Genomic DNA, 70,873 nt, shown 5'->3' with positions numbered 1-70,873 from the left:
CACACTGCCATAGCGCCGGTGGCTTGAGGGGGGAGGAGGAGGGAGGGAGGGAAGGAGGGAGGGAGGGGTGGAGTGTGTGTGGTGTGCTGGGATGGAAGGTTTGGGTGGTGGTGGTGGTGGTGGGGGTCCTGAACACGCCTCCTCGTCGTGACTGACACCTCCTCCAGCCTATTAAATCGCCTGTCCGACAGATTAGGAGCGTTTTGTCTTTTTTGGAAACCCGCCCCCCCTCACTGATCAGCTCTCCTGATTGGCTGCTCGTCTTCCTCGCTGCTGTCAGTACACCTGTCAGGAGACGGTTTGTTTTGGTTTCCCGCTCCGGTGCAGTGTGGAGTCCAAGCTGCTGTCACTGCAGACAACATGGAAATCCTATTTTTATGATCACATAATGATGTTCATTTAAAAGTCATATTCCATTAGTGGCTGCAATTAAAGAGCACTGTATTCATAATTGAAGAGATAAACTCCCATAATCTGAACATTAAAAACACAACAAACAAACATGAAGATAAACTATTCTAACATCTACAAATACAATGAGTTTTTAAACTTGCAGGAAAGTTTCCTGCCTGGCTGGCAGGGTCCGCCTCTGCAAACACCCTCACTGAAGGCACAGCCTATAAACTTTGATGATGCAAGTCAAACAGGGGGGTGCGGAGACGGGAAGGGCTCCGGCAGTATAACATTTTCAGGGCTGCTCATTTTACAAGCCAGCGTACCCGGTTCTGTGTGGACCGACGTGAAGAAATGAAACCGGCCGAGGACAAAAAGATCTTGATTTGTGATCCATGTAAGGAGAAAAACTCGGACATAAACCGGCTCCATTACCAAAAATGACTCCACAGCTTCAGGGCACGGGTGCAAAGAGGACCGGGCTGATCCCTCATGTGTCCCCGCAGACAGAGAGCCTCATTCAGCGTCCTCTGCTGCGCTCTAGGGGAATTCATGGAGAATTGCTCGAGCTGGAATCATAAAGCTCTGCGGGGGGATGAAATAACCTTTGGGCTTGTATTTATCACAAATGTTATCCTCATAACAAAAGGGATTCAGTCCAGGGGCCTCATGATTACTTTAAGCCTTCTTATCATCATTTGTGAGCTGAGGTGAGGGACTGTGGAGAAATAATTTTGGGGGGTTTCAGAAAAGCGAAAGATAAAGGGATGGTAGTGAAAAATAAAAGTCAAACTTGTTTGTTTGAGTCTGTTTTTATTTTATTCTTTCTCCACGAGATTTTCTGCTTTCACAGGAAAATAATCCTGTCACGATTTTGGCACCTGGTGCCTCTGCGAAAAGGATTGCTCCATTAAAGGTCCAGTGTGTAAGATTGATGGGTCTCTATTTACAAAACTCACACAGAATAAATGAATAACTCTGTTTCCATACGTGTATAATCACCTGAAAATAATAATCTTCATGTTTTTGTGACCTTAGAATGAGACTTTTTTATCAACAGACACTGTGGCTCCTCTTCTGTGGAGTCAAACTAAAAACTGACTCTAGACTTTCAGTTTATTATCGTTTCTCCTTCATGCTCGGAAGGAGAGGGTGAAAGAAGATGTTTGTAATCTCTCAATAATTTGCATACAGACCCTAAAAATCAGCATTGTGCGCTTTTGTTTCTGCAGACAAGTAAACCAATGCGTGTTTAAAAGGCTCTTTGGTATGTACAGAAAATAAACCAACAAACAGATCTATGAACCTGAGGGAAATATCGTAGACTGTCTGTCGGTCTGCACACATTAGAAGAGATACATGAAAGCGTTTATTTGAGCTGTGGGATTAGTCTCACACACAGCGGCCTCACTGGGTGGCAGCACAGCGCAGAGCAGCCTGGAGAATACTAATGAACGTCACTCTGCTCCTGTACGGGGGAGAGAAAATCTGCAGATAAAACATTCAATTAGTGAGCTGCATGAGATTCTGCACTGATACGAGTGTGACATGAAAATGGGAATTGTGTCTTTGTGCTCCCTGTGTGAGCTTTGATTGGACGGTTACACAGCAGTCCAAGTAATCTATTACAGAAACTACAGAAACTTCAGTCATGGGCATTGAATTAAACTTAGAATGAGCCTAATGATGTGTTATCCTGCAGTGGTAGTGTAAATTAGAGCAAACATTAATATGTTTTCCTAAATTGAAAGGCCTGTACCAGCTTTAATATTCCACATGGGACATTTGGTGTGACACTTTTACTACTTCCCCTTACTTCTGCAGCGTGCTTTGACATTTGCATGTGTTCATTAAGACTGGCCGACTAATTTTGGGCTCTGACTTTGTTTTGTCCCCTGTGAGCGGCTCCACGCTGGGATCAGATGACAGGCAGAGAGTCTATGATTAGGGCTGCGGTTTGAGGGGAAGGAGGCTGCCACCCACCGTGGAAGGTCAAGGGGCTTTTTTACGCACACTTCTCGTTGACCAGCTGCTTTCTGTTCATGTCTAACGTTGTGGTGTAGTTCCTGAATCAGTCTGCTTTGCCGTTGAGGACTGAAGTATGTGCAGCTGATCTCCAGGGAGCAGCACGGTGCGTGAAAACGTCTTGGAGTTCTCGGCATGGCTCTGGAGAGCGCGTCGCTCCTGAAAGCAGGGCTCGTGTTGTGGATGGCAGGTGAGTTTCAAACCCTGGAGTTCTTGTAAGCAGCTGAAACTTGAATTAGTCTGATCTATTGTTGAGGGGAGATGATTTTTGGATATAATGTGGGGTTCATGTTTGTGCATGTGTGTGCATAAAGGACTTAAAACATATGTGTGCATTGTTTTGTATCTTTTTATTGTTTGTTGTTTAAATTGTATTATATATTTTTATAAATTCATTCATCCACTTCAATATTACAAAGTAAAAATGAAAGTCTGAGGCAAGGTCAGACATGTAGGAAGTATTCAGGTTGTTTACGTGAGTAAAAATACAAATATCACAGCTAAAAGTTCTGCGTCCACTTTCACTTGAGTAGAATATTTGAATATTAAGACAGAAATGTGACTGTAAGTTCAATGTGACTGTCATATTGTTATTTATTCCAGGTGAATCTGTTGTAGTTGTATCTAATTATGTGTTTTTTATACTGTCGGCTTGTTAAATCTGTAATAATTCACCATAAATCATGAGATGAACATGTGTTGTATGTTCAACAGGTTACAAGCATCAAATTTAGCTGAAAGCACTTTATAACATTAATGTCAATCATTCTTACGAGGCATTATTATATGTGTGTGTGTGTGCTTATTTAATAACAACATAGAGACTAACATGAATCCACGCAGGGACCGTACACTCTCCTCTCTTCACAGGCTTTTGAAAATCCACCGGGCTTTTACTTTCACCCCGACATCAATGGGAGAATGTGAAAATGAGGCTCTCCTGCTGAGCAGCACAGCAGCTGACTAAACATGAGCGACATCTGAGCGAGATGGATCATGTCATTTTCATGAGCATCAATGTTTCAAAAATCCATAACTACCGAGAGTCCGAGAATGACAAGTGGAATCCACGATTCCAGCGAGGCTGATGGATGTTTCCTCTGCTCAAAACACGGGAAAGCTTGATGGCAGTCAGTCAACAGAGAGCTGCAGCATCTGTCACGGTTTGTCTTGATTTTCCTGGAAAAAGGAATGTGAATGCAACGCTGGTGAGCAGCCAAGTTGGAAGGCATCTTTGAAAGCTTGAATGTCAGATTTCCCTGTGAGCAGCTGCCAGCAAGCAGACAGGTGAAGCATCCTTACAATCCCGTGGGTGATAAACAAGCTAATAGATGCTTCAATCTTTGCAAAATTACCATTTCCATGCTGTGTTGCTGCTCGTTTGACGCCTTTCACCTCGCTTCTTTGGGGTTTTTTATTGAAGCGGCACCAGCGATGGGGTCCTGGCCATTTTTCACATTCTTCTTTCAGTGGCATCTCTTTTTGGAAATCCCCGTGTCAACACATTCAGTCTTCCTTTGAGTGTTTCGGAGCCTCGAGAGCCAGCTGAGACAGAGCAAACATAATGGGCACACAGTCGGCCCTTATCAGGCCGGCGCAGACCGAGAGATCCGCCATGTTTCTCCATCGTAACAACAACCTGTTCGTTCCACGCGGGCCTTCTCCGCCAGCTTAAGCTCCCTCTCCTGCTGCACTGTTCAGTGGTGTTACATTCAGCCTGGAGTCCTGCGGGACGGCGCGGCCTGCCTCCACGTTAAGAGGCTGTTTACACACATCTCTGAAGTAAACAAATGGGATTGGGACTCTGGCTGCAAATTAAAATCTTTTCTCAGTGAAAGTAACAGCCTAATAGGGAAGAAAATGGTCCGATAGGAATAACATTTGCCGGGACATGACCTTATTTATTGTATAAACATATTCCTAATTATCAGGAACTGAGCACAGCAGATAACCTCTTTGCTGCTTTGTAAAGTCTTTTGTATCTTTACAATGATGCAAAGTTTTGCTCCCCACTCGCTGAAATTAATTTGTCTCTCCTCCTCCTCAGCCCAAGTCTTTCCAACAGCGTCTGGCTGCAACAGAGGTTACTACGAAAGGGCGATCAATGATTTCTGCTTGGCCAAGTTCAAACTAGACATGGGAGGACTGGACCGAGGCCTGTACTGCAGCTGGACGGACACAATGGAGTGAGTTCACCTGGTGTGTCGTGAAAAAAGAGTCTGACCATTTGTGGCACAAGGATAGTTTTGGAGTTTTGGTTCTGTACTTTGAAGGAGATCTCAATGAACAGCCTTCTAATCAACACAGACAAGCTGAAGCCAGAAATACAGAATATTATCAGCTGGCGCCCAAACCGTTGATAAATGAGCCAGTGAAAGCATGAATGAATCAGCTGATGCCAGCGAGCGCTCGGCTTGAACTAATGCGTCTTTGGATTCTTATTCAGAACATGTAAATATAGACCGGGCGTCCATGTTGCACTGCAAAGTCTAGTAAAAGGTGAAATATTAATAAAGAAATGGCTAAATCATTTGTTCAGAGTGGAAACAGAATCTTTGAACTTTCGCCTTGTAGCATTTCCAAGGCGACGGCTGAAAAACTTCCTATTTGCTCCATGACGAGATGATCAGCACTTTACAAAACGGGTTAATTCCACTGACGGTATAATAGCGAACGCGTGACGTCACCCACAGGTTTCTGAAGAGACTCCTGGTTGCTCAAATAAGCCACCTGTGACCACATCCACCTGTCAGTCAAAGCGTCCACGCTCTTAATCCTGCATAACTTTAAGCCTTAATATAATGTGAACAGGTGAGTTGTATATAAATTCACCCTCAGTACAGTTGTCATGAACGGGGAAATTAGCTACAGAGACCAAAACTGTTTTTTGTACCAGGCTGTAAACATGTTTATTTCTGCTGTGAAACATGGGGACTTATGGAGACTGACTCACTTCTGGAGCCAGCCTCAAGTGGACGTTAGAGGAACTGCAGTACGGAGGTTGAGCACAAGTTAATGTTAATGTAGCTGATGGATTATAATACACTATTAATGGACTGAAAAACTTTTATAATTGGATGAAGAAGCAGGTGGGAGTGCATACTGTTCGTCTTTCGTCGGTTAACATCTTAGCTCAGTGTTTTAAATGCCTGACAGAGCATCAAATATAGTTTTTGCCCATTCTTCCCATCAGTCCGGTTATTTCTGGAGTAACGATGTTGTTCACTTTAACTTCTGCTGCCCACAATATGTTGCTCTAATAAGACATCTTCAACCTGCCTTCAAGGCTGCTCACCAACTCCAGTCTGTGTTTCCACTCACCACCACAACACTCGGTCACGACCTTTTACTGTATCTGTCGCACATTATTTTGTGTGTGTGTTACACGGTGTCTCCGAGCAGTCCTGGCAGTCAGAGGATGAGTCAGACAGGAGGCTGAGCAGAGCTGAGGGGCCCACAGGAGAAGCTACTGTCAAAACTGTGATTTCCCTCCTGGCTCGCTGTCCTCTCTTGGTCCAGCACATAATTGGTGGTGGTGCTCTTTGTGTGTGTGTGTGTGTGTGTGTGTGTGTGTGTGTGTGTGTGATTCGTGCTGTTGTAACCCATCAGAAAAGATTTGTACAGGCATATAGAGGGTTCACAGTTGCGTCATGAAACTCCTAGCAACAATACTTGACGCCTGCGCTGAGTTCCCCTGTAGAGTTGCCTATGTAACAAATAAATAGACAGAAAGTTCGAAACACTCGTATCAGCCTCTGACTTTGAAAACTAAAGTCTATACGTTGGATTTGTTTCAGAGTAACAAAATGGGCTCAAAGGCTGGATAACATTTTGCTCTTGGTAGTTGCTGCAAGAAGCCCAGCTCAGCTCGTCAGTCACAGTTTCTTCCTCCATCAACGTCCTCTTGGTGCTCTTAGCCTCTGCTGAGCCTGGCTATATTACCTGCTGGGCCAGCTCCTGTTCTGGCATGACACCAGCATTCCCCCTCACCGCCGGGCCTGCAAACCTCCAACTCCCAGTGGTTCAAATCTTCTTCTCTAGCAATGTAAACACCAGTTCCCAAACAGCCTCTCCAATCCGTGGAGTGCTTTGTTTTTGTAAATACATTTTTCCAACATATAATTTGTCCACTTTGTCATTCAGGTGAGATCCAAACATAACATACAGAGTGATGAATGACATCCAGCAGCAACACAGATCAGTTCCAAGTTCGTCAGAGTACAAACCACACCGTGTGCCAAGCGGACGAGTGGAAGAAAAAAATGATTATTTATGAAACTGAGCAGGCTCTGTCCTTGAAAGTGAAACTAAATGAATCCCAAAGTAGTTTCACGGCATAGTTATAAGAATAAAGATGTTTTATTCATTGAAGTAATTATTTATGAGCGGGTTAAATGAGGCTAATTATGATTAAAAATTAAGAGTTTGTTTCCTGCTGTTGCATTTCCTTGAAAAAACACCAGACTTAGATGATACAACAGCTTGTAATGAGACTCAAACACGCAGCAGGAACGAGTCCCAGCTTCATGTGGAAGAGTTTTTGTTATTCGGTTATTTTCACCAGCTGCTTCCCCACCAGTGTTCACATCCATCGATCTCTTCTCTCACCCCGCTCTGTGCACTCTGCTTATTCTGCTGATCATGTACTTCCTCCTCCACAAGACAATAAACAATCCCTGTGGGTTCACCTTAAAGACGACTGAGGAGACGATGCTTTGTGAAATAATGATAAGAGTTATTCTTTATTAGCTCTCCGGTGACTTTTTGTTGTCTGCTACGAGATGCAATGTGATTCATCGGGAGGGTCAGTCTATCGTGGTGGATGTATTTCCTAGAATAATGAACATGAACTTCTGTTGACGGATTTGACTTCCAGCACTCACGTTTGTATTAACAAGCCAGTGAGAATCCCTGAACCCGGACCTTGAACCTTTCCCCACTTCCAAATCTTAATCATGTCCACGAGCATGAGTCTTAATCCAAAACTATCATTAACTCTAACCCCCTACTTTTAAACGTAATCCTGATCCGAGTTCTTACAGCTGCAACGCCAGCTCCTCAAACGGCTCCTGAAGGTGATAGATGGCTTTAAAGTGGGGCGAAAATCCTCCAGCACTCTGAACAAACTGAACCACACGTACATATAATACCAGCACAAGTCGTGGGCAGTAAATCATACACAGCATATGCAATAAAACATCCTTATTCTGCTCTGTATTATAATTTATAAAACAGATTATCCCACTGGCACCAGAGACCACCCCACACTGTGTTCATTTTATTATTAAGTGGGTCTTTTATTTGGGTCTAACTCTGGAGTCAATTTGCCTTTAACAGCTGAAATCATGTTCAAATGAGGCTTTTTCTCTAATAAATATGTGTTTAACTCATCGTGAACTTATAATCAAATCAAGTGGGGGAACACGGGGAGCTCAATCACAGCCCACAGCTCGCTTTCTTTTGTGCATGCCAGAGAGAGCTCTTAGAAATGTTTGTGTGATTGATGCAGCCGTCATTTGAGAATTGCGGGAACCTCGTGTTGGAATAAAATAGAATAAAGGAAAATTTCACAAGGTTTTTCCTTCCGAGGGGCTTTCTGACCACCTGCCCACTCGGCCTGTAGCTTTACAGTTGAACACGGACGCCACCCGGAACAGAATCCGCCCCGGTATGGACGAGGGCGCTACCCTGTTGGTATGCATCTCCATTTCCTCTGCCCTCTACCACCTAACAGATATATTTAGCTCTGTTAAGCCCACTGGTAATTCTAGACAGTCCAACCAACAGGAATCCTTGCTCCGCTCCCCACTCTGAAAGGACGTTTCAAAGACATGACAATCAATCTGAAGAGTGTATAAGCAGAAATCTGTAACTGGAACAAAGTGATTACTTTAAGCACATCTTGGAAATATGGCTTCATTGACACTCAATGTAAGGATTCACTTCAGGAGGTCTGACTGTGTGTTGTTGCCCTCTGCAGGATCTACGAGGGACTGACAAACTGCACCTACCAGGTGGCCTTGAGGATGGACTGCTTCTGGCCGAATCAGATAGTCGACCGCTTCTTCATGAACATCCACCGGATCTACTTCCACGACTGTGCTGTGACCGGACGCCTCCTCCAAGAACCGCCGAACAGCATCCTCGCCCCGTTCATCGGCGTGCCTGTGCTGGTCACCCTGATCATGACTGCCCTGGTGGTGTGGAGGAGTAAACGCACAGAGGGAGTTTTGTAGAGACTTGTACATACATAAGGACTCAGAGCATGGGATTATACTGTTTGTCTTCAGATTGTGTTATATGAATATGAGTGTATGGACGGTGCAGTGAAACATGTCTCATGAAAGCTTGTCTGCAGCTGGTTGACCTAGAGTAATATGTAATAAATGCTGTATTTGGTATAAAAATAGAAGTTATCTGAGCGGAGAACATCACCAATCTGAGAGTGTCAAAGTGTTTGAGATTCAGGGGATTTGGAGGCCGTGCATGTTAATTACCATCTGTTCTCCTGGCCCTAAACAATCTGCGAACACATAAATAACAGGAGAGCGGACGTCACTGAGGGAGACACCGACGACTTCTGGTGGAGATGTGAAGAAAGAGAGCAAAGGAGAGCAGGCAGAAAGATGATTGAGGACAAAGAGGTCAGGGTCTTTATTATCTTCATGTCCTCTGCAGAGTGACATACATTTTTAAGAGGTAAACAAATGTTACATGGTGCAGTTCACGACTCTGGAAGGAAGTGGAGCTCGCTCACTAGTCCATCACTTTGTGACAGGGCTCCATCTAGTGGTCACTCCCGAGGTCAGTGTTCATGGGTTAAAGTTTGATTGCGTCATGTTCGGAGCAACAATAGATTTGTACACCTTGATTTACAAGTTTGTGTGACAACCTCCCAAAAACACAAATGAAGAGACTTTTGCCTTTCGAGTCATGGAAAACTGTTTGTTTTTATGGTTTAGCACCGTCACACCGGTGGAGACACAGTATGCTGACAAAGAGTCGGAATCATTGGACATTGGTTCTAGGTCACACGTCAAAAAACAGATTAGGAACCACCGGAGTCAGTCAGAATCGTCAAGGTTTGCACGCCAGCCAATAGAAATACTTGACAACCACTGTGACCTCGGCGTCCGGAGAAGACACCTTCATGGCAGACATCAACCTGAGACGGAAGACAAGAAGAGACAGTTTAAAATGAATGAATGGATGGATGTGTCTTGTTTAGTGAATGAATGATACAGACCACACAAGACAAAACGCAGAGACATGCAGCAGAAGTGTGTGTAAATCTCCCCAAACTGTGATAGTAATTAAATACAATGTCATACTTTTTTTTTTCATCCATGTAAAAGTTATGGCTCAGCACTTCCCCTCCATATATTTTGCTTGCTGGGCTATTCTGTCCTGTCGGTGGCAGGAGGGAATTAATGGTGGCTATATTATCAAAGCAGTAAAAGCCTTCAACAGTTAAGCTTAGTCAAGCAATGTTTGGCTTTTCTGATTAATGTTTAAAGACTGTGGCAGCTTTCAAAGACGAATTTCAGCAGTTTTTGATAATGATAAATGAATTTGGGTGGAGATTAGGAGATCAACGTTCAGCGGCAGGCGAGTGGAGGTGAGAGCTCAGGTCCAGAAAGTTAATGATTAGATTGTGAATGATTTGGAGGTTAGTATCTCACTTGTTCCTGGCTTCATTAGAAAGACGTTCAGCCTCAACGGGGTCCTTTTGTTGCAGTATCTGGAAGCTGGAGAAAGTCTCCACCATGCCGATGTACCCGTTGAGTGGCGTGATCCTTTTTACACGGAGACACTCATTCCTGGACACAAACAATGGTCACATATCATCTACACTGGATGTAATCTTCTGAATGATTGATGTTATTGTACGATAAATCAGAAACACAACATGCAACATGCTCGTGTAAGTATGAAACAATCACCACTCTTTGTCCGGGTATGGACAGGAGTCAAACATGTCCAAGTAGATCTTCACAGAGCTCGATCCTAGGTAGGGATTTCGGTAAGGAAGCAGGGCAGCGTAAAACTAATTTGAAAAAAAAAAGAAAAAATATATCAAGTTTTCATTCCCAACTAAATTCACGACGTACGTTTCCGTGTTTTAATTTGGAATGAACAATTGAAAGGATGTGAAATGATTCACAGCTTAACAAAATCTGTATTTATCTCATACTGGCTCTTTAGCAGACCCTCAGTTTATCCTCAGTCTGAAACAAGATGTTCTATCTCCTGTCTCCCACTTTCTTCTGACTCTCACCCAGTTCTTTTGAGGACCACAACTCAGGAACCCAGAAAAACTGTAAAGGCTGCACAGCGATATATTGGTTCCCTGACGAGGGCGGTGACCTGCAAAACTTTCTATTTTGGTTGTACCTCTTTACAGATGTCGTTGAGCGCGTTGGAGACGTCCCCATACTCCAGCTCCATGTCCATGGAGTAGCTCAGGAGAGCCAGGCAGCCTCCAGGCCTCAGCACCCTGTCGGCTTCAAGGAGGAACTTCTGGCGGTCGAACCAGTGAGCCGCCGTCATAGCTGTCACAAGGTCGACTCCACCAGAGGCAAACGGTAGCTCTTCTGCTGAACACTGTCTGGGGACGGAGCGGTCGGAAAAATGTAGCATTTACAGTCTCTGTGTTAGACATAGGAGTAAATGTGAATTTATAAATATCAAACCATAATGCTATAACACACAGAACATCACCGTGCACCTTGCATTTTTGCAACCTTGGTCATATCGAACTCTTCTCGCACACCTCACCTCCACCTCACCTGTACGATACATTTGGAGGGATGCTATTGGCCACCGCCATCTTCAGCTGGGCGGGGCTGACGTCTGTTCCGACAACCTTGGTGAAGTACGGAGCCAACAGGATCGTTCCTTGCCCTGAACCGCAGCCAACATCCACTGCAAGGTCGAACTGTTTTGGCATCTGAAAGCAACGACAGAAACCTTCAGCATGCTGACAGGTTTGATGAGAAATAGTGGTTCTGGAGCTCAGCTGACGCATGCACGTGGCACAATCAGTAAATTAGAGTTGTATTCATGTTTTAGAAAGCCGTTCTGAATGACTGGTATAAGTTGCAGGTACAAAGGTCAGACTTTGGCAGCAATCGTTAGGCTATAAACATGTTGCAGCCTGTTGAAATGATAAAAACTTAAACATACACACTTACCTTTGTCTCCATGTAGTCCATGATCCTGCAGATTAGCTCATGGGGTGAAACTCTGTACTGCAGGTAAGCAGCTGCATGATCTTTCCCCTCGAACAGACGCAGAGCCATGTTTCTGTGGCGAAGTGCTTGTCTTTATTTAACCACCAAGTTACACATTAACTCCCAGAACTAAAATCGCCCTGCCCTCCTGTGCTGCTGCCAATTAAAGATCATATTTTACTGCTTTAAATGAGAGTTTCTATCTTCAGTGTCTGATACATAAAATGTTTTAATTTATTTCTGTGGTTTACTTTGAGTTTTTGCTGAAGTTACATGAACAAAGCGGGAGCAAGTCTTTGATTTGATCGACTTTATGTAACTTTTCTGACTGTGCTGTGAGCAGGAAACTGCTTTAACGTCTAAAAGGATCTAAAAGGTAGACAATGAAACCAGTTGTGACTTCAGAAGAAGTTAGATAGATAGATAGATAGATAGATAGATAGATAGATAGATAGATAGATAGATAGATAGATAGATAGATAGATACGTTGTAGCCACTGAAAATGATGTTTCTTCCAAATATATAAAAGAAAAAAGATCATGTTGAGATTTTTCTACATGCATTTGCTTCCAAATAGCAGCAGATGGCAGTAAATGCACATATGTGTTCTTTACTTTACAAGAAAAGTGTTAAAAAGCAAAAGTCTTTTAGATTAAAGGCATTAAGAGGGCATGCAAGTTAATAATCATCATCACAATCATCTAAAGACTCTGTGAACACATAAATAACAGTGTTTATCACATAAAACAGTCAAATCACTTACTGAAACTTTGAACAGCTGCGTCTGTGCTCTCTACACCTGAGAGCTCATCTCACGTCACTTAGCTCATCGGGAAGGCTGGCTCAGTTCTGGGGGGTGGAGCTCGGTTCTTTTGGAGGTGGTGTAAAACAGGAGGACGCTGCACAAACTGCAGAGCATCATGGAAAATGACCGTCACCCTCTCCACGGTGTGCTGGCCACACACAGCAGCACCGACGTGAGCAGACCGTCATCACCACGGTGCAGCACAGAATCAAACTTGACAAGTCATGAACCTGTGCCAAGAGACGGACAGCAGGGACGGGGTGGTGATGATGTGGCTGCACCTTCATTCAGATCCATTTCTTTCTGGATTACAGAGTCTCTGTGGATTACACTAAAACTCTCGGATTTATGGGACATCACATGCGATATCATGGACACACATAATCATGAATATTAACCATATACACTTACCTGTACACATGCCACATTTCACGGTTATGGTCATTAGGTGAATTCTGAATTTCCCTCGGGATAAATAAAATCTAGTGTTATGTCATGCATTTCCCATCACATGCTGCCGTGGAGCTGAAGATGTTCAGTGGTGTCAGTTTTCACTGCAGTTTACTTCAAGATGTGGACGTCCTGGAAGCGGATTTCTCTCACCCTGGTTGAAAAGTAAGTTCATTTCATGAAGGTTCAGCACAAAGTGGACAATCCAACACTCAGCCGTCACATTATGTCAGGCCTCCATCTAACGGTAAGGCTTCGTATTCACCAATCTCTGATGGCGCCATCTGGTGTCGTCGGCAGATATCAGATATTCAGGCCTCTGCATAACTCAAAAGTTTGGTTGCAACCACTGCATGGTTTCCTGTTGAGTCCATTTAGCTTTTGGAGTCAATCTAGGTAAGGTAGGGAGATGAGACTTCTGGAGGAAACTTGTACAGCCACTGCTCCTTTGAGTCAAGAACATCTGGACTACCCTGTCTTGCCTCCTGCCACTGCAACCTGGTCTAAGTGGTAGAAAATGAATGCACGGAAGTAGTTGATGAATTATAATCAAACTTCAAACGACTCTCTGTCCTTCATTCAGACCACACACAGGTCAACTCTTTCCAGAGACATGCAGCAGAAGTGTGTGTAAATCTCCCCAAACTGTGATAGTAATTAAATACAATGTCATACTTTTTTTTTTCATCCATGTAAAAGTTATGGCTCAGCACTTCCCCTCCATATATTTTGCTTGCTGGGCTATTCTGTCCTGTCGGTGGCAGGAGGGAATTAATGGTGGCTATATTACGAAGGCAGGAAAAGCCTTCAACGCTTCAGCTTAGTCACGCAATGTTTGGCCTTTCTGATTAATGTTTAAAGACTGTGGCAGCTTTCAAAGACGAATTTCAGCAGTTACAGATTGGATGATCAACGTTCAGCGTTCAGGTGAGTAGAGGTGAGAGCTCAGGTCCAAGTCCTCAAGTTAAAGAGGACGTTTAGTGGACGTCCAATAAGGGTTGATGGTAAATATATTCAACTGAAGCAATAAAAAACTCGGTGTGTGTTATGTTGATCAAGAAATATCTGCAAAATCTGTTCTTCCAGCACCAGCACTGTCATCTGGACGTCAACTGCACACTATTTCAGCCTGAAGGTAACGATAGCTCTGTGTTGTGCTACAACATAGAACATTGTCAGCAGGTAAACTCTGTAAATCACAGAGAGTTGAGGCGGAGCAGCCGGAGGACATCAGAGGGAAAACCAGAAAACATTTCCTCCATAAAATATGATCCAGTTTCACCAGAATCAGTGAAATAGTCGGTGCTGTGTGACGTAGTGCCGTAAAGCAGTGTCCACCAGCTCCTCTTCTAAACCTCGAGTACATGCACTTGCTTGCAAAAAGCAGCAGATGGCAGTAAATGCACAGATTTGGTGTTTCCTGCTCAAAAGAGAAGAGATGCATGAGTGTGGGAATACTTTGGGAGTCGCACATTAGTAATTCCTCATCAGTAGATATTTGCACTGAGGTCATCGGTTCATTCTCTTATTTAATCTCCAACAGCACGGCGAAATTCAGCTGAGGGCTAAATCTCTGTGTGGATATCTCAAGAAAAGATGGTGCCAGTTCTTATAAACCCAAAGCGTTCAGCATCTTCTGCGTCGATCATGTAATAAAATCTGTTTTTAGCCAGTCACACAAATGATTTAAGGTGGAATCCCCTGAACAGTCCTGAATCTAGGCGGCCTTGTATTTTCTGCCCAATCAACAAACATTGATCCTTCCCGTTCACCTGATCAATATCCACTGTCAGATATGGTTTGCAATGGGGCCTGTGTTAACAAACAGGGGGCGGGTGGAGGGGGTGTAGCGTCCTCAGACGCCACAGAAGCCCCAACCCTTAACCCCGGCGTGTTGCTATGTGCAGCCCTGCCTTGTGTCGTCCAATCAATCAGCTTTGATCAAAACTGTCAGCTGCACTCAAGTCACACTGCTGTGTGTGTGTGTGTGTGTGTAGCTGAGGAATGATGAACACACTTTGGAGGACAATGTTGTCATCAACGTACATGACATAACCGTTTTATCACCACCAAAGTCCTATTACACATTTCCGCGCACACACACTGGGAAGCCATTAAAAACACAAAGTCAATGGACTCAGACAAGCGGCCTCATGTATCGCTTTAATATCTGCAGGCGTTCCCGACACAGGGAGAGCTTCCATGGACTGTGACGAGCAGCGTTGCTAATGCTGCGTGGGGAATTCTCCTGAAAGGCAATCGCACAGGTAATCCACACTCAGGGTGGAAAATATCAGAGATGCTGTATTTAAAGTGTTTTTATGAGGGAAGCTGCTGAGACTTTGATTATTTCTGGATTTCCAAAGAAGAATCTGGATGCAACTGAGAAAAAAGTAATAAAACCTACAGATTTGTGACATGATGCAGCGAGTGTGTACAGTATGCACGTTTACATTTCAGCCTGAAATAGACTTGCAGTCGTAAAAACCTGTGCATCAATTCCGTCTTTCTTCTGACAGTGAGTACGCAGACATGAGACAGGTGGGGGAGGGATGGATAGATGGGTACTGAGAATAAAATCCTACTTCCCTGCGGAAACCTCAGCAGGTAAAAGCAGATTGCAGCTGTTGGATTAAGAATTCAGAAAACTCTTGTTGCCACATTGACAGCCGTGCTTTTTTTTTTTTTTAAGCAGGAGGAGAGGGAGGGGTTGTCATGGGTTTTGAAAAGGTTTCCAGGCCCTTGGGTCCTTAAACACACATTTTATTTTTGAATGAGGTAGCAAGAAATCCTTCAAACATAAAAAACAAAAGGAAACTTCTACAGAAATCTGAGTTCTGAAGCTGCTTTCACAACTTCGTCTGAAAGCTGCTATGATCAATATTTTTATATTAATAATGCATCAAACTTCAAATGTGAGAACAATGTGTGAGAAGTGTCGCTCAGGCTAACGAAGCTGCAGAGATTCATCACCTGAACTTTCGCTTTACTCTGTCCGGCTCGCGGCTTTTGGTTAAAAAAACAACAACATGTTAGACATAGTGCAGCAATTTCAAGCCACATATTTCCCTCAGGAGTTGGTAGAGACCAAAAATGGAGATAAAAGAGACTGAATATTGAATAAGAAGAAGAATTAGAATTACTTCTTTAATCCCCGTGTGGGAAATTCAGCTTATCACTCTGGTCATAATCTTTTTTGCACAAACTGGGCACATACCATACATGAGGAGTTTGTCGTAAAAGCAGATAAACACCAAATTTGAGTGCATAGCACATAAATAATGCATAGACCCTTCATGTGTTGCAGGTTAAAGGTCAAACAAATCTAATTAAAATAAATTTACATCACTAATTCAAAATAGGATGCAACACATAAACTAGTTTTTACATAAAGAGTCACTGCTGACACATTTTATAGGATTTTTTTAATCAGATTGTTTTTGTTGCACACTGTTTTATCAGGTCTTTGGTTTTGTATTGTTACTTTTTGTTCAGTTTTTTATCTCTGTGCTACTTTGTTCTATAAATCAAACTGTTTCAAAAATAAAGTTTATTTGTATTATGATTAATATTATGCAGCAAAGACTCAAATCACCAAATAGCATTGGCTAGCTTGGCTTAATCAGTTATTTCACTCTTAACTACATGAAGTGCTGTTCGATCAGCACATATGTCTCAGAGCCTCAGGAGTTACAATTGTGCAGCCTAATTAAGTAAACACTAGTTGTAGAAAGGAATGAGAATTGCAACCCAGCTCTGAGGTTTTCTCTGCAATCTTTAAAGAGAAGGGAAAAGGGAGACTCCAATCCTCGCCTGTCTTTTTTTATCGTGGCACCGCGCATCGTGCCAAACAGCGTTTGCAATCTCGGGTAGGATATGAAGATCTTAAATCTTTACCCATTAAAACTTCACTTGAGACACTCTGTTTTCTCCACAGCCAGTTGTAAAGAACAAATATCGAGGAGATCTGAGTGACTCTGAGGCGGAGACGCTCGCTCGCTCGCTCGGCGATGCACTTGGACGACTAATCCCACTCTCCAAGGAGAGAGGCAGGTATTGGCTTTGATGATAGAAATGGATTAAACAGATTACATTAAAGGCCAGTCTAATTGAACCAATCTATCCTGATTCTGCCGCTGTAAGATAAATGATGAGAAGGCCAGATAGTATATATAGGTCGTGTGTGTGTGTGTGTGTGTGTGTGTGTGTGTGTGCGGACAGGCTTGCTTGAAAAATACAGCAAAAGCAGCTCGCAGACAAAGGTTCTTCTACATCGCGGAATACAAATTTGTTAATGTCTGTAGTTTTGCTTTTTGTTCTGCCAAGAAGCAAAGAACACTGTATTCAACCGGTATTGTCTCCGTGGTTAAACAGCTGATATCAGACTTTTAGGTGCATTCAGGTGCTCACGATGGAGACGGGCACTACCCAGGACAAGCCAGGACGCCGTGTTCTGGTAGCTTTCTCCATTTCTATCTTGAGATTGAAAGAAAACAGGGCACACTGTATTCAATCATCAAATCTGGTTAATCTATCAGGAGACGGCATGCACTCAACTCAACAGTCAGGATCTGAACACGCCACAGCACCGAGACTCTTCTTAAGGTCCTAAACGACATCCACCTAAACTGGTTTAGAACCTGTTACAAAAAATCTCACCATAACTATGCAGAAGACAGATTTATATAACAGATAAAACTGAAGTAAGATTGATTAAAACCCCACAAACCGAGCTGTGAATCTTGTTCTGTCTTGTCTGGTTTGTCTTTTCTCGTTAAATTCCCACGCTGTTGAAAGGTGCTATGCAAATAAACTTGCCTTACCTTGATGTCCATGTTTTCTTAATGATTTCCAGGTTTAGAAAACAAAACACTCTCAGATCTTCAATTAGAAATAGAGCAAGATGAGGAAGTATGCACGCTGAATCCATTTCCAGTCTCAATTAAAACTTTGCACGTTGGTTTTCACGATTGAAATGGATTTTAAAAAGCTAATTGTATGCTTTGCAAAACGGTTATGGGTAATGTAAATGTTAAGTTAATGGTGTGAAACATGCAAAACCACCCTTGAAGTGCTGCTAATGCACTAAATTAATTTCATTAGTCTGAGTTTCAGCAGAGAATTCAAGTCTGCCACGGTGGTCTAAACGCTGTTTCAAAGGATTAAAATTCAAAGGCATAAAAATTCAAAGGCAACGACAGAAAACGTGTAACATCACGGCAAAAAAAGATGAAACATGCAGCCACTGAACAGTGTGCTGTCGCTCTCGCTCTCTCTCCCGAGAGCGACGCTTCAAACTAATCAAATTCTGAAAGCTTATGTAAGATCGACCAGCACAAAAGAAGTCAATTCTGCACCAACACATCCTGCTTCATCTGTCTTTCTCAATACTGACGCATACGCTGCGAGTCCTTCTTTATTTTTTACATGATTACCGCAGTGTGTGTGTGTGTGTGTGTGTGTGTGTGTGTGTGTACCTGTCCTCCCAGGCAGGGTCATTATTGACGGTGTCCAGTTGAAGTGAGCGTGATAGGTTGACCTTTCTTCCCAGCCTTGTTATCAACGTGAACTCGTTAAGCAGGACTGTTTAATTAGCAGTGGATTGGCAATCAGGGAGGAGTTGGAGACCTCTGTGGTCATAGACACGGATCAATGGTCTTCAGGGAGCTTTTGCAGTCAGCAAAGGACTTTAATACACGAGTGTGCTGCTCTCAACATGTTGGTTTTGGCTTATTTTCTCGTGCATATTCAGGCTGAAGTCTGTTCCAGATAGATTCCTCTGCTACGTCAGATGCAAATGGGACGAAAGTTCAAGAATTACACCCATATCTAATTATTTAAATTCTCATTTCAGAAACTACGGGCGTTAATGTGCTTCAAAAACAAGATTTTGGAACATGGCTGCAGGGATTTCCTTCTATTCAACCATGAGAACATCAACAGGGTTGAGCCGGGATGTTTGGTGGCTCACGTCAGACTTCAAGTTCATCATAACGGTGTAAGATCAGGGGGTCTGTGCAGGCCAGACGGCTTTGTGCATGGGTAGTTTGTCGTGTCAAAACAAGACAGCATCGTCTGCAAACAGTCGGAGCCCCAAACCCAGAAGAACAAAGAAGTATGGTGTGTCTACATACTTTTGGCCTTGTGCTGTTGCAGGTTTTACAAACATGATGCCACCAACGAGCCTCTGCAATAAAAGCACCATAATAAACACAGCTGCAAGACTAATATCCCACTTTTATTAAAATCCGAGTGCGGTGGCAAACCGATAAAACAACCACAAAACGCGGCTGACGTGCACACACACACACGCACACACACACACGCTCTGAAAAGTGTGTGCAAACATGCGTGTGTTTAAACTCGCACAAACATTCAGGCAAAGAAAACGCGAGGTGGGAGCCAACAGCCGCCGCACCTGGTGAGATCCAAGTGAAAGTGAGAAGCATAAAAAAAAGAAAAAGAAAAAGAAAAAGAGCTGAACGCTCAGGTCTGTTGATCTATTTTTACTGCAGAGCAGGGGGCAGAGAGAGAGGGAGGCTTCCTGCATAATGCATGGCCCTGTAGAGCAGCAGTGGCTTTTATACTGCACCCTCTCTCCGGGCTTCCAGGTGTCTGTGCTGTCTGTCAAACAGCAGCGTATAGGAGAGCCAGGTGCTCTCACACGGAGCTCCGGTTGATCTCTCAGGACCACCAGCCCATCCAGCTGCTCCTTCTCTCTCCCCCAAACAGAACAACTCGCCTGTAGTTTCATTCAAATCTATCTGTGAAGTGGAGGAGCGGACACGTGCAGGTACATGCACATTACACATCGCTCCAGTCGGGACTGGAAAGCACTTAAAAAACCAGAGAGCTCCTGTACATCTAGGACAAACGCACACTATTGTTTCAAGAGTCCTGCAGCTCTCTTTTTATTTAGGCTCTGTGGCAACAACTCAATTCATGAGTTGCCACTTCACAGTTGTTTCGGAGACAGGGGAAATTAATTCCCCCTGTCTCTGAAACAATGCGACTACAGTTTGAATCCAAATTTAGCTCTGACAAATGTTTCTTTAGGGAGGTAAGCACAATGTACTGTCCGCAGTGTACTCTTCAGTTCTTCTCTTGTAAAATAGCAGATTTATGTATTGTAAGAGTCAGTTATTGGTTCTTTTTTGAGTCCCAAATGTCTTATTTTATAAAAGCAAGTGAAGCAAATCTCCCAGCTCAATGTTTCCAAGAGGACTGTCTCAAATCAGGTGAATTTTTCTGGATTCTTGTGTCATTTTGTCAAAGAAAGACGCAGACTTGTGATGAATTCACTATGGTAACTCCTGTTTCAGTCTGCCTCTGCAAAGAGTTGTTTGCAAGTGGTCCAAAAAAGCTGCTGCTAACCTTTTGACTGGTTTTCATGTGACACCAAATCCATTTCAAGGTTCCTGTGATCACGTAAGGTCAGATCTGCTGCAGGTCCTCTGATCGGGGTCTCCATACAGAGTCTGTGCTTTATTTTTTAGAGATCATTTCTCTCTGCTTCTTTTGCTGTTTCTTTGAACATACTGCGGAGATGGAATTTGCAAAAATAACTTTTAAAAGTTCTCCCACGCCGCTAAATAACTGGATTTGGTTTGGGAGCTGTCTGAGCATTCCTAAAGGGGGCTGGGTTGCTGCTGGGCATCACAAGGAGGCAGACTAATGAAAGCTTGATGAGGATGCTTCTCTGAATTCACCAGCGTGATTAGACTTTAATTACCGAGCGCTGCCTGGACATATTCCCTATAATTGGAAATACCGAAGCACGTGGCTGCTCACGGCACGAAACCAAAGAATCCGCGGTTCACAACCTTTCGCGGGACGAGCCGCGCGCTCGATACAGGTGCGGTTGTACTCTGTTTTCAGTCTGCGTGGGCACTGCAACAGGAGAGTCAGGCGTTTCAGATTGAAGCTGGTCTTTATGCAGATCAGCTGCTGAGTAGTTGCATGTAAGGAGTTCTTGTTATCACTGGAGCGAGGGAGTGGAGGGATGCAATGAGACGTTGTGAGGCAGGCTTTAAACTTGTAGCTCTGCTCTGGCATCTCCACGTTGCCAGATGTGACAATAACATCCCTATAATGCTGCCAAACGCCTTCGAGACACCCACAGCCGCTGGCAGCTCTCGCTGAAATCGTTTGCTGCCTTATGTTCAGCTGGTTAAGTGAATCACTGCTTTGCTTTCTTTCATTACAGCGGCTTCAATTCAGCACCGTCACACCTTTTATACGCAGTGGCGTAAGCTACGACTGAATCATTGTATGAGACAAAGACCAAATTTCTGAAATGTGCTCAGGTGTTTCGGCGTTGAATAGCCGAGCGGAGACAGCAGACGATTCAAGGGCGGGCTGATAACCCGGCAGGATGTCAGGACAGAAGCATTCAGCTTTTAAACCGAATTCAAGGTTGCAAAATAATCTTGGATTTAGTTTTCTGATATCTCCAGTAAATCAGAGCATATCTGTGCCCATGCATGGAAATAAACAGTGTGCGCACACAACAAGTTCTTTGAATAAAATCATGCTGAACAAGATAATATCAGGGGACGTTTTAATCCTGTTGTCCTACAAGATTTCCATAGATACTATCATCCGACGCAGGCGGCTGGAAACAACAGTGACTGAGGACGTGTAACCAAGCATTCAGCATCCGTGTTTATCAACCCGGCTTTTCTATTATTCAGATTATTCTGCTCGGGATCCCCCGGTGTAATTAGCTGGATAACAAATCAACCTCTTTCCACAGTGTGTCTGTGCATCGATTCACCAGCGCTCCATTAGAAGAGAAGAAAACGCCTGTCTGAATCTTTATTTTTCAATTATGACTGTGTGCAGCGGCTGGTTTCAGGGATGCATTAACTGACATCACTGTTGGTGTCTCGTCAGGTTCAGGTCGCGTGTTAGTGGCATGATCTGAAGCCAGACTAAGACTGGTGGTCTTCCAGGACGTCTGTGCTTTTGAGGGAAATGGCTCAACAACTGTTGGATGGATTGACACAAAATGTGGTGAAGACATTCACGCCCTCTCCAGGATTGATTGCAACAACTCTGTGATCCTTCAGGTTTTCTTCTAGCGCCATCGTCTGGTTAAGCTGGACGCAGAGTCGCCTGCAGATACACTGCACGATGCCGCGTCAGTCAATGTGTCCGTCTTTGACCTTTACGAAGCCGCGTTGACGTCAACGCGCTCCTCTCTCTGCTGAGACACATTAAGACCATTTAGCTTCTGCTGTGAACTCACACACAACCTCATTTCCATCACGCGGAAATGGAAATGACGATCGAAAGGCTCTCGCGGGACGCGCGACCTTTATTGAAAAATGACTCCCATCGTTTCTAATTTCATAACGTGTCTCTGGGATTGACGTAGTAGGTGTAGTTAGGTAGATAATACGGGGCTGTCTGTAATTACAGATAAAAGAACATTAAGTTCGACAGATACATGTAAGCTTCTTGATGAGGGTGCCCATTTCAATTAGGGAGCATTAAATGAAACAAAAAACCTTGTGGGAGTTTCTCACTGCCAGACCCAAAGAGAATTAATACACTGCATAGGGCCATTTACCAGGGAGTAATTACTCCCTAATTAGCCATTAGTTATTCGATTACCCTTTTATCAGCTAGTCATGGTCAAAAGGCAGGAATAGCGGATAAGTCATCACCTTGGTTGGTAACAGATGTAATTAACATGCCGTGGAGACAACGGAGAGAGTGCAGCGAGGCAGAGTGAAGGTATTCTGGCCCATTTCCTGTGTTTGATCAGAAGCAGCGATAAATCAGAGGCTTTTTTTATTCATCCATGGGTGGTTTGCTGCAAATAGCAGAGAGAAAGAAGAAAAAAGGAGGAGGAGGAGGGTGTAAATTCATTTTCCTGCCCACTTTAACCCAGTTTGGTTTGCAGCAAACCTAAAACCAGGCGGTCCGTTCAGAAGTTGTCCGGCCGGCGAGAATAAAGAGGGGTGGCGTGTGAATGTGCGCTGAGGGCTCTTTGTTAGCACGCTGAATGGCTCCGTGATTGAGACGGGATAAGAAATCAGGAAATATTCGACGAGAAGATGGATGATTAGGTGCATATTGTTGCCGGGATGAAACCGGCATTAACAGACCAGCCAAGAACCATGAATACTCCATGCCCAACTGCTTCTACCATTTATTACACATAATTACATTCTTAAATAAAAACGATTCACCGAACAGTTTCCTTGCATAGAGATATTACAATACCAATTTAAAAAAGGAATTATGAAACAAACCGGTAACAAAAATAAATCTTTCTCATTTTTCCATAATAAAGAACATTATCGTACTCATACATCATAATATACAAATGATAAATTTGAAACACTTTGTACAGCGAAAGAAAAGGAGAAAGACAACGGAGGAAAAAGGTGGAGAACGGGGGGAAGGAGTGGGACAGAGGAGAGGAGTTGAAAGGGATCATATCTGAGGAAATGGAGGTGGAAGGGGTGTGTGTGTGTGTGTGTGTGTGTGTGTGGGGTTGGCGGTGAGGGAATGCTGGTAGAAAAAGGGGGTGCGTTTGATTTGAAATTCAGACCTGGTGGAAACAGAGGTGGTGTGACACATAGTAATGCGTGTTTTCCCTCCCCGACCTCTCTCTGCTGAGAGCGAGAGCTGCAGTCTGGATGTCTGACTCTCACAAGGAGGCATGAAAAACAGTGTGTGTGTGTGTGTGTGTGTGTGTTTCCTGTGTGCAACTGTGTGTTCGTGTGGGAAGTGTCTGCATGCATGTCGGTGTGTTTGCATGTGTGTGTACATTTGTGGTTAAAAACAGCTACTATACAGACTTTGTGATCAGTGCTTCGTCACCCAGGAGCGTCATGTTGAAGTGTTAGTATACAAGCGGACAGAAAACATCAGATATGCAAGTGATTTCTCCCAAAAAATTCAGAGTGCAAATACAAACAGACGAAGAAGAACACACAGGCACAGCAGAATTGACAATCATTCATTAAGATGACACAGAACCGAACCGCATCCTCGGAGACACAACATGAAACGACCTTTCCGGGAAAACACATTCACATTTTTCAAATCCTCACTTTTCGACTTTTTCCTTTTTTGTTGAAGTCACGAGAAAGATCGAATTCTTTAAAACACGAAGAAACGACACATTCAGCGTTTGAGTCCAACGTCCTCGCTCGTCTGTGATTGGTACATCGGACAGAAACAAAGAAAAACTTCACATCCTCACACATTCACAACCAGTCAGTTCAAACGGGAGAGCGCCCCCCGCTGAGATACTGAAACACACAAGTAGAGCTGCCATTGATGAAACAATTTGAACCCGCGGGTTAAACTGCTATTCTTCTTTTTTATCTTCCACGTTAAGAGTCGGGGCCGAGCAGGAAAAACCACAAACCTGCTCTGACTGACTGACGTCTTCCTACAAACCAAATCTCAAATGTTTGGACCGGACCGGCAGCGCTGATCGTGTTGCAGCTCGACGGCCTGATAGCAGGTGAAACTTGTGTCAGCTGTGGTCACTCCCTCCCTCGCTCGCTCGCTAAGTGTTCAATATAAAAAGAGGAATCTTTTTTTATTTTTACGTTTAGACAGAAAGAGTTTGATATTTATGCAAAGCGGCCGCAGACAGATCACGGTGTGATTGAGGTGGGCTGCATTCATACCTGAAATTGAAATGCGCCTCTGGTTCACAGAGTGAAATCAATTTACTGTCTCCCTTGCCCAAACGCAGACTGCCTCGCTTTGCCTCAAAGTATTAAGTCAAATCAAAAACAAACCAAGACGCGTTTGTTCCCAATCAAGCTCCTAAGAATCCCGACAATCTCCTTCCGTCCCAGCTGCCTGTTTGATTTGTGTGCGCTTCGTTTTTAACGTGCACGTTGTAGACGCGTGTGATCTTTGTTCTATCGGGCGGGAGGCAGATCACCAAGGACAAATGTTAATTCCAGTTTTGCAGGAGAGTAGGCATGCGTCTGGTGTGTGTGTGTGTGTGTGTGTGGGTTTCACTCGGCTGCAGTTTCATGAGCTGATGGGGCAGTTATCATCGCTGACTGAGCAGATCTGTTCCTCCACTAACCCATTTTCAGCCACCCACTGGAAACCTGCACTCGTGACCTCCCGCTGGTCCAGCACCAACCAGTAAAATGTCAAGAGCTACCAGCCATGACTCGCTTGTTATTTCAAGTCCAACCATTCGTTTCTAATGCAGGAAAAAAGAGAAACTACTGGCACCATCCTTCTCCCATACACACACTCATGGGGCCCGGCAACATGTACAGACTCACAACAGATACATTCACATTGATCTGCTCGGAGACGAACCACCCAATTGATTGAATTTATCTTCCTATGAGTCCTTCCGTGTCCAGCAGGGCAAGAAATCTGCGTTCAGACAAACATGTGTGGTGAAGGAAGTCAGCAGGAATGTTCTTGGATATGCATAGGGCCCGGTTAAACTGGAAGAGATCTGCACGGGTGCTGTGAACGGGACAAAACCCTCCTCAACCCAGTGGCTAGCCGCGGTGCCAATCACTCTCGAAGGCAAAAGAGATCATTTCAGGCATCGGCAGGAGACACGTGTCTTTTTTTGGCTGCATCCGTTTCCAATGTGTTCTTCTAAAATGGTCTGTTTGAACAAATATCTGAGTCTTCTCTTAGAAACATTAGAGCCTCTATCATACATGGTGATCGGGTTCGTGTTTGTGTGCTATCGCAGTCAACGAGCTGCTTCGACTTGTGCATGTGGCCTCGTCCACACTTCGGCAGCGTTTGGTGAGTCTGGAAGTGTCTCCAGACGTTTTTTTACAAAAAGTTTGCAAAGAGTCAATTGTGCAACAGTTCCTGACGACACCTCGTGAGAGGGCAAAGATCCCGGAGAGGAAAAACCCTCTCAGGAGCCGCCTGGCATCTTTTTTTTTAGCTGACATTCTAGGAGATGAACAGTCTTTCCCAGAGTAGATTAGTTAGCCTCATCTAGAGCTAACCCTCAATGGATGATGTTCATAAAGCGAGCCAGTCCTCTGGATGACCTCCATCAGTCTTCACGGCACATCCCTGCAACACGCTCCCCGTCTTCAAGTCTTGGGGAAATCCAATCTAACTCTCCGTTCAAATGAGTGCTCCGATGCCATCGAACCACGAGGACTTATAAATGGATCCAGTTGGCAGATGTGACAGAGGGCAGATGAAAAATTGTCAAATTATTATCTGTCCTGTGTGCACGATAACAAACCCTTTGGCGAATTGTAAAGGCTCTGAGGGAGAGGAAGCCAGGACGCCGCTCAGCTACTGTTGGAAACGAACTGTTCTCCTCAGCTCAAGGTTCAGGGCGTCCTCAGGTGAGGACAATCTGGAATATACAAACAGCAGGTTCTGCTGCGAGCGAAAAAGTCAGCTGTACAACTGGTCCGGTTCGGCGTTGGTGAGAGCTCGCTGCTGCACGAACAGGGCTGACATTTTGGAAGCATTTCACCGGGGAGGAGGAGGAAGGGGGCGACTACAACAACAACAACAACAACAACAAGGAGCTGCCAACTACAGGCCCGTGGTCCAGCGTTCATCGCGTGACGGACACATACGAAGGGTGGGATGGAGCGTCTGTGTCGTCCAATGCGACAACACCGGGAGACATTTGCGAGGTGGCGACGTATCACTGTGGAATCATGGACCAACTGGTTGAGCACAGACTGACAGAGCCGCTCAGGGTCGGCCTGCATGCCTGTAGTCAGCGTCCCCCCGTGTGCTGCCTCTCCCTCCAGTCCAGAAGGGCCAAATCTGGTGTTTTCCGAGTCCATCCCTCTGTCTCTCCCCGCAGCATCCATGGTGTTACTTTCCTCCAGATGATGCTCCCACTCCGCCTCCCCCTCTCTCCTCCACTCCCGCTGACCTCTCTCGGATTCCTCAGATGTGCCTCTTCATGTGCAGCGCCAAGTGATCCGACCGCGAGAAACACCTGCAACCCAGAGACAGAGAGCAGCTCGTTACCAAAGCACGGCAAAGACGTTTGTTTTGTCGACTGAGCTGAGCGTTGCTGTTAGCTAGTGAGTGCTGAGCCACTAATGCACACGCAATTAATATATGTGTAACTAATTCATAATCAGCATTTTCAGCAGCACTCCTAATGACTTCAGCTGCGCCATGAATAACTAGAGAACCCCGCAGATGGATCTGTTGAAACAGTGTGTGTGCTGTGAGGGCGGAGGGAGGGTGGAGAGAGGAGGAACATGAAAAACATGTGCTGCAAAACCAAAACTAAACGAGATGAATCAAAGCCTCTCATCTGGAATCAGGCTCGCAGGAAGTACACCGGCCTATTTTTCTTTTTTTAAATGTTTGATTATTTCAACCTCATTGCCACAAATTGATATAATGCACGCTTTGAGCTGGCGTTTTGTTTATTCCGTGCATGCTCGCATAAAGACGCAGCCATTATAAGAGGCCTACTTTTCATCCCGGATCAACAGCGCGTGCACGCTCGGCTCGCTGAGCGAACACTGCAGCTTCATCCCCAGGAGAAGGCAGCTGCTCAAAAGGCAAGTGCTGCTTTCTTTCTAGGTAATTGGGAGCTGCGTGTTCGGATGATTAGTGCGCGAGGAAATATTTGAGATGTTTGAGAGTTTACTAAAGTGGCTCCACTTAATGATGTTAGGGAGAAACAAGGCACGGTGCATTCTTTTGAATGTTCTTTGAAAAAGAAGGACAGGAAATGTGTCGGAGTCCCTCGCGTACTCTAAACGTGGACACCTCCTCCACATGCTCAACCTTAATGCCTCCCCAGATGCTCATCCTAACCTGGACCACCCTCCATCTTACCTATGAATGTCCGATATCCTCGACTATCCTGACCCCAACCACTCCATGCCTTCCAGAACATCTGCCTTTGGACCTTAGATACTCCTCATTCTAACGCCTAGTCTTTGGCTGATCCTAACATCTCGTCCACATACCTGCTTTCATACGTTAGATATTGTCGAACATGACGCCTTCCTGGATGATCATCCTGACCTCCACCACTCTGGCTTCTTGCCTGAACCCTAACTGCAGAGTCTCTGGCCTAGAAGCGATGCAGGAAGATCGACCAACACCGACGGGAGCAGCATCGACTCGGCACACCTCACTCTTCTCTTCCTTCCTCCACCCTCTTCTCCTCTATAACGTGACGGCATACACTAACCACTAACCCTAACCCTAAAAAGAAAAACACGACGGCTCAAAGGTTTGTTTAGTTCTCGGTCCTCGCAGACGTTTTATCCCTCAGATGAAATCACATTTAAACACCAGATATTACGGGAAACAGATCATTTGAACCGGAATCCCCGGGCTGCCGTTCACAGTTGTGCAACTGTTGATTCTTATTTCTTTGACGCCGGTTTCAGATCGGCTCGCTCCACCGAGACAGAGGCGGCTGTCTGAGACGTCTACATGAATCAGTGTTTGGCCAAGAGGGGGAGTTACACCGTGATGAGCCACCAGTCATCTGTCTTACTGTCACACCTGTGTGTGTGTGTGTGTGTGTGTGTGTGTGCACGCTAACAAACACATGTGAGATTAATGAACGGCTCAGGAGACAGTTCAGGTTTGTGTGTGTGTGTGTGTGTGTGTGTGTGTCACTGTGAGAGTGTGTGTGTGTGCGCTCGGTGAGACAGATGGTAAAGTATGAGTCACGACTCGGGGGCACGACACCAGCTGGCACACCGTGGGTCTGTCTCCACCTCCCCCACATCCCCCCATCCTCAATCTTCCACCCCGTCTTCTGTCTCCCCTGTTTCCCCTCTTCCTTCATCTCAGCAGGGTGTGTGTGTGTGTGTGTGTGTGTGTGTTAGGCTGGAGGGGTTGGGCGCCTTGTGACACATGACAGAGGTGGGCCCGAATTAGGGATGTGCCTGCAGGGGGGTGGTGGTCTGGTGATGGGTGGAGGAGGGAGGGATACTGTATTTACTGTCTGTCCAGCTGAGACCTGATTAAGTTGACACCGCCTGGCCCTCTGCTCCGTCACACACACACACACACACACACACACACACACACACACACACTCTTTTTGTCCTTTCTTAATGAACCTATACATGATTCAGGAGGTATGTGTGATCTATTCTCACACTGTCACAGGCAAACACACACATCACGCTGACAACACACAGGCTGACGTCTCCTCACATTGTAATTTACAGACAAATGAGACTTTTTAAAGACTGATTAAAGAAATTAAAGAAATAAAGACCCGACAGTGATAAAACTGTGTGTGTGTGTGTGGTGAAACCTTCAAAGAAAATAAATAAAATAATGCAAACTGATAAATAAAATAATAAAAGAAAGTTTGTCCTTTTAATAGTGAAAAAAACTGAATGTAAAAAGTAAAAAAAACTTTTAAAATTTAAATAATACAATTTGATTCTTTCGATCCTGACAAACTGGATTATGTGGCACAAACTACAAAAAGAGAAAAGAAAGGAAAAAATTACAATAATAAAAGAAAGTTTGTCCTTTTAACTGAATGTATTTAAAAAAAAACTAAAATAAAAACTTTAAAAATTAAAATAATACAATTTGATTCTTTCGATCCTGACGAAACTGGATTTACGCAGCCGGAAATACTAAAAAAAAATATAAAATAAAATACAAATTTACCTTCTATAGTGATAAACCTGTCTCTGTGTGGCATAAAGAAACATAAAGAAATTAAAATAATTCACTTTTGGCTCTTTTAATCGTGAAAAACTGTCGACAAGTGGCGGAAAATACAAAGAAAATTTCAATGCGATCTCGCTCAGAGATCTCGGAGGTGTCAGCGATGGGCCGGATCACAGTGTAATTAAAACACGAGTAAAGATCCAACTGATCGGGGGCCTCACAAATTAACATTTTGCCGTGGTTCATAATTAATCAGGTTGCCGGGGCGACTAATTAAGAAAGCTCGTGTGAATTACATCAGATCCGAACTTCAAAGTGGAGTAAGATTTGTAAACAGGTTTCTTAAAAAAAACATGAAACCGTCTGAACGATTACATAATTAAGGCTTTCAAACTTGATATCGTGTGTGTGTGTGTGTGTGTGTGTGTGTGTGTGCTGAGCTCAAGGACACGGCGAGCTCGGGTCACAGGGATCAGGCCGGGAATGATCCGGTTTACAGGATGGTCTCTCCAAGCCTGCGGCTTTATTTACAGTAACACACACACACGCCTCTATTTTGGGTCAGAACTCCCTCCTAAAATGTCCGACACACCAGAGACCAGCACCTTTCTCTCTGCAGCTGATCGCTCCGTTAATGCTGAATATTGTTTGTTACAAAGAAAACTTCAGATTAATCTTCCATCCCGGTGATGTGAGACACACTAACGGCTTCTACAAGCGTTTTACACCTCTGTCCCGGTGTGGAAGGAGCCTCCAAATCAAGGTCAGTGTGCAGAGACGCTCCATTAATATGCTGCATACAGGAGCAGAATAAGCACCCTTTGGATCCCCATTGAAGGAGCGAGCGGGTCGGATCGCGTGCATGTTGCACATTAGTAATCCTGCCAGCACACTTTCAAACTGGGTCAGTACCAAACACATTGGGTTACCGGCGTCTTCTTCACTAAACCAAACTGTGTACAAAACACAACAGAGGCGCGCTGTGTGAGTGGAACTACTTCAAATGAGCCTTTTTGGAAAATGGAAGAAAAACACACAAGGCAGAGGAATGTGAGACGTGTTTTGACAGACCTGTCACAGTGGTTGCACTTAAAAGGCTTGGCGCCGGTGTGTTTGCGGTAGTGCCTCGTCAGCTCGTCACTCCGGGCGAATCGCCACTCGCAGCCCTCCCACGAGCACTTGTACGGCTTCTCACCTGGGGGACAAAAAAACACGCATAAGCACCAAGCACCTGTTTCCTCTCATCCACCATTCACACGCTTTATTTGTCGTGATTCTCAGATTTGAAGTTTTGCATCCCGTGTGTGTTGGATTCTTTTTCACTGACTTCCCTCTTTTCTCCTCTCTCTCTTTTTTTTTTTAAAGGGCCTGGAAAGAGAGCGAGGCGGTGTTTAACACGGAGATGGAGAAGCTCCCACTGGTCTCCAATCTTGCTGAACACGCAGAAGAGGAGAAGAGAGAAGTGGAGCGAGAGAAGAAGTGAAGAGGGAGAGGATGATGGAGGGAGGGAGGATTAGAGGCAAGGTGGATGAGAGAGTGAGAAGAGGAGGTGAGATGAGACCAGGAGAGCGAAAAAGTGGAGTAGCAGAGAGAAGTGCTGCAGAAGTGGATTAAGGCGGAGGAGGCTGCAGATATGCCGGCAGGGGGAGGTGGGCCGGCGATAATTAGGCCAGTCACACGGCGTAATGGCAAGGAAGCCACAATCTGCCAGCTGCGTCCAGCGCCGAAAAGATGTCACCTGCATCAGTCACATCCCATCTGGAGCGAGTACAGTCACACTGACACACTGACCAGATCTGCTCGAGTGGCTGCGAGGCCTAATCTGTTGAATGTGATTATCGAAACAGGGAGACACGGATCAATGGATCAGAGGAGTCCGGTGCCTTTATCTGTACCAGCTGTTGTGGAAATTCACTGATTCGGTCAGGTGGCAGCAGCTGAAAGGATCAATACTGCATCCAGTCTCAGTGTTCTCCGGTTTGAAATGAAGCTACGAAACCTTTTCTATCGAACCCGCTCGGCGAGTTAACGGGACCCGTGTGATGCCATGACAGCCATGATGAGGTGATCATGAGATGACACAGCTAATGAACGCAAACTACTAATCAATACTGATTTATTTGGATATTTTTTCACATTTTTAGCGTCCAAACTCGACGATTATTTATTTATTTTATTGTTATTTGCAGGTAAACACTGTTTTTTTTTTTTTTGTGCACGTCTCCATTGTGGACACTGATCCTGTCTCACAGAGCAGCAGGTCTGGGCCATCCCGCTCTGGCCAATGAAATTCCCGTGAGGCAGGGATGCCTGAATATGTTGCCTAGCAACCGAAGCAAGGGGGCGGGGTGTATATATATATATGTGTGTGTGTGTGTGTGTGCTGAAACATGAGGAGGCAGTAGTCAGTGCAGCTGGCTGGATCTGGCAACGGCACGCCGCCATGCCACCGGCCAATTACCGAGCACGCTGGCAGAGTACGGAGGCAGTTGCCTAGCGACGGTAACCGTAGAGCTGTACGGGGCAAGAGGGGGGGCGGTGGGAGGGATGGGGGTAGTGGTGGTGGTGGTGGTGGTGGTAGTAGTGGCGGTGGTGCAGGAGGAGGAGAGGGAAGAGAGAGAGGAGGGAGGGGGGCACTAAGAGACCAGAGCCTGCAGCAGAACAGAACCACTCAGCTACCGACTCCTCCAACGATATGCTGCCCCCGTCGCCTAGCAACAACCCCCCCCTCTCGCCTCTCTCCTCCTCCTCCTCCCTCAAGATGCCCTCGTACGAACAGGCGAGCGGAGCAGGTGCACGCCGCTCGCCTCCTCAGACAAACACTCGCGCACAGGAACGAGGTTACTTCTCAAAAAATGTCCGTCGTCTCCTTGACGGGCAGTTTTAATTTGACAATCAGGAACCTGATCCAACAGGATTAGCCCCAACTCAGCAGCATAATCTGATTACGCTCTGTTACTTTTGGATTACTTTGCCATGTTGAACGTATAATGTAGATTATGAAGCTAAGCGGATTATCTCTTGTGATTTACAGAGTCAGGACTGTTGTTTAAACTCGTCTCTTATTCTGGATTATTCAGTAAATTCACAATCCTTCTTCCATTTGACATGTTGGTAATCAAATCACACATTTCTCATCCGCACTCTGATAACCGGGTGTTTCCTGACTCTCTGTAATCCCGTTATGTGTAATCTATGACTTCCGAATGCTCTCACGTGCACGCGCTCGCTCCAGCCTCTCAGGTGCCGCCGTTGGACTTAATTGCATTCCCTCCATTAGCCGGAGCTGAAGCCGGGCGTCCGGGTCTCAGAGGTCGTTAGAGAGAGAGCGAGCGCTGCAGGCCGCGGGTCGAGTTAGAGAGAGGATGGAGGTGATGGAGGAGAGGATGGAGGAAGGACTCATACCTTTTATAATGAACTCTGGTTGTTGATTTTTACAGCTATAAGAACAACTGGTTACTCATCTGCAGCTAATCAACGATAATTGATGTCTTCATGTTAGTGTGTGCACAGTACTGACATGACTGTGTGTACTTTTATAAAAGTACTCTCCCCAGCTCGGGACTTTTTGTGGACTTAATTCAGACCCTGGTCTTTGTGGTAGAAGTTCCTCCAAAAGTTCCTCAGGAGAGTTCCTGTGGCGTTAACATGGTTAGATTATGATTATTACCACCACTGAATAATACTTGTTCTGTTAAGTATCCCACTGATATAATAAAGTATCTGGTATTTGGTTGCAATCTGCAATCTGCAACTTCTTAGGTGGCCCTAAATCCTGCACGCTGGACCTTTAAGTCACCGTCTTTCTGACTTGAACAAGCAGTTATTTTATTATTCATGTCTAATCAACACAGTGCTTGGCCCGTCTACGTGAACACGTGAACAAAGTGCGTCATGTAGTGAAGTTTCCTTTAAAGGAAAACACTGCAGTACAAACCGAGAGAGAGACAGGCGTGTTCTGAAAAGACTCTGCGACGGAGAGCCGGCAGACTATCGGAGCAGTCCTCGTGTTTTACCCCTCGCCTCACCCTTCCCAAAATCTAATTGTACCATTCCTTATCTGCCATAAGCCTATTCACAAAAAGCTCTACAGGGCACTGTCATTTCAACTCAGCCCATCTAATTCCAGATTAAATCGTAGCCTTTTCTCCGTCGGTAATTTATGGAAATAACAACTAAGAAAAAGAGGATTTGAGTAATGACATCTTTAAAGTCGTCAGGATAATGGCTCAGTGAATGGGGGAGCCTGTGGCACTGCTGTCTTTCTTCTGAAGAGGGTCGCTCTCTACTGTACCTCCCCCATCCCCGTCCTCCGTCTTCATCTACTCTTTGTTTCACTCCACGTCACTCTCTCCTCTTCCCTCTCTCTCTCTTTAGCTTTTGTGTTTCCTTTTGTCATCTTATGTCGACATTTCCTCCCTTTTATCATTCCACCTTCCCGGTTTGAATGACAAGACAGATGTTCTGTGGGCAGATGCTTTTATCTGAAGCACCTTAAGTGACGAGGATAAGCTCGTCGAGGCCGGGGGGGGAGGGTTCGTCCAGGAACTCAGCTCGTTATGGTATATGTTGTTATTTTAATAACATGCTGGATGGAGAAATAAAGTAGAAAGTTCAAGAAGACGGTGCATCTTGGTCGATCGATTGGTCGATCAGCCTTTTCTATCATTAATTAAAGTGACTAATGGCATATTTTATAGATATTTCATATTATAATCAAAGCATGACAATAACAGAAAAGATTAAAAAAGATAAATTAGCCCAATTAGTGAATGCAGTACCTGTAAACGAGCGATTTGATGGATTTTGTGCAGACAAATGAGTTTTTCTGATATTTTTAGGATCTTTTCATACAAGCCTCTGTCTTTATTAATTTAAAACATTGTTTTATCTCCTTCAGTCAAACCTTTCTAATGCAGGACAAGACTGTTTGTTGTTGTTTTCAGTCTTTACTTGTCCCATGAGATATTTTTTTAAGTTTATCTCTTACATCATAATCTAAACTCTTTTTTTTTTACATTTATATTTGGATATTGGTCGACTTTATTTATTTTTTTTACACCCTTAAAAAAGAAAGACCTCCGTGGGTGGAAACCAGTGAAAAAGGGTGATTAGTCAGAGAAAATGAATAAATGAAAAAGTCATTAAGCTTGAATAGCTAAACGTGTGCTGGTTTCATGTATCTGTTAAATTATTACAAGTTTCTTTAACTGCTGTTGGTCTCTGAGGACTCGTGACGTCCTGTCATTTGACAAAGGTTGAGCTAAATGCTGATTAATCGTTAGCAGGAATTTATCTGGATTGCAACATGATTTAATGTCCTGGTAATCTGTTCAATAGTTGTTCAGACTAACGAGCTGTATCAGCTTCTATCTGCTCTGCGAGAGGCTCGAACCTGGTCTCAGGATTCGATACAAGACGTTGCACACTGCATCAAACATCAGTGTGAAATCTGATTATGTGATACTCGAGTTTCTGATTCATTTCACTTCAGTGTATCCTCCCGTCTCTTTGCTTGTATGGATTTGTGACTGGGCAGCATCGCTGGCACTCGGCTCCCAGAGCTCTGGCCCAGTTGGCATGGAGCTTAAGCACAGGGGGCTGTAGACGCGCCACACTGGGGAAATCAATGATCGCATGTCTGTGCCCTTTGTTCCAGTCAGGCTGGTGCCTAAAACCTGTGGTGTGCGCCGCTGAGGGTGTGATCACACATATGGCGTCATTTCTTCAGTCTTAAGATAAACAGCGTTTGACAAGTTGATTTTATTTCTTCCCGGAAAACAAAAAAGGGGACCACACGAGGCATGTGATCCGTCAGCCGTTACGTTTAGTCATCTAGATGGAGGGTATCAAGAAAATCTCATTTGCGTCCCTGTAACTTGATTTATCATGATGGACGCTCTTTGCTGTACCTCCACACAAAGAACAGAGCAGACCGGAGTCCACCATACATTTAAATTGTTATTCTAAAGCTTCCACACAGGAGCTGCTCATCAGATGTCACACTCATCTCATTATACCCCTGAACGCCTCTCTTAGATGGGGGGTAGAGACTTATGTTTTCAGCCGGAACGGGCCAATTATTTCCAGCAGGATTCACACTGTTCACACCTTCTCCACAAAAGCAAGAGTTCAGATAAACACTCTTAATGTGTTTGGTGTGAGCTCGACCTGAAGGTAAAGACACGCTGAACCCTAAATCCTGCTAATTAATAACACCAAGCACACTCCATTCATCACCGGAGGTTCCCTCATGACCTGCAAACCATTACATATGAAAAATATTTTCCTAGAGATCCTATTACCTCCCCTCTCACGAAATCTCCAACCTCAGATTGAGAACCACTGACCTAGACTTACAGAGAACGCACAGAGGACGGGGAGGGCCTGAAAATAAACCCGGGGAAATGGCGGCCTATCCAGGTCAATCCATCCATCACCGTGCAGTTACTCAGACAGAGGACAGCTCCCCGACAGGGGTCTGAGTGGTTTGGGATTGAGATGGAAGAGCGGGAGAGTTATAGCTCCTGATACCCTCCCCCCACCTTCCTTCCTTCTTGAGAAGAACCTTGACAAGGAGGACCCGTCCTGGTTTGGCTCGGAGAAGTATTCACGTAAAGAAAGAGGCTTTTTTTAAATCATCAGTTCAGCCTTACATGATTTCATTTCCATGTGGTGCCAAGAGGACAAGGCTTTATTTCTAAAATCTGCATTTTCACGTTGCTTCCTCAATTATCTCAGAATTGAGGAAGCCGGCTGAAGGACGGATGCATGCAGTGTTCACATGGACCACAGAGATAGATGCGAACGCTGATATCTTGCAGAAAATGCAGACGGTTTATCTCCCTCATAGACTTAAAGAATCATCTAAAGTGTCTGATTGAGCTGCAGTGAGTCTGCACACCCCGACCTGATGGAAAGCGCTCTCAGTTCGGTTCCTGTGTCGAGTTCAGACCTGTGTTCTTCAGCGTGCAGCAGTCATTTAGCTTCACGACTGAGTCCTTTCAGCCCGTCACCAACAATGAGTGTCAATCAGTTTTATTACCAGCAGGTGTATCGAGTGGCCTCTGGTAGGAGAGCTGCTTTGTTGAAAGTCTCCGTTCTTTCTGCCACTATATCTGAAGTGCAGCGAGTAATTCACAAGCTATGTACAGATTATGTAACCCTGTGTCTCTGTCTACACACACTCACACAAATCAAGTATATTGAATCAACCTGAAGCCAGATGACCATGCGCACTGAAGAGGCCTTGCAGAAAAGCCTTGCAAACCCAAAATAGCTTCTCCTGTTTCTAATAATAGTTCAATCACTGCCAAAGCATGTTGCTACAAACCTGTGTGTGTCCTCTGATGGGCCTTTAGGTGGGAGCTCTTGGTGTACACCTTCCTGCAGCCGTTGAATTGACAGCGGTGGATCCTCTTCTTGTTCTCCGGTAGCTCCCCGACGCCGATCACGCACGCAGCCCCCTCCTCTTCGTCCTTCATCCGGACCGGGAGCGCGTGCGCCGCCACCAGCCGGGCCGCGCTGAGCCCCACCTTCCTGGCCACCAGCTTCAGGGTGAGCGTCCCGTCGGCCGAGGCGGTCAGCGTCTGGTTGGGTTTGATGAGGTGCCGGCCGAGTTCCGGGGACGACGGGGGCGTCAGGGAGGTGACGGCGCTCAGCTGGGCCTGGTGGACGCCCTCCATGCCTTCTACGTTTTCCAGCCCCTGACCTTTGGGTTTGAGGTCTCTTTTCATCGCGCCAGCAGAGGGGAAATTCTTCCGTGTTGGGCAGATCACTGCTGGTGGCGGGCTCGGGGGCTCAGGGATGCTGGGCAGGTTGGGGAGCTCCGTCAGCTCTTCTTCGCCGTCCTCCTTTAGGTACGCCGGAGTTAGTAGGCCATCCAGGTCTTGGTCAAAGAGCTCTGACAGACGTTTGGGCTCCGTCTGCAGATAACGCTCCAATTCAAGGCAGGTCTGCGAGAGAGAGAGAGAGAGAGAGAGAGAGAGAGAGAGAGAGACTCAATTTAGACTCAATTCAGGGAAGTTCACGGATTTGGGCATCTGCACTGAAAGTGCCCACCCTCACTTTCAAATCCCACTTGACAATTTCAACAGCCATCCAGTCATCCGATATGCCTCCACACACTGTGGAGAGCAAATCTGCATGGTGCCATCCGCTCACCCAGACAGGCAACCGAGCAGCTCTGCCAGCTGTCACATGCGCACGTGCACAGATAGCCACCAAGACAGCCAGGATTACCTGGCAGCTCCGGCAGGACGGCTGATTACACACTGATTGATTGCGACCGCTGTAGTGCGGAACGAAAGCGAGGCGAGCGGATGGCGGGAGGAGGAGGAAGTCCTAAACTGTACAGAACTCCTATCAAACAACATTTTATAGAGCTCTGACAAGCCGCGTGTGCACCGGCTTTCCACTGAGCCAAGATAGGAAGATTTATTCAGCTGTAGTTATGGTCCGCTTCATCCCTATTACTCCAAACACCTCTCCCCATGGAGGGCAAATAAAAGACTACACCCCCCCTCCACCTGATCTGTGTGAACTGGCATCCTGAGAAGTCTATTACTTTGCAACAAGCTGGCACGACTCTAAGAGGAGAGCCGGCATCCTCCGTGTCCAGGATGAAGCTATTATGTTTGAGCGGACGGCGCCGGTTTGATCCCGGGGATCGTTGCGTGTCGCTTGTAGCCGCTAACCTGTTTTGACAGCTGAGATGGAGGCGGGCAGCTCCGCCGGGCGCCGCGCTGCTCGCCACTTCATTTGTGTGTAAATGGGCGCTGACAGACGGAGCAGCTAGTTCCATTATCAGGAATAAGGCTGCACAGACTGAGCACATCAGAGACATTTACAATCTTTACAAGCCCCTCCACCCCCTTTCCTTGTTTGCACCTTCTAAAAATAAAACCTCCACTCTGTCTTTGGAGGGTGGTGTCTGTTGCTAAGGGAGCGTGCTTCCTCCTGTAAGTTTGTTTCAGTATTTGCACGCTGACGTGAAATTAAAAAGCTGCTCGAGGAGCGAAGGTAACACGCCTACATGATTTTATTTATCTTCCTGCGATGGCTTTGGAAAATAACTTCCATGCGAGAGGTCTGAACTGCTTCCTTCATGTCTGCGGCCAGTGAACTGAGAATTATTGGTATGTGATGAAGGGAATAACACGTGAGGGTGTAAAGGTGTAGAAAAAACACACCCACGCCCAAAAACACTCTCCCTCTCTCACTCATTTTCGCCTCACTCGCTATCGATCCACCCCAAAAAAGTCCCCGTTCTCCTTCTCCTTCCCATTGTTGTCTCCCCCCTCTCTCCCAAGGTGAGGACTAATTATCCACTAAAAAAACAGCCGGTTAAAGGCGACTTCATTCAGCAAAACGCTTAGGACTGCAAACCAAGGTGAGTGTGTGAGGTGGAGATAGTTCAAGGGAGCGGAAAAGAGGATAGAAACGGATAAGCGAGAGCGAGGAGGAGGAGGAGGAGGAGGGGAGTGATGGAAGGACAAGGTGAAGGAGGCGAAGAGTGGAGGAAGGAAGGCGTCGACTCGGCTTCCTCAGCGGGGGGTGAATCCTTTTTGGAAGTGTGACATTTGGCATAACAGGATCGTGTCAGCGGGCGAGCGGCGGACAGGAAAAAAGGGCCCGTGTGCAGTAAATGTTGGGTTATGACACGCGGTGATGTGCTCGGGTGTCGGCTGCGACAGGGCGCGAGGTGAAAGTGTGTGTGTGTGTGTGTGTGTGTGCATAGTGTACTTATAAGCGTGCGGGACGTTTGACAAGGTGGCGAAGACGGCGGAGCTTATCCCGCTGCTTCTTCTTCTTTCCATCCGTCTTTCACTCCGTCAAGACCCCCCACCTCCCCTTGCACCACCCTCCTCCCCCAGGTGGTGACATTAACATTGTACGAGAGAAGGTCATGCAGTTGTGTGTGTGTGTGTGTGTGTGTGTGTGTGTGTTCTGAACATAGCTGTATGGAATTATGCTACTTCGCATGTGCATAATTATGCGTTGCATAAACGCGTCTATTTGCTGATCTCGTGGCCTGAAGTGAATGTGTGTGTGTGTGTGTGTGTGTGTGTGTGTGTGTGTGAGTAGGCAAGGACTCAAGAGCCAAGAGCATCGCACAATAGCCAAGATAAAGGCGAGCTCATGGCCCGCTCCGGCTCTGTTGCTTTGGACAGGCGCCGATCTGCAGAGCCAACAACATCAACTGGCTCTGCACAAAGCCAGCGTCCATTTCCTGAAAGGCTTTCAGGATGATTCCTTCAAGCGAGGAGCCAAAATAAACCGAGACAATCCAACGGTTGTTTCAAAAGAAGACCCCCACCAACACCACCTCCACCTGAGAAAGGAGGGACGTCGCTGGGACAAACTGGGGCTCGAGCAAGGCGGCGGTCAGTCGACTTTAGGAGCAGCATGTCAAAGCGTCGACCTTTTCTTTTGTTCGTCACTCTCAGGTTATGTAACTTGTGTCTTTTCTGGTCGAGGAGTGAAACGTTTCCACTAATGAGGTGAAAGTGCGGCAGCAGGGCATGAAATCCTCACCCTGCATCTCTTCACGTCCCTGAATCAAAACGTATTCCTGCCAAACTCACACTGTCATTTCCACGACGGGTTGATGAACCAAGCACGGCGACGCTTAATTGCGCGGTCAATTACCTTAATCATTTTCAGTCAGGGCTTCAGTCACTGTCAGCTTTGGAGGATGTGGAAAAATACATGATCTGTAGTGGAAAGTAGCTCTGCAACAAGGGAAGGAAGTTTTTTCTGGATGCATTTGACATTAAAACCATTTTGCAGTGTTTGGTGTGAGTTGTGCATGTGCACAGACCTCTCTCTATCATCCTGCTCATAAATATCAAAGAATCCTGATGGAAAAACACCAAAGCGGCAAAACCACAAGACCCAGCAGCCAGTGAAGTGTGTGAAAGAGAAGTAACAGGGAGGTGAGGCTGGGTCCGGGGTCGGGTCAGTGCACAGTCAAACTTTCTCCTCCTCTCGTCTCCTCTCGTCTCGCCCTCTCCTCCCCGTCCATCAGGGCCCTTTGGCCTGGCAGCTGATCCTCTCTCTCTGCCATCGCCATCAAAGTGCAGGCTGCCGCCCAACTGTTAGCACCCCGCTACGTCTCTAATAAAAAGCCTGGGTTATAAATATGAACAGAGGAGCGTGCACAATGCCCTGAAGGAAGGCCCAAAACACCACTAAACAGATAAATGTAATGGGGTGGATACGGCTCATTAATTTTGGGATAACCGTGTTTGGCTTTTACAGATGCCGTGATGGAGACAAGGTGCTATGAATAATACTCAGGGTTGAAAAGGACAGGACGACGAGGGGGGCCCCGAGCTGGAGGAGGGGGGTGATGCAGCACTATTGTTGAATGTGGGTGGTGGTGGTGGTGGTGGTGAGGGAGGATGGGGGGTGCTGTCACTTCTTTTCAAAGATGACCCATGATTCCCTGCAGCACCGTCAGATGAATATCACGAAAATGACGTTTATTAAAGCAGGGGGGTTACAGTTAGCCTAGCTTAGCATAAAGACTGGAAACGGGGGGAAACTGCTAGCCTCTCATTTCTCTCTGAAATCTTGTCTGGCGTCGTCGACACCGTTTTGTCTTCGCCATCTTCCCCAAATTGGAAAAAAGATTCCTCTTCACATTTTGATGACTTGGTTTGGGACATTTGATTTATTTTTTTTATATCTCGCTGCAGGTTTTGATTACTCATTTTCAAAGTGAGTAACATTCAAGTCATGGATGGATTAACATCGGCTCCTTTTGTCTGTCTGACCAGCCTGTTTATTGCTTTTCCTTTAAATGGCACGTTGTCATCTGAGAATAAAAAAAGGGGCTTTGCTCTGTGAGTGAAAAACTCTGATTAAAACCCTTCAGAGGAATGAATCAGCCTTCAGCCTCCAGGTGAGGCTGCACATCGATAAGACGAGCCGGCCTGCGATGAACCCAAGGAGCCAAATTGTCTTATCCTTTTTTTTTTTCGTGATCTTTTGATTTGATTTTTATGTCTCCGCTTTGTTTACAGCCGTCTGTGTTATTGCCGTTTGTAATTCAGCGACACACTTGGCACTTTTATGAAGGAAAAGTTTGGGCAGGCACTTAATCCACGCGGCACACATGTTTCATCCCACCCCGCCGTGCTGTGTTACAGCGCCCGTGTCTCACATTGATCCGGCGAGCCTGGGCCAGGCCATCACTTTGAGGTGACAGCTAAATGACCAGTGGCCCAGGGCACAGGCCATCTCGCCAACAGCCTTTGTGTGTTTGCGTCGCAGGGGCCTAATCGATACCAAATGATACCGTGCAGGAGCTCATCAGCGGTGGCCGTCGCAACTGACAGAGACGGTAATCTATAGCTTCACTGAGCAATACTTACACAGCCCAACCCCCCAAACTGTGCACAAACCTCCCTGATAAGCTGCCCTTTGGGGGGTTTGATGCTCCTTCCCTGCACTCACTAAGAGCCCCGAGACTTCAGACTCCTTAGAGAGCGGCATGGCGTCATCAGCGGATCCCAGTTGAACCGGGGGAGCCTGCCTACAGGGTCTAGAGGAGGAGGGTCTGAATAGCAGAGAGCTTCACCCCGTTACTCTCAACGGGGAAAGCAGCAGGGGGTCACGCCGGCGTTTGGCCAGGAGGGGATCCGAGAGCTCCGACGAAGCAAAAGAGGAGAGAGAGAGAGACGGAGGGAGCAGAGACACAAAGAGGACAGAGCCAGAGGGCAGAGACAGCTGTCTGTCTTTGGACGGAGACGGACAGGTGAGAAATGAAGAAACAGTCTGTAAAAGCAAAAAGGGAAGTTTGAGGAGTGAATCCACAGCATCTTCCCACGTAAGCAAAAAAAAAAAAAAATGCAGCTCAGAAGAGAAAAAGAAAGATATGAAGCTGGAGAGCGTCCTCCTCCTCCTCCTCCTCCTCCTCCTCCTCATTGACTAACAGCTCCATCTCTCCAGGCAGCCCAGCCTCACCTAGCTTCAGATAAGGCGCCACGGAAACAGCTTAATTACACACACGGCCTTATCAGACGACATTAGCCTCACAGTAATAATCAGACCCGCCGTCAAAGCTTTGGCAACGCAGCACGTCCAGGCGCTTTACACAGCGCGGGCTTCAAGCTGATAACACACACCGGCAGTTGTTAAATCACGATTTGCTGACGGAGTTTGAGGAATAATGCAGGTTTGGTTGTAAACCTGACACCTCCTTTTGCACGCAGTCGGTTTGTGTTTGGATGGATGCGCTCACAGACACTTGAAGCAGTATTCAGGCAGCAAATTCAATTTTGTTAAATGCTTAGATTTACATTTTGGGCGCTCGAGCTTCACTTTCTGAACCACGCGTCTCCCCGCACGGCGGGCTGGAGGTCCGGGCGACACGTGGCCGTGTGCGATCTTCAAAGCAGCTTTCATCCTGCAGGAAAGCAACAATGATGGAGCACTCAGAGCAGAGAAACCTGGTGACCTCTGCCTAATGGAGCAGAAAGACATTTCCTATCGCAGACACAACAGAACGCACACATCCACATCAAACCCCCCCTGACACGAGGGACCTCCCTCTGTTTCCCCACAACACAACACGCACGTCGATATGAAGAACTCTGCAACATGAAGCCTTTAAAGAAACGCTGGAGCCTGAAGCCGCTCAGGAGACGACAGATTTATTCATTCAGAGCTTCCTCCAGCTTCGCATGTTGGTCGGACAAAATCAGAAGAAAACTGAAGACGTCGTTTTTTGAACAATGATTTCAAATATAAATAACTACAAATGAGAATAAACTGCAGCTCTGTGTCTTTGACATCTAAACTTACAGGTTTAAAGGAACAGGACAGACATTTTTGGGAAATATTCAAAACTGCAGTTCCTCTAACGTCCACTTGAGGCTGGCTCCAGAAGTGAGTCAGTCTCCATAAGTCCCCATGTTTCACAGCAGAAATAAACATGTTTACAGCCTGGTACAAAAAACAGTTTTGGTCTCTGTAGCTAATTTCCCCGTTCATGACAACTGTACTGAGAAGTGAATTTATATACAACTCACCTGTTCACATTATATTAAGGCTTAAAGTTATGCAGGATTAAGGTGTTAAAGGTCCGATACAGGTGGCTTCGTCTCAGCTCTGAGTTTATTACCCAAAATGTGAATCTATTGACTGAAGTAGATTTATTTTACAGCCTCCAAACATGTCTGTCTATGTGCGTGTTTCAGTATTTTGCCGTCACATTAGAATAATTCATCTCTTCCACACGGACAAAGCAACTCGACGAGTAAACAGGCCCGAACTTGTTAAGATCTGCCGACCTTGAGCGCGATACAGACATTATTAAGAGGTCTTAGGCTCGGGATACAACAAGTGCACGGCGTATAAAGACCTCTGGAGCTCCATCTAAATAGCTTGTGACAAAGTGTGGAAAACGTCTTTGTTCTGGTATTAAGTCGAGGACGGGGAGAGGTGAGGGTGAAACGGGATGGAAAAGAGAGAAGAGGAGACGCATCTTGAGACAGAAGGGAGATGAGTGATGGAGAGGAGGATGAGAAGAGGAGAATAGCAGGGCATGGAGGAGAGGGTGAGGAGGGTGGTGGGGGGGTATAATCCTGAGGACTGGAGCTGTGCTGCGCTCGCCGGGGAGGGGAACTCTGTCTCTCTTTAACTGGATTTGGTTGAGCTGCTGTTTATCGGGCGTATGAGTCGCAAAGCGCTCCCTCTCAGCTGTCAGAAGCATCCTAATCTAATCAGGAGACATTTCAGCCGCTCGCTTTCAACACGGCAGAGTGCAGAGAGCATGCTGGACGGACCAGAGGATGATGGTGTGTGTGCGTGGATAGAGGAGGGTCGGCGACAAAACAGTGGTTTTACACCGAGGGGTTAGAGGCTTGCAGCAGGATTTAGGGGGGAGTCTGTGCTCCGGATGCGGGGACCCCCATTGTGTGCGGCAGGCTGGCTAATCTTCATTACCGCACACAATGACGGGGCAAGAGAATGAGGCCTCGGCTGGAAAAAGGCAAAACAAAAGAGTGGCGAGCAGCGAAAAGAGAAAGAGAGGGAGAGAGAGAGAGAGAGAGGGGAGGAGGGCCGAAAATAACAGAGGGGGAGATAAAGGGAACAGTGAAGCGGAAAAACTCTGCTTCCTCCTCATACAGTGCCAGTCAGAAAAAAGGCCGCTCGGCACCCCGATCACGTCCACAAACCGTGAAGTGCAACTGTGGCGCCGTGCCCGCACTGATAAGCAGCGGGATGGTTCATTCTTGCGCGCTGAATAAGAAGCCACCTCAGTCTTTGAGCCCGTCTGTGTTGTTGTTGTGCGACACTTGAACTTCGCGTCTCCGTGCACTCATTACAACACCAAACCTCGGGGTGAGCCACGAAAAGCAAAAAGCAGAAAAGGGAAGAGGAGCGTTCTGCAGCACGGGCGGGTCAGTGGCACAGTCCTGCAAAGGCCGAGGTGGATCAGCTCAGGGCCGCAGACGCGATGGGAGTCTGTGACTCCGTGAGCGTGCACATCCCGGTGACCAGGAAGCGAGGGCGCGCTGTAGCTCCGCCTTTATTCCCACGCCGATGCTTTTGAAACAAACCTGAGAGACAAAGATTAGCACAAGCTGCTTAAAATATTGTCTCATCGCCGCCGCCGCCGCCTCTCCCTGTGTGTGAGTGCAGGTCGGACGGGGATGGGAGTGGGCTGAACCTGTGCACCCCTCTGTGCCGAGCGGCTGGCTTTTCAGCGGGGAAGCGTGAGCGCAGTGCGAGGACTTTTCACCCCAATTTCATCTGCACAATGTTCAGCCGCTCGGCGGAGAGGAGGAGGAGGAGGAGGAGGAGGAAAGGTGTCAGGAACTCACGGACTTCCAGCTTCGAGCTCGGCGTGTCGGCGTGTGTCGGCGTGTGTGTGGTTTTGAAAAGCAGGTGAAGAGCTGGTGAAGATTTCGGGGTCAAAGGTCGGCAAATAAACATGTTTTTAATGAATCATGTGCAACATGAGAAGAAGTGTGCGTGCATGACGGCACGCCGCCCTGTCGGCTGAATATTCCAGAGAAAACTGACACACACACACATAAACCCAATAAACTCTGCCTGCGACGCTCTCTATGTCTCTCCACACACACACACACGCATACACCAATGAAAATTATTGATGTGCTCTCTTATAAAACAGTGGCTGCTCCCTGAAGTATTCCTGGCAACATCACAGGCTGAAAATAGCTGCCGACCCAAATAACTTTCCCCGCCGGAACGACGAAGGAGCCAGACCACAGCCACCGGCGACTGGCTTTACTAATTGGCGTCATTTTACAATGAAATAATATCTGGGGCAAAAGACTGAATAACACACAGCAGTAAACTGCAGAGAGCGGGACGACGTGCCGTCTAGACGCACCGAGAGAGAGAGAGCGATTCGAAGAAGGAGCAGGACGGGGGATGCCTTCGCTCTCGTTAGCATAAGTTATCAAATTCACATCTCTGGAAATACACAAGGGGGGAATCGGCTGAAACATTTATGTGACACCGTCAGTTTAGTTAAAAGACAGGAGAGACATCGACAGCATGTTTTTAACTTGTAGATCACAGATCCCCAAACAGAGAGTTTGTTTCTCATTGATTTGGCTTTAAAGAATTGAATTTATTGCATTTAACGTCTTACTAGGATGCAAAAAAATACAGATATTTCTCTCTGCAGTCATATTCAGTTCAAACATCACCATATCAGATCATTATTGACTGTAAATGAGTGATTAAAGGTGCAGTGTGTAAGATTTAGGCAAATCTAATATTCATAACTATGTTTTCATGCATGTATAATCACCTGAAAATAAGGGCGAGGGTGATGTGAGGAGGATGCAATGCAGATTCTACACACTGGACCTTTAAGGTCTAAATTTAAGCTCAAATCAACTTTAAAGTTTCATTAGCGTGCAAGAAATACAGATGTATGAGTCTCTGCAGTCATTATTAAGTCACAATAAGTCATTTTTGCTTATAAATGAGTGATTAAAGTCTAAATTTAAGCTCATAACGTCTCACTGGCATGCTAAAAATACAGATATTTGAGTCTCTGCAGTCAGATTTAATGTAAGGATTTCTCTATCAGGTCATTTTGATAAATGAATGATTAAAGTCTAAATATTAACTTTCAGATTAGGCTTTTTCTGAAAATCAAATTAAAATTTCCTCATTTTCTCAGATTGTTTGATTTAAATGGGAATTTGTTTTTTCCTGGCAGATTTTTTCCCCTTTTCAATAATTGCATCCAAAACTCCCCGTTTAGACCAACACATCATCCGGTGCACGTACTGTACATAAGACAGGAAGGAAGCCATAAACACAGATGTCTTTTGGCAGTCCAAATCTTAATTAGCACCAGGAGATTCATCTAATCAAAGGGTTGCCAGCCCATCATTAAGGCTAAAACACACACTGCTCTCCTCACATACCAGAGCAGAACAATGGGAAACAGAGGTACGCTGTCACGCTGATGAATGGCTCTACCCACAGGTCTCATTAAATCACAGAAGGGCACTTCCCAGGCCGTTCGAGGAGTCAAGCAGGGTGCAAAATCTCCTCACCCCCTCTGTCTGTCTACTTTGACACTTAAACAGCCACAAACTAGTATTCTTCCTCGTGAATTCAAGCTTTGAGGGCACCGAGTCGTATCTTATTCAGACAACTCGGACCGAAACTACACGACGTACCGGAGGTGCCGCGCTGTCTTCGGGGTAATCTGGGACCCGCTTTAATCTTCCAGTGAATTTAGCATCAGATGCTGACAATGGAAAACATCCGCTATCTGTTTTTGGGGGCACCCATCTGAGTGTTCAAATAGATTTACAATGAGATCAAGATTATATTTTGTCAGTCCGAGGCTGGATTACCAGAGGGGCAAAGTGGGTACCTGCCCCGAGGCTGCAGACCTCCAAGGCCCGCAAAAAAACTAAAAGAAGAAGAATTAAAGTGTTTTATTGACTACAGGTTAATGACCTTCTTCTATGTCCTTGTACTGGACAAAATCTAGTTTCAATACCTTGAATATTTCGGTTGTGTTTTGCTCAGATTGTCCTCATTCCGAGAGGATATTGAACATTTTTGCCTTTTGTGCAACAACAAATTAAAAGCAGAGGAAAGAAAATGAGAGATGGAGGCAGGAAAAAGGGAGAGAAGACAGATAGAGGGATGGATGGAGGAAAAAAAAGGTCCTGACACGCCGACCAGGTGGAAAAACACCACCGGATTTGCATGTTGGACAACCGTGGCTGAGTGTGTGGAGGCTGGCATGCAAAGCGTGCACACACACACACACATGTGACTGCGTGGACCAAACTTGATGCCGCTTACGTAACACAGCTGAAACTCTGCGTGGACCCTGGACTGAGAAAGTCGGCGAGGCCTCCGCTGGAGACACTTGTCTTGCTTTTTAAACTATCCGCCTGGTTTCAGAGGCGGCGCGTCCTTGCGGCTGTCACCACCGAGAGCTCAGGCCCGTGATTGATGAGCGGCTTGGATGACAACAACAAGCAGCGGTGTTTACTCAGGGCAAATTGCCCTTGTCTCTCTCCGCCTTCCATCTCCCCCCCCTCTTTCCTCTCGCTCAGTCTTTGGAGAGAGACGGTCCACATGGCTGGATCTCTGGTTTCTGGATGGCTAGGAGTCCCTCGGGGTGGGATTAGCCTCCCAGACTGACAGCTAAACAAACAAATAGGCCAAAGCTGGTCTTCCTGCTTGCCAAGGCTGCCTAGCAACAGGTAGGCAGTAAGATGGCATGGACTGCTTGGTATGTCGCAGCCAGCCGTGGCTGGAAAATGCCGGGACACGCGGCGGCGGCGGATGTGTGGCCGGCGTCAAAGCCAGCGGATTTACAAATATGTGAGCAGGCTGGAAGATTAAACACACTGTGGTCCAAGTGAGGAGACAGGGATGAAGTAACCACGGCAACCAGCTATCTGATGCCTATCATATCATATCGATGCCTTTACATACTCGAGGCGCACACGCAGGAGAAAGTCTCAGCTGAGTTTCTGCAGCACACAAATCAAACGGAGTGAAAATATATGAAGTTCAGAGGTGTTAACGGACAGAACCAGGCTAGCTGTTTCCCCCTGCTTCCAGTCTTTGTGCTAAGCTACGCTAACTGTAACACCTCCTAAAATGTTGAACTGTCCCTTTAAGCCTGTTAATGTAAAGAAAAGTGCTAAGAGCTTTAAAGATTTGCACTTTTTTGGTGCTTGGCGCCGTTTATTTGAGCTTCTTTATTCAGCATTGTGCCAAATTTTTGATTGCATAACTCTCCAGAGTCAGATTTATTTTTTAAAATCAGGGTTAGAGCAGGGCAAATCAAACCAGGCTGCTGTGACTCCGTCTTCTCAGAATTTGTCAAAGAGAAACAGAAAGCAGAGAGGAGTCATGAGATGAAGACAGCCCCGCGATTCCAAAGACTTCCTCTTCCTTTCTCTTCCCTCCCTGCGGTTGCCAAGCCGGATGGCAGCAGCGAGGCATGTCGGATCACTGTAAGGTGTAACGGCTTCCCGATTTCGCCTCAAATGATGTGAAAGTCATTGCCAAGCCATGTGTGCCGGTGTGAGGCGAAAAAAATGACTGGCTCCTCTCCTCACTGTTAATCAAAGCTGGGGTGGCAGAGCGTTTTGCAGACGGAGGACATACATAAAGATGTGCTTGTTCGCCTCCCTCTCCCTTCCTTCCAACCCTCTCCCTTCTATCCCCGACGTGGCCGGTCACCGGAGCGTCAGACAAATGAATACTTCCTCTGCCGTAGCCTCTTTCATCAGCGCTTCCCCGAGCTTTTCATCAACGCCCATAAAGCAGTAGCAGGCACCTATCACCGGCAATCGCCTCTCAGCTGCCTGAGTGATGAGACAGAGGTGACAGAGTTCACCGAGCGCTCTTATGGCAAGAATGGATGTTACTGGGTCACGGGGTCGCTCGCACATCTCATTACACAACATACACAAACCCCGTGCACCTGGAGGCGTCTGTACATTCAAGGTAAGACAGCCAAAATCCCGTGCACCTGCGCCGTGCATCTCCAATCCATGAACTGAGAAACAACCTCGTGGCTGGAAACACTCGGACGGCTCCAGCAGAGATGCTGCATTGTGCACCGGCGCACAAAGGCTTCCTTTCATGCCTCGCTGCGTCACGGAGGCCAGGCCATGTCAAATAGATTCTACTTGGCATCCATCTTTCGAGATCTTCTGACTGCTATCGGGGGTTTAGAGAGGCGAGCAAAACAACACTGCGGGAAATCAATTTCATATTCGACATCTGAGCGTCATGAGGTAGCACGGGCTCGCTCTGAGGATGTCTGGGAATTAAGTGCAGCTGGAAAAGGTTGCTGCTGTGTCACACGAGTCGAACGAACTCTGCTGTCCCGTCTGTTCTTTTCTGAGACGAGTCTTTCTTTGGAGAGCCTCCAAACTTGATTTCAGGAATTTCCTCGTCTCGTAGACTCACACTCGATGTGACATTTTAATAAAGCCACAGGCGTGGATACGAAGACGCCACCAGGAGCTCTTTTTGGGCCAAATAAGATTTAGTCCCAGCTTGTCCTTCCTCCTCCTGCTCGCAGGATACTGAACTGTGCCCGTTACAGGATTGATTTAATTTTAATTTGCATAAAATTACATCAAACGGCAGCGAGCTAAAGGTCACGGAGAAGATGTGAGGTGTGTGTTTTTAGCTCCAGCGTCTAAACTCGTTTACAGCCGCCGCTCTGCAAAGTCTGGACGTCGTTACCTGGCAGCCACCGTGCAGTGTGTGTGTGTGCGAGGCCCGAGCTTACACAACAGCCCTGCAGAGATCAAAAATCCATACGGTGCTAATTCTATAAGAGGAAAGCGGGAAAAAAAGAAAGAGATAGAGAGAACGGAGGAACGAGGGATGGAGGAAGAGGGCGACAGGAAGGAGGGGGCCGGCTGGCTGCGCTCCCCGGCCTGCCTGCTGTGTGAGAAAGCAGCTGTGGCCTGCTGAGGATTACATAACATGCTGAGACACATGCGTGTGCGTACGTGCACGCCGGCGTATGGATGCATATGGACGTCGATGCTTCGTCTGTCCTCGTCACCGTGGCGATGCATCTCACCGGAGGCCTCCCTCTGCACCTTCTTCTTCTTCTCTGACTGCGTACATGTCGCGTGGGGGAGTTGGAGCCCACCGGACTGTGAAATGTGAAACTCTGCAGCAGCAGCAGCAGCAGCAGCAGCAGCAGCAGCAGCAGCGGCGGCGGAGGTGGCGGAGGTGGAGGTGGCGGAGGTGGCGGTGGAGAATGTGCGTGCTCTGCAACTTCCTCCACCTTTACGCTCCTCGCTGCCACCGCCGCCGCTTCGTGTTGTCGAGTGGATGCATCCGAGCACGCGAACGTGGAGGTCGCTACACCTTCCATATTTAGAAACCACGTGCAGTCTGTCCACATCCACATATAGAAGCCCCATAATGCACCCTGCTAACGTACAGACATTTCGCTTGAGTAGGCATCAGGCACTCTAGTCTACGTGTGTGTGTGTGTGTGTGTGTGTGTTGAAGCCCTGAGGGATAATATATGTGTTGCAGGGTATGGAGTGTGTCCCGGGGTCAATGACAGCCAGCCATTTGTGGTGTCCTATTACGTCCTACCCATCAGGGTCAAGTGCTGCGGATGAGGGCGCTCAGAGAGATCTATCACGTCAGCGTGAAACTCAATCCAGATGTTTTTATATTTCAGCATCTGGATGCTACAAAACGTTCCGACACGTGAAGCTAAAGGCGGACGTAACGATGCATCGTGAGGATCCAGCTTGTTTGCTCCGACTGTGCTGGGATTTGGAGGCGAGACAGCGCCGCTTCAGTCCGGCTCAATAACGGAACAAACAGCAGCCTCAGATGGAGACCTCCAAAACACTTTTCTCCTTTTTCCCCTACTGCTCCCCATCCCCCTATAACCACCTGAATCATGCCTCACAGACACCAACAGGGGACACAGTCATCACTCTTGCCATCGCATCTCAGGGAGCCATTTAGGGGCCGACTACAACGGCCTCCTATCTCACCATCAGACCCCATAAAAGCATCAAATTCTAAATTGTGCCCGGAATACAGAGGGGAGCCTGGGCTGGAGACGGAGCCTTTTAAGGGGAGCAACAACTCATAAATTCATGTATTCGGGAAGGCTCGGTGGCATCTTCATGTCGTACAATGAACACAAGGATCGCTTTGCCAAGAACGAGCCAGAGACGGAGGGGAGGGGGTTTCAAAGTGTGTGTGGGGCAAGTCATAATCCTCGTGCTCACACGGACACAGTGCAATCTTCTTATCCCGAATAAAGCTTGTTTTCCAAATTAGGGGGGAAAAAAAAAACCTTTTTGATTCGACTCCAGTGATTCGTGATGGGACGCGAGGCGCCGAATGCTTCAAACTGGAAGAAAAAGTGTTTTTAGGGGTGTAAAAATGCGTCTTTATCTTTATGTTGAGCAGCAGAAAAAGGACGAGGACGAGAGCTGTGACATTTCATCCTTTTTTAGAACATCGACCACTGACGCCGGGCTCCGACAGGAGGGTTCGTCTCAAATATCAGACGTGAAAATGGCATTTTAGAATCCAAAATAAGAAAACAGTGCACAGGGGAGTGAGAGCAGGTAGCTGTTAAAATTCATGATTTTTTTTCTTTTTAAAATGGACGAATGAGCCGCAGACTGAGGGAAAACTGACATTTCCAGTCTGCACAGATAAGAGCTTTCCCAGCCACATGCAGCTCTCTGTCTGTCTGTCTGTCTGTCTTCCATTTGCATTAGGTATTGATTTTTGATATGCAGGCTGTGGGTGAGAAACATGGAGCTGCATTGGCTACACTCAGCCCCCCCATGCAATTTAAAAAAAGGAAAAAAGGAATCCACTGACAGTGAGGCAGGGAGTTTGGAGACTTGTTATGAAAAGATGCGTCGGTGGCTAACAGTAGGATGCCAATTAGGCTGCTTGGCCACAACGAATGTATCCGCGGTCACGCATCGGTTTCTCTATCTGTCACTCCCCCTCCTCCCCTCTCCCTCTCTCTCTTACGCATGGAGCAGAGAAGTGGGGAAAAGCTGAAGCTCCTATTGCATGAACAATACCGGCATCAAATTTCCATGCAATGATTTTTTTTTTTTTTTCCTGGTCAGTCAAGTGCAGCATGGAAAAGCATCATCACAACCAGCAGCAGCAGCAGCAGAGGCAGCAGAGGCAGCACATGCAGGTGGGCTGTCTGCCTGCATGGCCTTTATTCAGGCTCAGATACAGAAAATAAAAAGGTTGTTTGAGCTCAAATGCAACATGAGACTGTGCGAGGGAAAAAAAGAGATCAAGCTGAAAAACGCGCATGGATTATTAAAAAAGTGCAAATTTAAAAAGAGACAAACACACACACTCCTGTCATGATACACTCCACACTGTGGCTGATACAAACAGAGAAAAGAAAAGTGTGTGAGGGGATCAGAGCAGTAATGGCCGTGTAAAGTGCACTCTCCTCCCACACACACACACACACACGCATCTATCACCATGTGGCCGCGTGGATCCCGTGTATCGCACCATGTTCATCCACTGAACTTGGATGGAAGAAGTGTGTGTGTGTGTGTGTGTGTGTGTGTGTGTGTGTGTGTGTGCCTGCATTTAAAGATGAGCCAGACATGTTAGGAAATCTATTATGAATAAGAGAGGGGACTTTCGGTGATCTGAGGGATGCAGATGTTTTATTCACGAGCGGTTCAGTCCCCATCATCAGATCCGGATCTTCATCTTCCCCAAATCGCGTTTGACGGCTTTATTACGCGCCGGCGCGTCTCACCCACTTTGCCATCTCTCGCAGAAACTGTCAGATATCTGAGTGATATGAAGCATCAACTACACACACACACACACACACACACACACACACACACACACACACACACACACACACATGCACGTTTCGGGGAAAAGTTGACGCCTGCATCCTCGAGCTCATCCTCGAGCGAGCGGACGGGCGTGCTGCGCGTGTAAAAAACCAAGCACACACACACACACACACACACACACACACACACACACACAAAGTTGACACACGTACCTGCTGCCAGTTCTCCTCCAGAGAGGGCATGGCAGAGAAGTAGCCGGTGTCGTGGACGAGCTGAAGTTCCTGGAAGATGCTGTGGTTCGCCAACACATCCATGCTGCCGCTCGGTGATGGAAACACAAGAACGATCCACAAGAAACGCGCCTCCTGTCTTGGCTGTGTCAGACCTCTACATCCACTTCTTTCATATTAGTCCATAAAGAGACAGGATCAGTGGCTCGGTGTGGCGGCTGGAGCCCCGGTACCTGCGCGCATTATCGGACTCGGTGCGTAAAAAGAGACTGGAGGTGATGGAGGCTCCATGCGTAATCCGTGTTGCCAAACTAGACACTGATAGGGGAGCCGGAGGAGGGGGAGGGGCTTGCTAAACGAAGGGGCGGTGTTTAGTTTGTCAATCAACTCCTCGGCTCGGCTATTTAAGGCGAACGGGGCGGTGGTGGAGGCTCGTTTGAGCGGCGGAGGAGCGCGGAGAGGCGGGGTTACGGCGGGTTCCGGGGGCCGGATTGGCTCCGGCGGCACGTCGCTCACGCTGAATATGGGCTCGATAGGTGAGCTATTTATGGATGGGTATATTAGATTTGGAAGAAGGTCTAAAAGGCTAGTCTGAGAGGAGAAGCCGTGCTGTAAACATCATGTGCGCACAAACAGCTCCACTGTATAAATATTTAATTGTAATGAGATGCAGGATGAGGCATATAGGAACTATACTCCTGCACAGGGACTCACCATATGCTTTAATCGTGAGTTTATCACGCCTAATGATACTTTAATATCGCCGTAATGCTGCTGGGATGCTCCTGTGGAGGCCGGGCATTAAACATGGCGTCTGTAATAAAGATTTACTGTGTTTATTGTATTTTTTTACTGTCACCATGTGATCCAACTGAGACTTCCTCACAAGTTGTAGGTTCAAAGTTATGAGAAATGCTGATTAGACTGACGGACAGAAATCAGCCTCTGCTTTAATGTGGCGGTAAGTAAAGAGAGGTGAAAGGAAGTGTGTGTGTGTGTGTGTGTGTGTGTGTGTGTGTGTGTGAGCAGTGATAAATAAGTAGGCAAATCTTCCTCGATACGTCTTGTTTGCCGGTGTGAGTAATGCCGCTTACTCTAAGCCATCCAAATTGTAACTTCCACGCAGGCTCCATGGTATTCTTCCTCTCTCTGCCTCTCACACACACACACACACACAGTGTTGTACAGGGCTGTAATCTCATTACTCTGCTCTGGGGAAGGCTGGCCGAGGGCCCCGGCTACACGCGGCATTCTGGGAGGGAGAGCTGAGCTCAGACGGACGACGAAGCTCACGCTGACATTTATCCGTTTGACTCGCTCTCCCTGCTTCTTGTTCCTGCCCCTCACATTTTACATCTGCCCCCCCCTCCTCCTTTTTATGCCTCATATTTCTTTCTGCCACTCTCCATGCAGCCCCTCACTCCTTCCCCCATAATCCTGCTCCACATTCTGGGTTTCGCTTTCGGCGTTTTCAGCAGGGACGGATGCGAGCGCAGATTTCGGTCACCTGACACCGAAAAACTGAATCAAAACGCGTCGGACTGAGGAGGAAAAGTGTTCCGCAGATATTTCAATGTGTTGTTTCTGCCTCAAAACAAACTCCAGTCGTCTGAAATCATCTCCGTAGCGGTGGCTGAACTCGTGCCGAACTTTCAAAGATGTTAACATCGCAGCAGAGCGGCCAGGATTTTTCAGCGTTGGAGTCAGAGTTGGCTGCATCAGCGAGGACTTGACGCTGAAACAAAGAGCGGCAGAAGCTGAATGTTGTCTCCCGATTGTCTAAACGCTCTTTCAGAAACCTCCCCCGCGACGGAGAAGGAATACGATGCTGGCAAAGAAACGTGAAATCCTTTTAATTCAACATGGCCTGAAACCGTCACATTTAAGAACACAAAGAGTCTTTAAAAGACACCGAGGGCATGACCTCGCTCAGCTAAACCTTATTGTTGCATGGAAAGACATTGTGTACGTGATAAAACGATGCACTGGCAGGTCTTTATTTGGTGTTTTATCACAGGGTAACACACAGAAAATGAAATATTACACTGGATTTCTACTTTTAAAGTGAAAAAACGTCTAAATTCGCCTCCTGGAGTCCCCAAAAAAAATATGATCTACAGCGTATATGTTTGCGGCAGCTTGTAAATGTCAGATCTAATTGAAAAAAGAGATGAAATCGACGATAAAACGTGACGATACAACGCTAAATAATATCCCTGAGTTTATGACACTTTATATGTTCCTGTGTAGCCGTATTCTCCCTCATTCTGCGCCGTAATCTTCCAATTTAATTTAATCTTCCTTTTTATTCTAGCAGCCCGTCTCGAGGACGACAGTCCCTGAAACTTATTATCATCTCACTCTTCCAGTCGCTCAGATTGTTTGTTTTGCCGGGAATTAGCAGAAGTGAACGCCCCCCCACGTCTTAGTGCCCGCTCTGAGCCGAGCACCTTCCCACCCTCCTCCTCCTCCTCCTCCTCCTCCTCCTCCTCGGCCTGAAGCCCATGCATATCATAGATAAAAATAAGTGCTCACCATTATCCGTGGGCACACAGCGTTATATTGTGGATGCTGACATTGCTCTTACCTGGCAGTTGGTGCTTTTACTATATTAATAATGGAGCAGGCGCCATCCATCATGGGGATATGAGGCTGCTAATCATGTCAGTTCCCTGCATATTCACTCCTTTCATCAAAAAGAGGGAGGAGAGGTAGCGGGAGAGAGAGAGAGAGAGAGAGGCAGAGGAGGAGAGGAGGAAGAGTGACGGCGAGGTGCAGAGATAAACAAAGAGAGGGGGAGACGATGGAGAGGAAGAGAGGGAGACAGAGGGAGACAGAGGGGACAATATCAACGTGCTGAACACATGACAGATGCCCTTGGCCTTTTGCTGAATGGCCTCCCTGTTGGCAGGAGTTAACCAGTGTATTTAAACAGGACAAGACGAATGGGACCTGGAGTCCCTGCTCACTGAACCAGCCCATTTCTATTCCAACTCACAGCCTGCCCCCATGTGGGAATGCTAATATGGTTAGCTGACATTGGCAGGGTTAAAACTTCATAACAGCATTTTTCATTGTAACGTTCACTTTACTCAAACTTTTTTTTTTTTCTTTCCAAACCTCGTCCCGGGAACTTCTGCCGAGCATGTGAGGAGTGTTCAGCGTTCGTGCTGCTCGGCACTGACTCAGAAATAAGTTGGAAACTTTCCACGGGCATTAACAGGAATTTACAAAAACTGAACGTTGGCCCTTTAACGGTGGATGCTGGAGAGTCAAAGAGACGGAAACAAGACAAATCACGGACAGGTAAGGAAACACAGGAAGCAGGACACCAGGTGAAACCAATCAGGGCGGGAAAATAAGACAGGAAGTAGAATTAGACAAGACACAGACAGGGTAGAACTACAAAATAAAACAGGAAACACAGAATATAGGACTAGGACTACTGAGGCCACGCCCCCGTACCTGCACAGGTGAGTCCAGAGTTCACAGACTATATATTTTTTTTTTTTAAGATTATTTTTTTGGCCTTTCTATGCCTTTAATGATAGAACAGCTGAAGATAGACAGGAAGCCGGGGGCAGAGAGAGGGGGAGTGACACGCAGTAAATGGTCGTCCGATGCGGGATTCAAACCTGGGCCAGCTGCAGCGAGGACTATAGCCTCCACACACGGGGCGGCCGCTTAACCCACTACACTACCGACCGCCCCCAGAGTTCACAGACTATTGAAGACACACGTTTGAGCTGGTGGACTACAAGATAGTCTTCAATAAAATAATTCAAACTTGATAAAGTTCTACTTAGAAATAAACAAAATGTTTGGATTTGATACAGTTTGTTTAAATTACCCCTGATTTACAGTTAATTCCAATAAATTTCCATAATTCAGATTTGGTATAATTCCAAACTTCCCATGGAAGGTTTATGGAAATGTACTGGGAACTTTCCACCCCTTTGCAACCCTAGTCAAAAATCAAGAAGCTGAAGAGCCCTGTGTCTTTCCTGCCAGGATTATTTCACCTGTTTTCACTCTATAATCTGCCCGAGCTTCCACAAACAGTCGCTCTGCATCGAGGACGGCGTGTTGAGCTCGCCTCTGTCCATTAGTCTCCTGCAGCCGAGGGACCTCGAGTGTCGGCGCTTTGCTTTGCTTCATTTTGTCTCATTTGCTGTAATGTGACATCCACATGGCCTGATGTGTTTGAACATAACATTTTCTTCCCGTTCAGATTGCTTCAGCGGAGCATAATGATAACCTTTATGTTTATTGAAAATAAAAATACACAAATTTGCCTCCGACGTCTGTCCTCCAACGCGCCGTGCGCGCAGGAAAAAAAAGGAAATTTGCCGGTGATTGATGGGCCTGCTTAAATAAAGATAAGATTTTGAAAACGTGGCCATATGTCGGCTCTCTTCTGGCTCTGAGCCTGGATGCAGAACATCTTCAATATCCTGATGTCTTCGTCATGCTGCTCTTCCATAGGGGGAGAGCCAGGGGAGACGGTGGAGGTGCGGTGGGCAACGGGTAAAGGGGGGTGAGGGGTGGATATAAGAGCGACAGGCCGACTGAGAGAAGCGATAATGAGCGCTGTGGGCTGTCTGGGGTGCAAACTGCTTCCCGCGTGAGATAGCTGGAAGGGAAAGGAAGGGAACGGAGGAGGGAGGGAGGGAGTGAAGGGAGTAAAGGGTGCAGGAGAAAGTGCCCTCTCAGCTGGGTGATGTTTGATGCGGCGCTGCTGCTTCCTACGCTGGGAAAAGCGAGCGGAAACACAGCCAGCGAGGAGGCCGTGAGGGGCAGCTGTTAAGTGCCAATTAGGCGATGATGAGTGGGAGACGGAAATACCCATTTGCACACACACACTCCTGCGAGCAGGCAGGGAGGAGTAGTCAAAAAGTGAAACAAATAGGGCCTAATCCCTGTCAGTTTCCTCCGAGTCGCTCTCCTCCTTCGCCCTTTATCTCGCCTCCCGCCTGTTAGGTAACGTCACGTCAGTGTCGGCTGAAAATGTGGGTTATGATTCGCCGTTCCATTTAGTTCTGTCTCTCCCGTCTGGCCTCAGCCTCCTCTGAAGGCCGCTGAAAGCAACGTTTTGTAAGAGAGCCTGTCACATTATGCCAAAGGACAATGCCCCGTGTCAGGCGTCCAATTAGTGAGCGGATCCACTCACGTATTTAGTCCGTGACACGGAAAACGATAAGGTGGGATGAGAAATGTGTTTTTTTTTTTGGGAGTTGTAGATTAGCTTTTCAAAGGGAAGCCTTTGTCAGTGCACACATGTGGGTATGCATACGCTTTGTTCATGTTTACATGTGTGTGCACCCACATTTGTACCGTACACATGGGTGAAGAAGTCAGATTACTCAGGTGGTGAACTGAAGCTTGGATTGGACCAAAATGAAAAAACAAAGAAAAAGAAAGAAAGAATACCACCATGCCGTGCCAAACAGTGCCAAACCGTGCCAAACAGTGCCAGAACAGTGCTGTCCTTACAAGTGGGTCAGTTTTTCACCTACCAGCTCACAAATGTGAGTTAATGAACCGTAAATGCCCAAATTCTGGGCAGTTATTGTAACTACATACAGGGTTAACTCTTTAAATCAGGGGTCCCCAAACTTTTTTCGGTGCGTGCCACATCAACTTGCCTTACTGTGATGGGGGCCGGGGTCAGTCTATAACCGGAAATGCCTGATGCTGCAAGAGGTTTTCAAAAGAATTGCAGTTAAAGTTGCGGTGCTTTTTACATTTTTTTGCGATTTTGTTGCGGGAGCAAGTAAAAGTTGCGATGAATTCCAATTCGACAGTCGTGGAGTCCACGGCCCCGGGAAGCGGTGAGGTCCGGGCAGGAGGGCGCTGTAAAGCTCGTGGCCGGAGCCGTGAGCCACCTTCGCCCCCGAGCATTTCCAAGCCGACCCAGAGCCGGTCGCGGCGCACCACAGCGGAGGAAATGCGCCCGCAGAGACCAGCCAGCGCCGGGGAGAGGTCCCACGAGAGGATCCTCCCGCACCGTGCGGCCGTCCCTGACCCGCGAGTTGAATCGCTGGGCAGACTGCGCGGAAGTTGATCACGAGCAAAGTCACGTCGGAATATACCATTGTGTGAGGGGATGGAATAGTTCGTAAATAAAGTAGATTTTAATCAGAATGCCAAGCTTAATCATGAAGTGTGGATATTTTATAATAGGAAAATGCAATTTTGAAAAACAGGCCATGTTTAGAGGGATTGTTTGGGAACGTTAAGTGGGCCACCAATTGTTTAGGCGGGCCCGATGTGGCCCGCGGGCCGTAGTTTGGAGACCCCTGCATTAAATCATTGAGAAAATGTGGGGCAAAAACCTTTTTCTCCCCTGCAGAGTGTTCTGCAGAGAGAAAAAGCTAAATTATGGAAACGCACTTGGCACCAGAGCCACGCATTAAACTTTGTGTGTTTGAGGAGGTGACTCGGCATAAAACAGGAGCTGCGAGGTCAGGAACAACACACTTCTTCTACAGGGAGCTATGGCAACGGTCGCTATAGTAAAGCGGCTGACCTTGTTTGCATTTACATGATCTGAATTCAGCGCCCACAGGTTCCTGTGTCATAGAAACACTTTCCTCTATCCTCTCACACTTTGTTCTCATGAAACCGTACGACGGTCCAAATCACCTTGATACATTCACGGCGGCGTCATCGGGGTCACCGACAGTGAATGAGTCTTTTCATGTCCGAGCCTCCGAGTCAATCTGTGCACGCCGCACATCTGAGGCCGCCCGCGCCATACTGCGCTTTGTATATTCATGTGTGTACCTTCCTGTCTTAATCCTAGCTATTACTCGCATGGCTGGCCATGTCAAGGGGAGATTTGCTCACTCACAGTGAATGGGCCAATATTGACAGCACGCCCACCGCATCAGCGATCAGTGTTAGGGCTTAGCGCGCACTAGATTCACAGGTCTGAAGCTGAATTCAATGAGGAGGGCGGCGTGTTGGAAAACAATCCTCGCAGGGAATCTATGCAAATGCTAAATGTTACTCTTCGCCTGTCAGGGCCGATAATTTAACAGAGGCTGCTGTTAATGTGCGCGATGTCAACGTCCTAACGGTAATGCAGCGGATTGGATTCAGTATTTTTCTGGTTTTGCATGCCAGAGCATCGACCTTAATCCGTCATGGCCAGGTTACAAAGCTAATCTCTGTGTAGATTTGAAATGCTGCTAATAAATAACTAAAAGATCCTTTGATCGGATGCTTCTCCATTGATTTTCTTGGGTATCCAATGCCAGAATCAGCCAGAATCAAACCTCAAATCCTAAATTTGCAGCCTTACACGAGCTCTAATTGACCTTTTACTCGGTTCTTTTGGCTCGACTCACTTGAACTGAACCCGACACGTAAAAACAAAGCAGTTGAGTCCATTTGAATCCCACTTTTTCAACATCTGCTACACCAGGAGCATTAACACAGAGAAGATGACCAGGTGGGCAGCTCTTGCGCCGTGTCATAGATCTGCAGCTTAGCGCTCGACCCCTGCTCTCCAATAAAGCCCACTTCAGATGAGTTGCAGTCCATACTGACAGCTGTTAGAGGTCAACAAGGGTTAGGTCACTTCAAGGAGGAGCAGGGTCAGCTGTCCTGCATCCTTGAAGCCTTAATCCACTTTGTTGAAGTGTCCTTGAGCAAGATAAACCCTTTTTGGATGCTGCTCTAAACCCTAACCCGCGCCACGACCCGGCGGAGATGAACAACTCGTTCGCCGGTAAATGGATTTTTGTCCTGATGTGATTCGGTTCAGTTCATTTTGGTTCATTTTAAGTCACTTTACTTTTGCTTTTCTCTGCAGTTCAATTCAATAAGGTTTGGATCGTCTATCAAAGGCAGCAGCAGCGTCTGCAGCAGCAGCAGCAGCTGGTCCAAACCCAACTGATCTCTCACATATAGAGGTCAAAAGTTGACAAGAAGCTGACTCCTCTTTCATCCCACAACCCGGGAAGCTTCTCGCTACGTTTTCCAGAGGCATGTCACCACTTCAAAGGTGTTAGCGAAATGATTTTCAGACGAAGGCGCCGTCGTCGCCGCCGCTCGCTCTCTCTCGGCTGGTTCACAGTTGTCGCTGTCGCACTTTGTTTTGCTTAAATGAAATGATTGAGTCCCGGCTCTGTGACGCCGTTTCAAGGTAGAAAAAAAAAAAAGCCTCACATCATTACCGGTGACATTAGCGGGTGACAGCAGCAGCAGCGGCAGCCGATGCGCCGAGGTTCAAAGCACCACGGCGGCGTAAACAGATGAGACGGAAAGGAAAGTCAGAGAGGGAGGGGAAGGAAGTCAGAGGCGGCTCAAAGATGTCCAGATTTCTGTTCAAAATGTTGTTCAAAGCTCTTTAGCCTCCACAGAGCAGACCGGCATACATTTAGTTTTGTCCTGTTTTAAAGCTCTGCATGCGCTGATCAATACCGTATAAAAAAAACATGTAGGGTTGCATTTCCTCTGTACTTCTCCAATCTCCCAAGTGCAGAGGCCGTGTAGTCAGATACTTTAAATTCCCTTAAGACTATCGATTCAGGTCACAGAGTCCGGCGGCTTCAGCAACAGAGAAAACTGACCCCGGGGTCAGGCGGTAAAGTTTTGTAACAGTGAAGTGCTTTAAATAGTTACATTCAGAGTAATTTGATTTGACGGGGCCGGTGTCGCCATATGACGGTCACATGATGGCGAGGGATAGTACCTCTTTGTGTGTTGAATGCAGCATCCTTTGTGTGACGTGGTGTGTGCAAACCGCTCTGATGACGAGGACGGCGCGACGCGAGCGCGATGAATTCATCATCATCTTTTTTTTGTGGGGCTGATCCGGCGTCGCCGTCCAAACAGTAAACAAACTCCTCGTTCTGAGAGCGGGGCGTCGATTTATTTAGCAGAAAAGCGTTCCCCCATTAGCGTCTAAATTGCTGTCGGAAATAGAGGCAGTCCACATTAACAACCTCGCCCTCTGTGCATAATGCTCTCGGCGTCGGAGCGCCTTGTCATTACGACCGTTTCTGCTCCATTATTTCAACGCCCGAATCACCAAATCCTCCTTTTTGATGCGTCCCCTCCTCCTCCCCCGTCCCTCCCCCGTCCTCCCGTTTGCCTCAGTGCGGTCGGGGGTTCGCACTTCAAACCGCTCTGAAATGAGCTTGCTTTGCCAGGACCGGCAGCTAGCCAGACCAATCATCCATCTGCAATAATAGAAATCTTCTGGCTGATGATAGACTGAGGCAATCACTGGGCAGGCTGAGTGGGCTCTTCAGTCTGGCCTCTCCACCCCTGCTGCTGGTTGATAGCAGGGGAGGGTTCGGGGGGGAAGGCTGGCACGGGGATCTGGTAGGTCGGCCTCTGAGCGGCCTGGCTGGCAGGATGGATCGACACGGAGGGTAACGGGTGCAAAAACAATGATTAAAAAATAGAAAAGGGCTGCGAGGATGGAGCAGCATATGTTTATCAGTTAAAGGGTTTGTTTGGGGGATAAATTTCCAAATTGTCAGATAGTTTTATTTCTTTTTAAATAACTTAGCTGGATGCACTGGAAGTGCAGCAGAGGCCCAGCTGCTCTGACTTTCAGTCCCACAGTGTGTCAAGCTTCAAAAAAACAAATTTTTTCAAGAGGGGTTAAATCTGGGGCAACTGGACTTGGCTGGAGATCCAAGATCTACACCCAAGTCCAGTTGCCCCAGATTTAACCCTGCTTGATGAAAGATGACCTGGATGACTGAGAACCTCCACAGACTACAGACAGACTACAATTCCCACAATGCAGCTATAAACAGCATCCTTTGTGGAGTTCCCCATGTGGAGCAGCACTCCTCATGACATATACACTGATTCTAATGTGTAAAATCAATGTTGTGCTCCTTCAAGCTTGAATTAAATCCAGCGTTTTCACTGTGATGACAGGAAAATAAAGTTTCTGGCATTTAGAAATTCACTTTAAGCTAATCTTTCTCCAAATTTCCACCCAACTCAGTATCAAACTAACCTTTTTTCAACTCGATCCCGGCCTGAAGTCAATATTTCAACATCAGAACTCTGCCTGCTTTCCATTTCTCGCCCTACGTCTCGCCTTCTTTCCAACCCGAACGCCCGGGACACAGGACAGGAGGCCAAACCTCTGCAATGAGAAACACAGGATGCATGTGTCATCATGTAGAATCAGATCATTTATAATAAATTACGAGTGTGTTTTCTTGCAGAATTATAAAAATATAGATGCTACAGTCGCTCCAGAGCACGAGCCGCGACCCGACTGGTTAACATGCCTGCAAATGTGTGAACCCTGCACAAGTGTGTGAAGCCCGTTATCCTTTGAGTCTGTTTAACATGCAGCATATTTCTGAAGCATTGCATAAAAAGAAAAGACATTGTCTCCATTTGAAATGTAAATGCATGTTTATGTGCAGGCACAAAGAGACATTTCATCACGTTAATGTACAAGTGTTTATTCATGACCGGACGGCCGGGCGGCTTCTTTAGATTTTACCTTCTCCTCTTTCATCCGCTCATTATTTCTCTCTCGACCCGCCCGTGAGCACCTCGCCCCCCTCAATCATCTCTCCACACCTCCACTTCGACCCCGCCACCATCCCTCCCTCCATCCATCCTTTCCACCTCTCTCCATCGCGTCTATCTGCATGGAGAGCGTCTCGTTCTAGCCCGGGCTAATTGGCTCTAATTAGAGTCATTCAGCAGGGGTTAATCAAGGATGACTTACGCAGATTATGAGTGCTGGGGGGAGGAATCGGAGGCAACACACCGGCAGGCACGTATCTCTCCACCCAACGCGGCCTGGGGACTCAGCCTAGATAAATGTGTTTAAAGCTACGCCCGACAAATGATGTTTTAGGACGTGTGCACCCACGACCTCTGCAGCAAGTCTGCAAAACTTTATTTCACTCAGATTCAGACAATACGTTCAAATGAAGCAGATCGTTTCATTACCACGAGAAATACGTGATCTGCATCAGTAATACGACGTTATCTCTCCTTCCCGAAAGTTAGAAAAGACTCTCGGATGTAAGACCGTCATGTTTCCTGTGAGAGATGAGTTTTTTAAAACATCTGGTATCGCCTTGACAGCTGGACAGTTTTATCAGGAGATGAGACATCCAAAAGAAAAGTGATCAGCGGCTGAGGGCTCCCAGAATTTTTAAGATCAGCGAGCAATAATTTCATCCGGATCTTTGGATCTTATCCAGCCGTGTGTGATTAGCGTTTAAAGTCTGTGTAAAGTAAGAATAAATGTGTGACCAAAGAAGGAAGTGTTTTAACTATCTCAGGGTGGCCTCAGCGTGTCATCGAGCCACCCTTTAAGGACCGCCCACAAAATCCTGGACTGACTTTTTACGTGTTTTCAGCAACTATTTTAACATACTTAATGTGTTTTGAAGGAGCTGTTTTAACCTGTGTCGAATCAACAAATTCAAGCAGCCAAAAAAAACTTTGTACAAATATTCAGTAAGTTGTTTTAATCAGGAGGAATTAGAGTTGCTGTGGATTAACAGATACTCTGTGCTCGGTGCGACAGCTGATGTCTGTCGTACTGTACGATTATTTAAAGATTTCAGGGAGTAGAAAGTCAAAATTAATTAGACTGAATTTAATTAAGCGGCTTTAGTTTCAGGGTCCTTGTATGGCAGGTTCACGGTGACTCAATGTCAGGCCGCCATGGTTTACGGGGACGCTTGAATCCTTGTTAAAGTCATTAGTAACACGATAATTGATAACTGTGTCCAGTGTGAAGATCTGCTGCATGTCTTCATCTTTTCTTCTCTTTCTGTATATTTTACAGAAGGATGAGCTGATATATAAATAAAGCATAAACACGATGAAGGTATAAACCGAACAGGTGCACAAAAATACGCAGAGACGTCAATCAAGCTGCAGAGAGTCTGTACACGCCCACGCAGTTCAGAGAGGAGGTCTAATCGACACGTGACCGTGTTAACATCATTTAAAGAAAGCCGGGAATTAATATCGGAAAAACTCTCTCAGACTAAGTTGGTTCCAAACCCAACAAGTACAAATCGATGTCGTTGGCGCCTGAAGAGGTAAAACTGAAAAAATTTGAGGATTTATGGAATATACAGAAACACTGCAGTGACAAATGAAGCCTGGTTGCACAAAGAAGCCGTCCACCTGTCAATCAAAGCGTCCACGCTCTTAACCCTGCATAACTTTAAGCCTTAATATAATGTGAACAGGTGAGTTGTATATAAATTCACCCTCAGTACAGTTGTCATGAACGGGGAAATTAGCTACAGAGACCAAAACTGTTTTTTGTACCAGGCTGTAAACATGTTTATTTATGCTGTGAAACATGGGGACTTATGGAGACTGACTCACTCACAGTTTTGTGTTTGTATCAAATAAACAAAACACTTTTACTCTGATTTTATGGCTGTTCTCAAATCTTCTGAAGAATTGAACGCTCGATCACGAGTTTGAAGCATCACCGGCCTGAAGCCGAGCAGTCGGCTGACACACCTGCAGCTGCTGTCACGGCGACCCCCGTCACTCCTCCTGATGCTTCTTGTTGCTTGGAAACAAACAAACGCGCCTCTGATCTTCACGGCAACTGTGATGTAAACACAGCATCGTCTCTCCTCCTCGAGTGTGGACCCAGGAATATAGAAAACACTAATTTCTAACGACGGTTGCAGGTCTGTGAAGTCGTCTTCACACTCTTCATTATGCACAGTGCAATATCGCAGGTCTCTTTATTGCTCTCCCTTCTTCTTATATAAAGAGACCTGTGGTAATTATTTAGGAGGGCAGTACTGTACTGAGACCCCTCTGGGACCAGAAACATTATGGCCGGGCCTCACACACACACACACACACACACACTGGCATGCTGGACAGAGAGTAATGGTCCAGCCTGTGCTGATAATGGCTTCTCTTTCTTTGTGCGAGAGTGTGTGTGTGTGTGTGTGCGCGGTGGCATACGTGTATTCGTCTGAGCATGCTCCTACCGAGTCTATTTGATGTGACTAGTCCATTAGATTTTCAATGGGCTCCTACACCATAATCCTGAATACACTGAGGCTTTTTTTTCCTCCCATGGTCTCTTCATTGGAGCTGCCCCACAGTACAGATTGCTCCTGTCACTATTGAAGCAGACAAATTCCCCCTCATATCCTCCTGCATATGGGATGGGATTGTCTCGTTATGGCCCTGTTACATTCCCCCATGGCAACATTAGCCGGCGGCTGTAAAAAGACTATTAGGATCCAAATCATTCTGGACCGAAGACGGCGACGCTGAGAGAAGTTAGCGAGGAGGAGGAGGAGGAGGAGGAGGAGGAGGGCGATGATGGGGAGAGAGAAGAGAAGAAGACGTAGAAGGAGATAAAGTAAGAGGGCGGTGGATTATTGGAGAGAGACCTCCAGCATGGCTCCATGTGAACTCTGTATATAAATATATACGTTTGCACAGTCTCTGCAGCAACGTAGCCGTCCTAATCCACTGCAGCCAATCAATAAGCACTTGACAGGTACTGAAATACAATATAGAGAACAGCACTAGCCTGCTGGTTCTTCTGCTCCATTTAAACTGCAGTCTGACAGCTAAGGAGGGAAGCAAGAGGAGGGGGAGCTGTGTTTGGAGATGGGCACAGAGAGAGGGCTCCTATAGAGGAGCATCAAATCTGGCTGCACATGCACTGTTCAAAAACAGCATGTTTTATCAAGTTATTTTTGTTCTTTTTCCATTAAAAAAACAACTTTCAGTGCATTAATTAGTCAGATTTCAAGCTGGAGTCAGTTTATTTGAGAATGCACGAGCGCAACGAGCCGTGCCGTCTGACCTATAGGCGTTTTGACTCGTCATAGCCGGAGAAGCGCCGCGATATTAATGACATTAATGACGTCTCGGCTCCGTTCGAGTGTCGCAGCGAGCCGTGACGACGCCGCGTCGCACAAATGCCAGGACCCCCGAAAGTGACGCAGCTAAATGGAATATTCGGTTTTAATTAATTGCATCACTTACACCTGTGTTTTCCCGACTGTGACGTGTCCAAATGTCAGCCATGGAAAAAGGCCCAATGCATGCCCTGCTGCTCGGTGAGCAAGCTTTTCACTGAGGACTAAAAATGTGAAGTTCATGCAAATCAAACGTCATTTTGAATCATTCAAAACATCGGCAGAGTCACCTGTGTAGACACCTGGTTACCAGCTATTTGGTTTATTTCTGTCCAAAGGAAGAAAAAGGCAGAAAGCATCCTTAATTGTTTTTTTTTTTGCACCCTTTCTTTGCCTCTGTCTTCAGTGGCAGATGAGGATTGGGTTCCTAATGTCCCTCTTCCATCACGGCGCCTCTCCAGCTGCAAAACGCTGATTGGAGCTGGAACCGCCTCATGATTGCACTCTCTCTTATTGGCAGCAACAAAAAAAAAAACACAGAAAGAAATCATTTAATTCATTCTGCCTATCTCTCCCTCCCCATCTTCAAGTGTTTTGCGAGGTGGAAATTGGAAACGCCCCGCTACAAATGCCGATCCCAAACCGAATCGAGGTGCCATTACCCCGGCGGGTAAAAAGCAGCACAGTGGGGCTGAGAAATCTCCGGCTCGCTCTCTCTCGCTCAATGATTGTCTCATCAGCAGGAGTAATTTGGGTTTCTGGTTATCGCGTCATTTCTGATGCCGACGAGGGGGAGAAACGGGCAGAGGCGTAATTACTTCTCTCGGCAGACGGAGAACAGATGAGGAATTGGGGAGTAATTAATAACTGGATGGTACCCTACTGGAGTAGATGCTACCTCCCAGCGCCGCCGCCGCCTCCTCCGAGACAGACTTTACTCACTGTGAGAAACGAGTGGGAACGTACTCTAGTAGCAGCCTGATGGATCAGCAACAGGCGTTTCAAAGAGAGGGGGGAAGAAATGAGATAGCAAGGTGAGAGCGAGAAGACGGAGTAAAGATGGGGGATGAAGTGGATGGATGGCGAGAGGTTGGCGAGATTGGCCTCGGCTTTAGCACACCTGAGAGGCAGGAGGGATGGGATGGGAGAGGGGATCCAGGTGAGGAGGAGGGGGAGATGCTACATGCATTAACCAGGAGTCTTTTTGATAAGAGGCTGTCAGAGTGAGGCGCTCCCAGCTCGTGTGGAATAAATCAAGAATATATTACAAAAGGATGCACTCCTTCTTTCCTCACTGACCGTTTTCATTTCCTCACCTATGTTTGAATAATGTTTGGCTCTTCCTCTCCCGTCTCCACCACGTATACATTATTTCTGTGCAGCTCCCTGGCGGCGGCGTTGCCAGGGAGCTTCCTATCTTATCTTTCAGTCGCTTCAGCCTTGACAACACATTAGGCTGCACTTTGCCGTCGCACGCAGCCTCTCCTTCTCTCGTGCTTTTTGAGCAACTCTCCGAAACGCCGGCCCCCGCTGCGATCTTTCTTTTTATTCCTGTAGAAGTTCACGTTGTCATTCTGCGCCGCCTCCGCCTCCTCTCCTGTTTAATAAGATGTCGGCGGAGGCGGCGTCATGTCTGGCGTCGGTTGCCAGGAACGGGAGCGAGCGGGATGATCGGCGCTTGTCAAAATGCAAATCTGCAGGCTTAGGGTGAAGTCGAGATGAGAGACGGTATCTGAGCGGAGTGGAGGAAGGCCTCGGCGATGATGTTTACATGTTTACCTGTAACACACACATAAACACACACACACACACACAGCGATAGAGATCTACCGAACCGGGAGCGCAAACACAAACTGATACTATCGCACAATCGTGTGCAATAAAGTGTACACACTGGACATGCATATCCATTTTGCACACACAGCGATGGTTATCGTCACCACAAACAAACTGATAGCAATCCCATGTAAACACACACACACACACACTCTGCTATGATTGACCGTTTTCACAGGAGTGACTCTTCTTCAGGACTCCATCGCCGCTCTAATATTCAGAGACGATGCTTACTGAGGAGATAAAGCCGCAGTCGGACAAAGAGGAAGTGGAAGGCAGAGCCGGCTGAAAGGTAAATTACTTTGAGTGCACTGAAGAGGCTCGCTTTGTTGCAGGGCCCGTACCAATCAATCACGCTCATCAGGGTTCACTCAGAGGCTTTATTAACAATTCAGGAAGCAGCCGAGCCTCATTTTGACCATTAGCTGATTCCTCAGCACCGTCTCTATCAACATCTATTTTCCTACGACGTCTCGTTAGCCTCCGTTTGTCCTTCCTCTCCGGTCAGAGCGCTGTTCTCCTGAACGACTTCTCTATTTTCATACACTTCAGAGGAATGATGCTGAGAAAGCTTCATCACTTATGTCACAGATCTTATATAGCACAGCGGCCTCCTGAAGAGGATGCCAGGCGCGGTTGCTAGGCGATTCGTGACGCAGCAGAAGCCTGTAAAAGTCGACAAGTCTGAGGAGGAAATAAGAGCCGCGCTCCATCATTTCTCTGCCCTCCTCCACCTCTCGCCTCCTCGCTCTGTTGACAACACCTGTGGAAAGCATCTGGCCCGGGTAGCAGGGTGCTCTGCAGGCGGAGGAGGGGGGGCGGTTAAACCCCCGCTGGGGGTTACAGGGATGTTTCACACCATGACAACAGTCAGAGGCCTCGCTGCTGATGCAACTGCCCACATGGGACGCGGAGACGGAGACGAGGAGGCGGCGGGTGAAGGTGTTTGCATGTGTTGAGGAGGTGTTTCTGTTTGTTAGTGTGCCGTGGAGGAGGAGGTGTGTGTGTGTGTGTGTGGGTGAGATACCTGCATCTGTTTAATACTGTCCAAAGCAAATTATCATTTTGAATAACAACATCTATAAGAGCTGAATCTGGGTGAATATTGGATTTTAAAATGACTACTTACAAATTTAAACGACCGTCTGTAGCAGTTTCTCTCAGTGTGATTACTCCGAGGGTCTCAGACGTATAATCAGCAGCTAATTTGAAAAAAAAAAAAGAAATCTTTGACTTTCAATTACCGGAAAAACATTTTCTGAGCTGTTAACTTGGCGAGAGCACCTCGTTCGCTATAAACCGCAGCGATCGGCGTCTCCCCTGCAGCTGGAAAACAAGGTTTGGGTAATTGGGGGACTGTTAAACCCGTGTGTGTGTAGATTGGCTTCTTTTTTAGAAGAAGCATTATTGTTGCAGAACATTAATAAACGGGCTCGTCCTCCATAATCTTGCACGCTCACCGCCGCCATTAGCCTGCAGATTTAGCAGTGGATTCGAGCGGAGCCGAGCCAGAGCCGATGTCTTTGGCAGGTAAATCAAAGGCTGCGGGTCGCTATCGGG

At 46.7% G+C, this 70,873-nt stretch overlaps 4 protein-coding genes across 6 annotated transcripts in view; 1 reads left to right on the top strand and 3 right to left on the bottom strand.

Moving 5' to 3' along the window:
• The window catches only part of LOC104929362 (receptor tyrosine-protein kinase erbB-4), a 220,877-nt gene extending 220,870 nt beyond the window's left edge, over positions 1–7 (bottom strand). For all 3 annotated transcript variants that reach the window (XM_027291409.1, XM_027291411.1, XM_027291410.1), the window contains exon 1: positions 1–7. This exon is cut by the window's left edge and continues 367 nt beyond it. The gene's annotated coding sequence lies outside the window, so the exon portion shown is untranslated.
• Positions 8–2,323: 2,316 nt separating this feature from the next.
• Positions 2,324–8,677, top strand: LOC104928316 (receptor activity-modifying protein 1). Its single transcript, XM_010742574.3, has 3 exons — positions 2,324–2,608; positions 4,466–4,604; positions 8,399–8,677. The coding sequence occupies exons 1-3, from the start codon at positions 2,554–2,556 to the stop codon at positions 8,652–8,654; spliced, it is 450 nt and encodes a 149-aa protein (XP_010740876.1). The 5' UTR covers positions 2,324–2,553; the 3' UTR covers positions 8,655–8,677.
• A 792-nt stretch (positions 8,678–9,469) lies between these two features.
• On the bottom strand, positions 9,470–12,602 carry si:ch211-93g23.2 (putative methyltransferase DDB_G0268948). Its single transcript, XM_027291438.1, has 7 exons — positions 12,416–12,602; positions 11,613–11,724; positions 11,208–11,368; positions 10,813–11,026; positions 10,362–10,465; positions 10,101–10,238; positions 9,470–9,583 (listed from the first exon to the last, which is right to left on the bottom strand). The coding sequence occupies exons 2-7, from the start codon at positions 11,718–11,720 to the stop codon at positions 9,496–9,498; spliced, it is 813 nt and encodes a 270-aa protein (XP_027147239.1). The 5' UTR covers positions 11,721–11,724; positions 12,416–12,602; the 3' UTR covers positions 9,470–9,495.
• An 11,866-nt stretch (positions 12,603–24,468) lies between these two features.
• LOC104928318 (Krueppel-like factor 7) lies at positions 24,469–54,035 on the bottom strand. The gene is made up of 4 exons (XM_010742578.3): positions 53,592–54,035; positions 36,864–37,485; positions 30,602–30,725; positions 24,469–26,852 (listed from the first exon to the last, which is right to left on the bottom strand). The coding sequence occupies exons 1-4, from the start codon at positions 53,691–53,693 to the stop codon at positions 26,801–26,803; spliced, it is 900 nt and encodes a 299-aa protein (XP_010740880.1). The 5' UTR covers positions 53,694–54,035; the 3' UTR covers positions 24,469–26,800.
• Between the last annotated feature and the right edge of the window lie 16,838 nt (positions 54,036–70,873).

This window comes from Larimichthys crocea, chromosome XIX, assembly GCF_000972845.2.
Source record: "Larimichthys crocea isolate SSNF chromosome XIX, L_crocea_2.0, whole genome shotgun sequence".
In the NCBI taxonomy this organism is placed as follows: domain Eukaryota; kingdom Metazoa; phylum Chordata; class Actinopteri; family Sciaenidae; genus Larimichthys; species Larimichthys crocea.
Note: the sequence above shows the minus strand (reverse complement) of the source record. Positions and strands in the feature narration are given on the sequence as shown.

Bases quoted from the DNA above. Each gene is read 5' to 3' on its own strand.
- si:ch211-93g23.2 (XM_027291438.1), bottom strand. From the start codon at position 11,720: ATGGCTCTGCGTCTGTTCGAGGGGAAAGATCATGCAGCTGCTTACCTG. The intron at 11,027-11,207 runs GTGAGGTGGAGG...CTCCGTCCCCAG, and splicing joins CCTCCAAATGTATCGTACAG to ACAGTGTTCAGCAGAAGAGC. The intron at 10,239-10,361 runs GTGATTGTTTCA...GTTTGTGTCCAG, and splicing joins CCATACCCGGACAAAGAGTG to GAATGAGTGTCTCCGTGTAA.
- LOC104928316 (XM_010742574.3), top strand. From the start codon at position 2,554: ATGGCTCTGGAGAGCGCGTCGCTCCTGAAAGCAGGGCTCGTGTTGTGG. The intron at 2,609-4,465 runs GTGAGTTTCAAA...CCTCCTCCTCAG, and splicing joins GCTCGTGTTGTGGATGGCAG to CCCAAGTCTTTCCAACAGCG. The intron at 4,605-8,398 runs GTGAGTTCACCT...TGCCCTCTGCAG, and splicing joins AGCTGGACGGACACAATGGA to GATCTACGAGGGACTGACAA.
- LOC104928318 (XM_010742578.3), bottom strand. From the start codon at position 53,693: ATGGATGTGTTGGCGAACCACAGCATCTTCCAGGAACTTCAGCTCGTC. The intron at 37,486-53,591 runs GTACGTGTGTCA...TCTCTCTCGCAG, and splicing joins TGGAGGAGAACTGGCAGCAG to ACCTGCCTTGAATTGGAGCG. The intron at 26,853-30,601 runs GTCTGTCAAAAC...TCTGGGTTGCAG, and splicing joins AAGTGCAACCACTGTGACAG to GTGTTTCTCGCGGTCGGATC.